Source organism: Panicum virgatum, chromosome 1K (assembly GCF_016808335.1).
Source record: "Panicum virgatum strain AP13 chromosome 1K, P.virgatum_v5, whole genome shotgun sequence".
NCBI classification, from domain to species: domain Eukaryota; kingdom Viridiplantae; phylum Streptophyta; class Magnoliopsida; order Poales; family Poaceae; genus Panicum; species Panicum virgatum.
In genome coordinates, this window is record NC_053136.1 from 8,614,531 (window position 1) to 8,686,619 (window position 72,089).

Here is a 72,089-nt window from a genome sequence, read left to right on the forward strand (position 1 = left end):
AAATGAGCACTTTGGCATTGTTCAGATCAATGGTATGAACAGGGAAGGGTGCCTTATCAATCTTCATCTTAAACAAAATCAATCATCCTTTCATTAATGGCCGATTATACCTGTCGACAGAAAACATTGCAATCATTAGTTGCATGAGATGAAGAATTATGCCACTTGCAGTATGCACGCTGCTTTAACTCCTCAAGCGGCGGTATGGCATGAGACAATTTGATGTTCCCATTTTAAGCAATTCATCGAATATACGATCACACTTGGAAACATCAAAAGTAAACCGTGCTTCATCTTGCCGATTCTTTTGGGTCGGCTTAAGTGACGGGCAAGAACATGGTTTGGCCTTTGATGGCTAAACAAACTCAGTAGCATATACTTCTTTTTTCTTATCATCCGACGTGTCAGATTCATATTCAACGACATGTGTGTTGGACCGATGAGTTTTATAAGTTTCTTTGGTGTTTTTGAATTTGTACTCTTGGCTTAAAGCTCTAATTTGAAGATGATTAATTGAAAAATAATCATAACCCTCGATCTTTTATTTAAAAAATGTGAACGTAAACCACCAAGAGCCAAATCATCCAAATCTCTTTCAGAAATTGACAAATTAAAACATCAATTTTTAACATCTTTAAATCTTTTAAAGTAATCTTTGATATATTCATCGCTACCTTGTTTAAGCGACGTTAAATCTGTCAATTTTGCTTCATTATCTCCACTATAAAAGTGATCATAATTTTTTTGTTCTAATTCATTCCAAGGGTGGACCGAATTTGGAGGCAATGAAGAAAACCAAGAGAAAGCAGTTCCAGTCAAAGACAAAGAAAATAAGCGAATGCACAAAGCATTGCTAGAACTAGCCTCTCCAAGTTGAGCAACATATTGGCTAGTGTGTTCCCAAGTTGTTCTATTATCATCGCCTCTAAACTTTACAAAATCAGGAACACACCAACCAACGGGATAAGAAACCAAATCAAAATCATCAGAATATGGTTTTTGATACAAATGAGATTTACCCATATCCAATTCGAGTTTGGTTTTAAACATATTAGCCAGATCTTCTTTCTTCCTAGCGAGATCGGCTTCGTAATTTCTACTTGTAGACATTTGTGCGTTAGAATCTAGACGATGCGTGATAGGATCAGTTTGTGACATCATATGTACAGAACTACCGGGTGCACGCTTTAACAAATCGTTATATACATCATCCGGAATCGGCCCACGAGGGACACCCGATCCTTGCGGAGGAATAGGCGGCACACTGTATGCTACAGTAGTATATGGGGGATCAAAATTCACCAATTCATTCATTCGGCTAGGGCCAGCCGAAGAAGGAATCGATGCAAGCCGTGCTGGTGTTGCCAGGCTGGCCACCATCGCACCAGTTTGTCCGGTCTGTTGGATTGGTCTAACCGGTTCAGCCGAGCTAGGATGGACCGATCCTGGTGGTGGTGTTTGCTCAGCGAAGTAGTTCGGCGGCATACCATATAAAGGATGTGATGCAGATGCTGGCGTAGCCAATGAACTAGGGTTAAGAGTTGCAGTGGAATAACTATGATCTACGCTTTTACCCTTAACTAAAACTTGCACTTGATCGTTAAGACCAATAAGCAAATCCTAGGTAAACTTTTGCGACTCATTGATCTTATCCCCCAAGATAGATGCAAATCGATCAAGTACACCAGGAGATGAGATACTTACATCGCTTGTCGCCGTAGATGGAAATGTCGGCATGACAATTTTTTCCTTTTCGACCACACCTTGCCGAGTCTTCCTTTGGCACGAGACCATCTTCCTCTTGCATTCGACTTCGAGTTCTTTGAGATGGGTCTCCAGAGCTTGGCGCTGCTTCACAGGTAAGTCATCGTACTTAATGTCGACAACGTTCTTGGGGTCGACCTTCGCGCCATCTTGATCTTCACCGGCCATGTTCGCCGATGGTGATTTCTTCTTCCCCAGCGGAGTCGCCAAAAAAGTATGTTGATGCAAATCTGGTCAACACACGAAAGCGCTAGAACGTGCGCATCGCAACGATCGTCACCTACATCACCTCTGCGCCGACCGGTCAGACCGGTTGAACAGATTGGTTCCTTCAGGGGAACTACGTAGACCTAGAACCACGAGCTCAGGAGGGACCCCGTCGGAGCTAATGGAGCTAGGGTTATTTTGAGATCAGCAGGCCACTCAGAACGTCTTCAAATGCCGTAGAGACATAGGAAGAATATAATTAGGGTTGGAAAAGCTAAGGTTTGAGAGATAAAAAAAATAAATGACAATTGTATTGATTCGACTGTGGTTAACCCTCAATCGGCCTTAACCTTCATATATATAGGCCAGGGAAGTCGTACCCCTTCACGAGTCGGTTACAAAAAGCAATCCTAATTACAAATCTAAACCTATTTGGATTACACAGGCCAGACCGGTCGGCCACGGTCTTTGCCAATTTTAGCTGTCCACACCAATTTTGCATGGCTGGACTGTGGCCTGCACTCTGCCTGTGACGTATTTCGTTGAAGTCCTAGATACCAGGCAATGCTTCCTTCACCAGACCACCAAAATCGATGTTGCTAGCTGCTGCCTGAACTTTAATCGCTCTGATCACTCAGTTCTCACGTACCAGACTTCACTCAAACAATCCACTCTACCAGTTGCCGGGCAAGGCAGAATCGAACACATTCACATGCAGCCTGCAGGCAGCATCTGCTCCCAGAAAAATCATCCAGAGTTGCAACCAAATATGCCATCGGTGCTCCTTAAAAAATAGAAAAAAATAACCTTTTCATTGTGCAAAATCTGAATCAAAACAACACATCGGGCCCCATTCACATCATGCATTATCAGGTAACATCTGTACAAAAGAATATCGAATCAGTCATTTTAGAATTGCACAACCTACAGTATTTTTCTCTCTACAATTTTCATTTCTGCAATGGACATGTATTGGACTAAAAAAATAAGATCAAGCTAAATAACTAGGCAGTTATGAACTCCCCAGGATGACTAAAATCACATTAGCTGCTTAGCACTTGATTTTTGCTTTGCTGTACATGAAAAGTGATGCATAGAATAAAAACTAGGCCACCATAGTTGAATAAATAAACTACATGGTGACTCAAATAGAATTGCTCATAGTTAAAATATAGAAAGATTGGCATGCATACACTAAAGTAGACTATCCTAGTTGCATAACCAAAACTGCCTAGTAGCTCGTATAAAAATTGCTTTTAAATTAGGTGCAAAATGCTTGGCAGACATACACTAAATTGCCTAGATTCTACACTAGACCACCCCAGTTGCATATTGTTCAAGACCCATGAAAGCATTGAACTGAACAAAAATGCACCTCTGATGCCCTGAAAGCATCAGCTAAGAAATGTTAGAAAATGTTAGAACTATTATATTTTGAACATTGACAATTCAAGCATCTGCTATTAAGAAATGCATTTATGAAAGAAACCATATCACTGAATATAAATTTGTTTCTTATACCCTGTTTTCATTTCTATCCTAATTAATCAATTCGTTAGCCGGAAACAGGCGAATATGACATCTGGTTTGCCTATTCTGCTGCTCACCCTTCCCTTAACTAAAATCGTTCTCAGTTAGGCTATTGTACTAGTTCAGTTAGAAAATATAAATATTTAATTAGGTTATTCCGGTGGTATCGATAATGCATAAGTATTCATTCATATAAGAAAATATGCTGCTTTAGGTAGGCAAAACGCCAAAAATACAAATTTGAGACATTTAGCTTTCAAATCATAATCTGTGCATATCAGACAAGGAAGCTAGACATGCGACGCTGCGCTTTTGGAATGATTCGGGTGATGATCAAAACCAGGTAGCTTGCATGCAGCAGACGAGAGATAGAACACATGCTTAGATGAATATGCTCGATGGCATTGCCTAATGAAGTATAATATTTTGCATAATTTAGAAATATGTTATTGCTTAGATGAATATGCTCAATAACATTGCGTAATGAAGTACTGTGTTATTGCCTAAATGTATAAGTAATATTGCCTAATGAGGTACAATATTATTGCCAACAAAGTACATCATAATTGTCTAATGAATTAGTACAATATTGTTGCCTGATGAAGTATATTATTACTAGTATGGTGCACGTGCGGCATCTCACATGTCTAAAGAACAATGTTGCGAGAAAAATAGCTACACTAAATTTTAGTTGCAACAAGCAATTTTAAGAAACTATATATGCTGAAAACAAGCAACGAGGTCTCAATTGTGGTGAAAATAGACAAAATAATCGAAACATGAAAAAAGTATATAATTATAAAAAATAGGTAAACAGTATGTATAAGATAGTGTATAATGGAATGTATAAGTATATAGTTATAAAAATATGTTCCAAACATGATACCGCTACGAACACGATTGCTTTTCTAATAATGCATTGCGTTCTATTCACTGCATAGTGGAGATGGTGGCACGTAGTTAAAGTCAAATTATTTAAAAGTGGATAGGATGACATCAAATAACTACTGAAAACTATCATAAATAAATTCAGTATGGTTAAAACATGAAATACGCTGGTTAATTCCTTGGATCATGTGTTGCTTTTTAAGGAATTCATTAATTCAAATATCTGCACCTACTTACAATCATAAATATTTCAATAATGTGTCTATGATTGTTGCAATGTATATACCTACACGCAGTTAAGTCTGGGGAGCCAGGTTAGGGTAGCATATAAATGAAGAGGTAAAAAAAGAACTTTATAAGATTGAATTATCAATGCCATATGTTCGCGTGATCTGAAAAGTATTATTAAACCTATCTGAAAACTAACATATGAAAAAATTCTGAAAACAAACATATATAGAAATAAACATGACTTTAAAAGTGCACGTCAAGGCAACTCAAGTGAATTTTGCACACCAAAAATACCAACACTAATAGCTTGTCAGTGTACAATCTTATCAATACTTCTAAGCTCTCGGTTCAAATAATCACATATTATATGATTGAGATCATCTTTCCACAGTATATCTCACCCATTCAATAGGCAAAGAAACGATTTCAATGCATCGAAACAAAAAATTTGAAGAAAAAAAACATTATGGCAAGTAGAATGCCACCCCTCTACGTTTTCCACGATGTCCTGGCGCTGCCTTGCAATGCTGACATAGGGAGAAATAAATACATTGCCGACACCACATGTAGACCGGTCGAATGATATTTCATCCTCTAAGCTAATGTATAGCGAGCAAATTCACCTCACAGAAAGCATAATGCTCCTCTTCCTAGAAAAGGTACAACATGTGAAATAATAAATAATATTCAGAAAAGACATAGTGGTCAACTGAGCATTAAATCAAGTCAAACAAAAAATGTTGCAAGACGGGGACATTAGAATCAAAGGCATCTAAATTGCAGTCCATCTAAATCTTGGGCTTCACAAGCACATCAGATTTTCATACACTTGAGTTTATTCACTAAAAGTTTTTTTTTCAGTTGTATGCTTGAAGCAATCTACCAGATCGATTAACAACGGCATTTTAACAAGGGATCACGATTCACATGCTAAAAGTTACATATCCCAACACAGGGGAAATGCCAAATTATGCTTGACATAGATAGTGTTTGCACACTACAGTTTACTCATCACAAAGGCAGCAAAGACAACTAAACCGTATATACTTCATAATTCATAAACACAGGGTTTCCAAATGATTGACTTGTTAATATAATTGTAGTGTGTAGCTGAAGATTTACCTGAGTTAAATTTCATAATTAATCCTGATCATCTCAAATCTTTAACTATTGCAGACACTATCACCCATGATGATGATGTTCATAATCTCAGAACATATCTCCAATCATATCAGAAGGACGCCAACCAATTCTCAAAATGACCATGGACAACGTACTGAAAACAAAGTTTACATAGTCTGTGGTTGTAACTTGTGAAGTGTTCTAGATTATTCACTGGATGCTTACGACATCAAACCGAAATAAAACAAATAGAAAAAAGTATTGTGTAAAAAATGAGCTCACATCCAACCAACCAGTGCCTTATCCATCACACAATTTTAATAGATATTACAATGTTTAAAAGACAACTTTATCTCCTAACCAATAGGAATATAGACTATCCAACCACATGTGACATTTCCATGATTGAGGTAAATAATAAGAATCAAGATTTTCATCATAAAATTAAAGGAAAATAGGAAAGGATTAAAAAATATGTACCACCATGTTGGGAACTATATTATTCTCAGTTTTAGAAATAGGAGATTTAGGAGTAAAAGCTATTACCTGAGGTAGACTTTGCATAGAAAATTTTGAAAATGGTAGAACTGAAGAAATCCCCAAATCATAGGCTGTGGATACAGCCAACAGGACACCACATATGTGGTTGCAGGCAAAATAAAAAAACAGACGCATCTAAACATTTTTTTTGAACTGTACACAGCGAGGGAGGCCCCCGCTGTGAAAAAAAGCTTTATTAAGCTCAAAACACAAAGAGGAAATACTTACAGAAGTAGTTTAAAGCCCATGTAAGCTAAAGAGAGAGGGAGGAGAAAAGACTGTACATCAGAGGAGCTCCAGAGAACAGGTGGAGGCAGAGAAAACTAAAGAGAGCTATTGACCCAAGTTAAAAAGATGTTTTTTTGGGTAACTTTGAATCTAACTGCTTGGTTTGTACATTCATCCTTGAAACTTCTTCTCCAACTGTTGAGACTTGCAGGGCGATTTTCAAAGATAAGACCGTTTCTCTGTTTCCAAATCTGCCATGCTGCAATTATGAAAATTTCCATGAAAAAATTGTTGTTGTAACTCTGCTTTGCAGACTCTATCATCTGACGCATCTAAACATGGGAAATCATCCTAAACAAACAACAGTATGCATGCATAGCATACCTCCTCGCGGTCGTGTTCAATTTTGCTCCCCTTGCTTGCAGTCCTCCCCACTTTTCCTTCAAGTCCTAAAGGTTCCATGAAGCACTTTGCTGCTTGGAAGAACAAAATGCACTCTTATTCTGTGCTGAGAAAAAAATATAAAAAAAGATGGCAAGAACCAATGCATTCTCAAGCTATAAAAATAAAGAATGAGTCGCAGCAAGATTGCAAAGGCACACCTGTATTGTGGCAGCAGGGCTCGCCTAGAGCTGTCTGGCGTCTTGCTCTACAGAATTGAGAATCAGCATGACACAAATTAGCTTCTCACCAAAGAAAGCTGATACTCATATCTCAACCAAGTTTTAATGGAAACATGTATATAGAGGCAAGAAATACAGAATATAAAATTTAGCATATTTATTTTAAATATGGAGAAGCATAGGAGTAGACAGGGAGGCCGATGTGTACCTTCACCATGAATTGAATCCAAAAGAACAAAGTAGATGAACAATGCCATCCCTCATGGCCTCTAGCACTAAAACCGTTTTCCTCCATTTCAAAACATCTACACATCTAAATCCTCTGTTAGCTCTTTCTCATGAAATTCAAGAGTGCAATCAGTTTGGCAAGAAAAATATCAGCTTAACAAAAGTGCATGTTTGGACCTTATATATTGCGAAAAAATAGGTCTGTCTTGACCTAGTATGGATATGGATGTACCGATGTAGAGGTCACAAATAAAGAATTTGACAAATTAAAGATTCAGTCTGGTATACAAGGAAAAAATCACACAAATAGCAGCACAGTTTGCCTTTCTAAGAAGCAACGGGATCAGATCACAGGGTACAAAGCTGATCCAGAAAAAAATAGTAGTAAATTGTGATAGGTTTCTGCAAATGATTTTTTTGGCAAGGAAATGATAAACTGAGGTCAAATAAATCATTATCTTGTACAAAAGGAAATACTCCCTTGAACTGAATTAAAAAAAGAAAATTTATATTGTACAGTACTGTACAAGAAAGAGGAGGATTATAAAGAAAGAGAGAACACTCACTAAAGAGAGAGAGAACCACGGAAAACAAATGTCCTCCTCGAGCTTGCAACATCTACGGCATGATGTTCAGGTCCTCACCTTGATGTTCTTCGGCTACCTTGCAAGTAAAATAAATGTGGAAAGAGACAATCATGCATTATTCATTGGTTGGCAGAATAAACAACCATAAGAAATTGGCTGCTTAGAAGAGAACATTAACGCCTTATAGATTTAAGGATTCTTTTTAGAGTATATGAATGAAAAGACAAACTTTTAGGCACCTAGATGTCACAACTTCATTGTGGCAGTTTGTACACTTCAATTACAAGAATGATATAAAACTCTAACTGCAGTTCCAATGCCAAAAGTGACCTGCCAAATATTCAGATTATAACATACACTCTTTTCAACAGTAGCCAGTACCATTTGATGCATCTATCACACAATGTGCTCACAGTTGAGAGAAAAGCATATATTTCAGTCAGTCGCCTATACACCTCAGCATACAGATGATTGAATTTTGGATTTAAAAAATAACAGTGTATCCGGCGTCCGGCCGCCCCACCGTCGTCTAGGTTTCGATCTGTCCGCCACCCTTCGTCACCCCGCTGCGCTGCCCCTGGGAGCATCGATCCTGCTCCTGGGGGCGGCATCTCCTCTAGTCTCTGGCCCCAAAACCCATTTGCATTTCGTAGATTGAGTCGCAGCAGAGCAGCAGCGAGTATCCATTTTTTTCCCTCATCCGGTGCATCCGTCCACTCCACGCCTGCCTCGTCGATCTGCCCCGCGGGAGGGGAAATCCGCCGCCGCCAACGCGGGCCCTTGGTGCTGCCCGTCACGGCCTTCTCCGTCCGCCCCTTCCCTGGCCGCCCGTCGCGGATCTGGCTGCTGGAGGTGGCCGCTGTCTTCCTCCCACGGCCGGCCTGTCTGTTCACCCGCACCGCCTCGATTTGGCGTCGTTCGTCCTCCTCCGTTCGTCTGCTCCTCGGGAGCAGCTGCGCCAGCCGTGCATTTGCGGCTTGTCGTCCTGTCGCGGCTCTACTCCACCTCCCGCGTCCGCGGCCGCCCGCGTGCAGTCTGCACGCCGTCCGTAGGGGTGGTAAAAGGGCCCAATATTTTGAACTAGAAAATCTAAGGGCCGGGCTCTAATTTTATATAATTTTGAGCTAAAAAATTTAAGAGCCTTATTGGCTGTGAAGAGGCCACTAGGGCCATGGCCCATTACCACCCCTAGCCGTCCGCAGCCACCGTCACGGCTCTGCTCCACCTCCACTTCCGCCTACGCCTCGTCTCCGCCCGTCGAGGATCCGGCCATCCCTGCCATCCCGCTGCCATCCAGCCTCGCAGATCCAGTCATCCCCGCCTCCACCGCCGGCCGTCTTCATCCTCGCATCGTCTGCGCGGCCGTCCGCGCGTCACGGACACGCCGCCCGTCGCGGCTCCCCCGCACGCCGCCCGTCACGGCCATTTGCCGCCGGTCTGCTGCCTATTCTCCCTGCTGCTCAAGATTGGAGTAGCGCTGGTATATTACTCTGCTGTCTTGAGGCCATTGGTTTCCTCTGTCCACCTGCATCTCAGTCCACCTGAAATTGTCATCTTTTGCGTGTGCTTACTGCTGTCTGCTGCCACTTCCATCCATAGTTTGCTTTTGCTTGCTGCTGCCTATCCATAGTATATTGCCATGTTGTGCCAGTATATCATCTAAACCATTGTCTATCCAAGTCCAATTGCAACTTTAGTTCGTCGAAGCCTTGCGTGCTTACATTCTAATTGCCAAATCAGCCACTTTCATTTTCTTTTTCGGGTTTGCCATGATGTGTGGCAACCCATCTTCATCGTCGTGGTTGATGCATCTTTGCCATTTGGCCTTTTCGTAGCCTTCTTGCTACATTTCATCACCAAGTGGCCGTCTTAGTCATCAACACGATAGTACCACAGCATGCCGTCTTGCAGATGTGGTTTATCTCTATTATCATTTGGCTCGATTTGGCGCATCACTAATCTCGTCGGTCACTTAGTTCAAAGTCTCCAAAGCAAGGTTCATGTTGAAGAGTCGATGTACTGGTTTGTGAAGACTCGGGCTATTCGTTGAAGTATGGTTGTGAAGGTAATACCCTCTTGTGGAGGAGCATCATCTACATCGACATGTTCAAGAGTTGCAGGCTTCGACGACATCTTTAATTTCGGACTTTGGATGTATCATTTTCATTTTCATGTTTATGTTTAGTATAGTGCTTAGTGTCAACTCTCCAAATGCAACATCATTGCATTCACGTTGCATTTGAGAGGGGGTGTTAAGGGTATTATAGTCACTATATATGTGTCAAGGGTAGTTTAGTCACTTCACCTATTCTAGGGTTTGGGGTGTCTCATGTACTCTATATATATTGCCCTTTGGGCCTCTATCAATACATTAAGCCTCCATTTGTGACAGTTCAAACATACATGTAGCTAGCTATTCTATACTATCATCACTTACCTCCTGGCGGCAGCGATGCCATGGCCCTGGCCACAGGAGCGGCGAAGACCACGGCACTCCGCAGATGGCCAGATAAGCCGACAGAGGGGGCAAGGCCGTGGGCGGGAGCAAATAGGAGGCGGCTGAGCTCTGGCCTCCGATCCCATCATCCCTACCCTCTTTTGACCAACAAGGCAGTATCAAGGAACCGGATAGCAGACTCGATTGGGTGAGCTGAGGCGACGCACGCACCTAAGAAGACGAGGAGGAAGTGGCGCTGGAGCGATGGGGCTCAGGCTTGGGTTCGGGTTCCACGCGGGGCGGCGGCGGCTGCTGCTCACCCTCATGGAGGTGTGCACGGATCTAACTCCGCTCCGCCGCTCCGCGCCTCTCCGTGCGCCGCCGCCACAAATCCGCGCAGCGGTCGTAGATCCACGCCGAGCGCCGCGGCTGAGCCCTTGCACCACTCTACCGGCGGCGGGGGGAATGGGATGGGAGAGGTGCGGCCGGCCTAAGCTGCTCCTCTTCCCACTGCCGCCATGGACGCGGAGGCCTCCTCCGCTGCCACCAGCCGGCCCCACTACCCCGCGCCACAGCTGAACGGCGGCGGCCCCACCGCTGTCGCTGCCACGCGCCAGCCAGCCCGCTCTGGCTGCGACCTGGTCAACATCACCATGCGCTCCGGTCGGCGGTGGAGCCCACGCGACCGCAGCCACGCCCCACCACCTCGGCGCCTCCCTTCTCCGCCGGCTGCACCCCCTCCGCCGCGCCCGCCCTGGCCCCGCCACCGCCTCTGAGCACTCCAGCCTCCCCCCCTCCCGCACCTACCGCCTCGCCGGGTGGGACGCCACGCGCTCGCGCCGGACAACGCCGTCCACTCCCCCGCCGCCGCCCCAGTCCCCGGCGCGTGGACGCCATGGCCTCATGGACGGATCGGCGCTCCAGGATGGATGGGGTCTGCGGAGGGCAGGGATTGGGAGCAGGCGTGCGGTGGAGAAGGAGGATGGAGGCATAGTTGACGGGGTAGGGGCACAGGTCGGCCCTGCGACGCTCCCCGCCGTCCCACGGCCGCGTCGGCCCTGCCACCGCTCCGCGTAGGGGACCGAGCAGGGAAGGGAGGAGGGGTGTGCGGTGGGGGAGCAGGGCTGGCGCAGGGAGGAGGGAAAGGAAGGGGAGCAACGCCGCGGCGGGAGGGGAGGGATCTCGACCCTGCAATCATGGAAGGCAGGCGTGGCGATATGGCAGGAATTCACGCTGGAGGCGGGTACAGAGGGAGGGTCAAGAACGCCGCGGTGAGAGCATCTCCAAGAGTACCCTATTTCTCTTCCCCATCCTTATTGTTTTAGAAAAAGGCAAAAAACCACTCTCCAATAATAACCCAATCCTAATTCCCTATCTCCTAACAATTGGCAAATTGGGTTCCCTTGTGCGTAAAAATACGCACGCCTCCGTCGCTCCCCATCGCGCCTCCCTCGCGACTTTTTTTGTCGTGCCGTCTTCTTCCTCGCGCCATGCTTCCTTTGCGCCATGTATCTAGTCCATTCTCTTGGTTTTTTCCACATTCTAGGATTTAGGGTTTAGTTTGTGTGGCCGCCGCCGCCGTTGGCCTATCCGCCATGGACTGCGCCCGCCGCCACTTCTTCCCGCACCAATTCCAGCCGCCACAGTGCATCACCGGCGCAAGTAAGAGGTAAAACAGAACCCTCTCATTGTCCTCTTTCTTTTCCCCCAAATTTCAAGCCCTCTCATGCCCTAAATCACCGGCAATCTGACTTGCAAGAAGCTCCTGTCTGCCAGCCATGTCCATCAGCCATGGAAGTTTCTCGTGGAATTATCCTTGTGGGGCCACAACTTCTCATTTTTGGGAGTAAAAATAGGGAACTATTGGAGATAGACTCTTTTTTGCCTTCCCATATCTATTTGGGGAGTTGGCAAACAACAAGTTTTGGGAAGAAAATATTAGGAACTCTTGGAGATGCTCTGACAAACAAATTAGCGTGGCCTCCCGATTGAATGGGCGGGAGGATGGTTTTCAGTTCACCAGGTCTCCTGTCAAACATTTTGCGCTTACATTGAGCCTTAAAGAGGTACTTTGTGAGAGGGGTGAGTAGAGTAATCTTGGTAAAATGTGTTTCAATTGTTTTAGTTTTTTATAGTTTAGATTTCCTAATCAAGTATAGTATTGTTGCTTAACAAAGTACAAATATTAGACTTTTCTCCCTATATTTGAAAATGAACTATTGCCTAGCAGAAAATAGTAGCACATGTGACGTGCTATTGCCGACACAATGTGCAGATTTTCTTGTCTAAATCATAGAGTTAACTGCATGTATGTATCTGTATCTCTTGTACGCATTTTAGTTAATATTAAGTACACATTTTAATAGTACCAGTTAAGAATTTTAGGAGTTTAATATCCATTGTATGAATTCATACCCAATTTCCGATCCTAACTGTGCTCGCCTGGTTCAAATCCAAACCACCAAGGACATCCATCCAAACAAAGTAGCAACACGAACCAACAATTAATCAACAAAAGTGGGAAAGGGTGGAGAATTACTCGAGGAGGAGGCAGAAGAGGTTGGAGCAAGCGGCATAACGATGGGAGCCGAGGACCCTCGAGATGGAAATTCGGCGTGTGCCGACGCACACCTCGCCAGCCACTAGCCCCACCTCGATTCGCGCATCGGTTGCCGGGATCCCAGCACCATCGAGGCCTCCATCCGCGCCTGCCCACCGTGGTGAGCCGCGTGCTCCCGCACTGAGCCGCTGCTCCCGCAGGCCTGCGTCATGCTGGGGACGAGATCCTCCCCGTGGAACTCCACCTACCATCTCGATCCGCTGCTGCAGCCCATAAGCCTCCGCCGTCGCGCTGACAGCGGCGCATGTTGTCGTCCGGCGGAGCCCGAGCTGCCTCCCTATGCCGCTGCTCTGGATTGGGAAGAGAAGAGTTTTTTTCTTTTTTTGAGAGGAGGAAGAGAAGAGTTTTTTTTTAACCTGGGAAGAGAAGAGTTTTTTTTATCAATGGGAAGAGAAGAGTTGAAAGGAAATAAAATGGAGAATGAGACAGATGGGGTTAGAATTGGATCGGGGGAAGGGAAGACCACTGAATAGTGCTGATGTGAGCTGGAAGCGCACACGATGGGCCCAGATCCAAGATCGACAATAGACAGAGCCGGCCGTTTTACAGAATTAAAATACGGCTGGTCTGACAGAAGTCTTCACCTATTTTATATAACACATTTGATCATAATATCATTCAATAATTAAATACTACAGTCCATCTATGAAATTATGCAGTGAAATTGTGCACTGATAGAGATAGTTTCATTTCGATATAAATTTGGTGTGGCAGTTTTGGTAACAGTGCTATGAAATCGTACACTTAGACTGTCCTAAAAATAGCCTAACAGCACACACCTATATAATGGTTGGGTAGGTTTATACTAGACCATTAATGCCTTGCTCATCTTGCTTCCTCATAAAATTTCTGGAAAACCTGTGCATCAGCTGGCAACTAGCTTACAACCTATTTTTCTTCTCTCTCATCTTCTCGCCCCTCCACTTCAACACAAATCTAATGTTGTAACTCTTGCAGCCTGCTTACATCAACTTATTATATTTGCTTGTATTGGGTGGCTGACACTTCTATTATTTATTACTCGCAAGCTAGGTACCATGCATTGCTATCAAATATCAAATTTGCAAAGAGAGAAGAATATAGTCATATAATTTATTCAAGATGGGCCCTAAAGATTTCTACACAATGGCTACATGTTAGGGTGTCACCAATGATAAATTGATATTAATAGCTACCTGATATCTCTTATATGCCACCTCAACTTATAGATTCTAAGGTATTTTCTATTCTGATCTTCTCTCTCCTTACTTCCGTAGCCTCTCAATAATTTCTTTTTACTCTACCTCTCCTTCACCATCCCCTCCTCCCTTATCTTGTTCCTCCAAATCTCCGCCCACCACCTCGCCTCTGTTTTTCAACTATGTTGTTACCAACCTCCTCTCCTATGTCACCGACCGCATGCCTCGTCTCCTTCCACATCACCGACACCGGTCACATCTCAACCCGCGACATACATGCTTTGTTCGCAAGTGGCTGCGGTCGACATCCGCCATGGGCTTGGCAAGTGGAGGCGGGGACCCGCCATCCAGGACCTAGAGGAGCTTGGGCGGTGAAGAATAGTGTAGAGAAATACGGCCTTGGTTTTTGAGCGAGCATAGCGGCTCACTTCTCCTTCCACCTTCTCTCTCCTCCATGTTAGCAAGAAATCTAACGTCAGCGAGCGAGCTCGAGTGGCTCCTTGATCCCCCTCTCATGCCGGCAGTCGGGTTCGATCCCCGAGGCTGGCACCGGGGGTACCTCTGCAGCCCTCCTACTGAAAAAAGCTAGCAATCTCGCCACCTGTTGAAGACACTCTTAAACGAATCCAAAAATCTTTATATCCTAGTTCATGTTGATTACCTAATTGCATTACTTTCTCCAAGAAAGAGACTTATTGCACGATTTGGCTCATTAAAATTTAAAATAGTCCCCAAAAAACATTGCCTAAAATGGTAATCCTGACAGTTAAAGTGTTAAACCTTGAATTTGCTGTCAGTGATGATTGATGAATTCAACTTAAGTCTTGAATTTAACATTCTTTTAGCTTAAACTCTAATTTTAGTACTCAATTAGCATGATTTACAAATTCTATTTTTCAATTGTAGATAGCTTGGGAAGGTAAGCAATGAACTCATAAAGAGATGAAGCTACCACAATGTATCGTCGCCAAGTGTGTTGGGCTGCCCAAAGTAATAGCTGCCATAGGTGAAGTTTGCAGCTTAGACACAACGGTGTTGAAGTCTCTGAGTGACGACTTTATGGGCACATTGGAGACGGAACCAAGATTCCATAGTTTGAGGACCCTGTTTTCTTGGATGCAGTCCTACTTTGATGCTTGCCCAGATTCAATCAAGCCATGTATCTTCTATCTGTCAATCTTTTCTGCTGACAAGGACATTAGGCGGCGGCGCTTGCTGTGGCGGTGGATTGCAGAGGGTTACTGCAGGGACACTTACAGTGGTACTTCTGAGGAGAATGGGGAAAACTTCGTCTCTCAGCTCATCAACTTGAGCATAATCCAGCAGCAGTCACCAAGCAAGGAGTTATGTCAAATCAATGGTTTCTTCCATGAATACATCATCTCACGGCCAATGGAAGATAACCTTGTCTTTGCACTGGAGGGGTGTTGTTGTTGGATTTGTTAGTTTGACCTCGGTCAACCCTTAACCAACGCAATCAGAGGGGATATCTATTCCCCAAATCTCAGACTCGGGAAACAAATCCCGAGTCCGGTTTTGCCGTGATCGGGAGGCAAAACTCTAAGCCCATTGGGCTCGGCCCCGGGCCTACAGCGTGACTATAAATAGAGGGTCAACCCCATAGGGTTTGATCCATCCCAAAAACTCTCGTGATTCACACGCAATCCACCCTAACCGATCGCTAAGCATGCTGGAAGGCTCGGAAGCACGAGCACCACGTCCGGGGCAGTGCCGCTGGCGCCCTGAAAGACGCCGCTACCCCAAGAAATCCCTCAAGGAACAACTACGCTACGTCCCCGACTCCGCTCTCGTCGTCGACCACATCAACACTGCACCGACGACCATGGACGCCACGGCCGCCGGTACAGGACTGAATACTCATGTTAATCCGCATTAGTGAAGTCAATGTGATCTACTGTATAGACTAGATGAGATCTTGTTAAGTTCTAAGTTAATGTTTAACTAACATTTGGTATCAGTTAGCCTAGATCTAGTCTACTTAGATCCATTTCATGGTTCGGTCAGTTAAGAAAAGGGTGATGCCTAGATCTAGTTTTCACGTTTTAGTCAAATTTCATGAAGTCAGTACGGTTAACCATACTAGATCCATAAGTTTTAGTTAGTCAGTAAGTTCCGCAAGCTTAGATCTGTAAGTTCTTTAAATTTTTCTAAGCATTTCATCATGTTTTAGATTAGATCCGCTAAGTTAGGGTTAAGATAAAGCTCAGAAAGGGGAAGTTTGCATGAAACACCGAATCACACACACACGCAAAATCCCGCAAAACCCCATCCCAAACCCTAACCCTAGATCAGTTTAAGCTCAGATTAAGATAAGAGGCTTACCTCATGGTCAGTGGCCGCGCGTGGCATCAGTTGCCGCCGCGCGTGGTCGCCGGCGAGCCTCCGGAACTGTAGCCCACTCACCGTCCGCCTTGGCGCGGCGGTGCCAGCTCCGTGGTCACACTCGCACAGTCGACCGGCGCATCAGTCGCGCCACCCTCGCGCATCAGTAGCGCCGCCTCCGTGCCATCAGCATGCCCCTCGCCGGCGCATCAGCAGCTCCGACCGCCGGCCTTGGAGCCCCAGCGGAACCTCCTCTGTGGCCCGTGCGCGAGACGCACGCAGTGCCGCAGAGAGGGCCCGCGGAGCACCAGCCATTAGATTCCGCAGAAGGAGCGCGCGGGGAGGGAGCCGGATCCGAGCCGGACGGCGGACGGCGGCACCGCCGGCGCCGCCCTAACCCTAGCGCACGGGGGGAGGGGGAGAAAGTGAATTAGGGTTTACCTCCTCCCTGATTTTTCGGCATTATATACCCCGCCCAAAACATTCTCAGCCGTTAGATCAGAGCCAACAACTCAGATCAATCTCAGGGGTGAAGGGGGAGGGCGCGCGCCGAACGGGCCGAATCAGCGGCCCGCTCGTCCGCTACCGGGCCGCTTTGCAAATGGGCCGCTTAAGCTGTAGCACCTAAGCCATCCGCCCGAGCCGCCACGATGAGCCGAGCCGAGGCTGCAGCGCTAAGCCGCGCGCTCCCTAAGCCGCTAAGCCGCCATTAGTCTGGGCCTCCCCGCTTGCTAGGCCGCGTCCGCGCGCGCTTTTAGGGTGCGCTGCGCGCTAGCGGGCCGCAGCAGGCCATTTTCTCCTTCAGGCCAAATTTTTCTTTTATTCTCAGTTTTCAGTTCATTTTCAGTATTAAGCTCAATTTATTTCTGCATTAATTTCAGTTAAGCTATTGCATGAGTAATTTTAAGTAGTTGGTGTTTAATTCATGTTCATAAGTTTATTCCACCACTATACTTTGAGATGCCTCTAAATAAATGGAACCAACGAGAAGTTTGTTTAGAGTAAACTTGTGACTATTTCTGACTAACGTTGTTTTAATCATGAGTATTAAGATGAATTTCAATTGCTTTCCCCAACGGTGATGCATTTTGAAATTTTATTGCATGCTTTTAATCAGACCAACGTAGGGTTATTATCATGCTTTTATTTGCATTTCATTGTATATGCTTACTAAGTTAAGTTTAATTGATCTTATTTTCAGCTACTAATGTCAATGCTGTGGCCTCCTATCTGAACAACATTGAGCTGCTCAACGGTGCAAACTTTCATGAGTGGAAGGGCAAGGTCATCACATGCTTGGCTTGGAATGATCTTGATGTTGCTATGAGAGAGGATAAGCCTGCTGCGCCTGCTGCTAGGGCTAGTACAGCTCCAAATGAGAAGTGGGACAGATCTGATCGCATGGCTCTCATGGTTATGATGCAGACCATCAGTGCTAGCATCAAGGGCGCCATCCCCACTAAGAATGCTCAGGGCGTTGATCTGAATGCTAAGGAGTACCTGGCCAAGATTGAGGAGAATTTTAAGAGCTCATCTAAGACTTATGCTAGTACACTCATCATGAAGTTGGTGGGTTCTCAGTATAATGGTCAGTCTGGCATAAGGGAGCACATCCTCAATATGTGCGACATGGCTAACAGGCTTAAGGAAATGCAGATGGAGATCTCTGAGGGTTTTCTTGTGTATTTCATCATGACATCACTGCCTCCACAGTATGCTGCCTTTAAGATTAATTACAACACCAACAAGACTGTTTGGTCTATCAGTGAGTTGATCAGCTACTGTGTTGAAGAAGAAGAAAGGCTTAAGACTGAAAAGATGAAGGATGTTGTGAACATGGTTGGCAACCTCAGCATTTCAGGCACTCCTAAGAATCAACATGAGTTAGGCAGCAGCAAGCAAGGCCAAAGTAAGTATAAGAAGACTGGGAACAAGAACTTTGGGCCCAAGAACAACAACAACAAGTTCAAGCGCCATCAGACCAAGGGCGGCAAGATGTTGTGCTCTTTCTGTGACTCACCCAAGCATCTTCAGAAAGCCTATCCTGGTTTCAAGGAATGGCTGAAAGAACAAGGTAAGTGTGATGTTGTTTCGTTCATTGTTGAGTTATTCTTAGCGGATTTTTCTCCTAATACTTGGTGGATTGACTCAGGTGCCACTGTGCACATCTCTAATTCATTACAGGTATTCTGTACAATCCAAACTATAAGAAAGGGGGAGCGAAGCCTAAGAGTGGCTGATGGGACTCCAGTTGAAGTTGAAGGCGTTGGAAGCTTCCACTTAGAGTTGCCGGGCAGCTTCCAGCTTAATTTAGATGATGTCCTTTATGCTCCTAGTTTAAAGAGAAACTTAATTTCTGTTTCAGCATTAGATGATTCGGGTCATATTTGTGAGTTTGGAAACAATCAGTGTGTGATAAAGTTTAATTCAATAAATGTGGGTCTTGCTGTCAGGCAAGGCAAACTTTATATGCTCTCTCTTGATGATGATTCTGTAATGAATGTCAGTAATGTTTCGAATAAGCGTAAGCGATTTAATGAGACATCTTCGAAATTATGGCATTGTCGTTTAGGCCACATTTCGAGGGGGAGAATGGAACGTCTCATTAAAGATGAAATACTTGACAAGTTAGACTTCTCTGATTCAGACTGCTGCATTGACTGCATTAAGGGAAAATACGCTAAGACTATTAAGAAAGGCACTACTAGAAGTTCGGGCGTGTTAGAATTAATTCACACAGATATCTGTGGTCCGTTCTCAGTGACATCAGTAGATGGCTATGATTCTTTTATAACGTTTACTGATGATTATTCTCGCTATGGACATATCTACCCCATTCGTAAGCGTTCAGATGTGCTAGAAATTTTTAAAGTCTATAAACAAGAAGTTGAGAAACAGCACACACTTCCATTAAAATTGTAAGATCAGATAGGGGTGGAGAATATTATGGTAAACTTGGACAATATGGTCAGATTAAGGGACCATTCGCCAAGTACTTAGAAGAAAACGGCATAAGAGCACAATACTCCATGCCGGGAGAACCACAGCAAAATGGAGTTGCTGAACGTCGCAACCGTACGCTAATGGATATGGTACGGAGCATGCTCAGTTATTCTAGCTTGCCTGTGGAGCTGTGGATGGAAGAATTAAAAACAGCAGCTCATATACTTAGCCGGGTTCCATCTAAGTCAGTTCCCAAGACGCCATTTGAATTATGGACTGGGAGGAAACCGTCTCTGAATTATTAAAAAGTATGGGGCTATCCTGCTGAGGCTAAGCTATTTGATCCACATCATAAGAAATTAGATTCTAAGACTGTGAGCTGTCACTTTATTGGTTATCCTGAAAGTCTAAAGGGTATCGATTCTACTGTCCTGGTCGCTCCACTAAGTTCGTTGAGACCAAACAGGCTGAATTCTTAGAAGATTTGGGAATTAATGAAGAATTTCCAAAGATGGATATCAGTCTCGAAGAACTACAGGTTGAGCTTCCCAATCCAATAGTTCCAGAGCCTATGATGGTATATCAGTTTGTACCACCAGTTATTCCTCAAATGAGTAGCACAGTGACAGCAACGGCGGAGCAGGCGCCACCTCCTCCAGAGACTCAGGCGCCACCTCCAGAGGCACAGGCGCCAGTCGCGCCAGTAGTGCGGCCTCAACCTGTTCCTCATCCAGTTGAACAACAACCATTATGAAGGTCAACTCGGCCAAGGAAACCAGCTCTTCTTGACTGTTATGAGACATATTTAAGTGAGGATCTGTATGATGTTGGGAAGATTAACGACCCTGCCACATTCAAAGAGGTAGTTGAAAGTGAGAATTCCACTAAATGGATTGAAGCCATGGAAGAGGAGCTAAAATCTATGAGTTCTAATCAGGTCTGGGATTTAATAGAAATTCCTGATGGAATCAAAACAGTAGGATGTAAGTGGGTCTACAAAACCAAATGTGATTCCAAAGGGAAGATCGAAAGATTCAAGGCAAGACTCGTAGCTAAAGGGTTTACACAGAAGGAAGGGATTGATTATAACGAAACCTTCTCTTTTGTGTCTACCAAAGATTCATTCAGAGTTGTCATGGCACTCGTAGCCCATTTTGATATGGAGTTACATCAGATGGATGTTAAGACTGTGTTCCTAAATGGAGACTTAGATGAGACAATTTATATGGTGCAACCGGAAGGTTTTGCCATTAAAGGTAAAGAACACATGGGATGCAGATTAAAGAAATCCATTTATGGACTTAAGCAAGCGTCCAGACAGTGGAACCTCAAATTCGATGAAGTTATTAAGAAATTCGGATTTGTGGAAAATGATGCAGATAGATGCATCTACATTAAAGCCAAGGGTGGAAAACTAATAATTCTAATACTGTATGTGGATGACATACTGTTAGCCTGCAACGATAAGAACATGTTGCATGAGACTAAGAATTTCCTCTCATCTCATTTTGATATGAAGGATCTTGGTGAAGCCTCGTATGTACTTGGCATTGAGATACACCGAGACAGAGCCCACGGCGTACTAGGGTTATCTCAGAAAGCTTATATTGAGAAAATGCTTAAAATATATAATCTTGATAAGTGCAACACGTCACCTGTTCCGTTGCAGAAGCGCGATAAGCTAAATGGAAGTCAGTGCCCTAAGAATGATTTTGAAAGAAGTAAGATGAGTAATATTCCATATGCATCAGCTGTTGGAAGCTTGATGTATGCGCAAGTCTGTACGCGTCCAGACTTGGCTTTTACAGCCGGAATACTAAGCAGATATCAGTCTAATCCAGGATGGGCTCACTGGGTAGGTGTTAAGAAGGCATTAAGATATTGCCAAGGCACAAAACATTACATGTTAACATATAAGAGAACTGATAACCTTGAGGTTGAATGTTACACTGACGCTGACTTTGCTGGTGATGAAGATGACAGGAAGTCTACTTCCGGTTATATTTATACACTAGCAAGGGGAGCGATATCATGGAGAAGTGGTAAGCAAGGTGTAACGGCTGCATCTACAATGCAAGCTGAATTTGTATCATGTTATGATGCCACGGGACAGGCAGTGTGGCTTAAGAACTTTTTACCGGCATTAAGACTTGTTGATAGCATCTCGAGACCTATCACAATGTACTGCGACAATCAGTCTGCAGTTTTCTTTTGCGCAAACGATAAACTAAGTGGTGCTTCTAAGCACATAGATCTTAAGTATCATGTCGTGAAAGATAGAAACCGGGACAATACACTTAAGATTCAGCATATAAGTACTAAAGAAAATATTGCGGATCCGCTCACAAAAGGTCTACCACCAATCCTCTTTCAGAAGAATGTCCTAGGCATGGGTCTGGTGGGTAGCCTGGATCAAGTCCTGGTTCAGGGCCATTAAATTTCCCCAATTAAGAATAAGAGTTCGGACAAGGTTTCTCGGTGAGACTATGGGTAATGTTGTCCCAGTATGCCGTTGTGCTGCTGATGACGCATTGGTCTGGTACTTACTGACTTACTGAGGAGGAACGTTAGTTTAGTTTAAATTAAGTCAGTGACCGAATAGTCATTAGTTTAAGTTTAAGTTGTTGACCTTCGGTCAAGGGGGAGAATGTTGGATTTGTTAGTTTGACCTCGGTCAACCCTTAACCAACGCAATCAGAGGGAATATCTATTCCCCAAATCTCGGACTCGGGAAACAAATCCCGAGTCCGGTTTTGCCGTGATCGGGAGGCAAAACTCTAAGCCCATTGGGCTCGGCCCCGGGCCTACAGCGTGACTATAAATAGAGGGTCAACCCCATAGGGTTTGATCCATCCCAAAAACTCTCGTGATTCACACGCAATCCACCCTAACCGGTCGCTAAGCATGCTGGAAGGCTCGGAAGCACGAGCACCACGTCCGGGGTAGTGCCGCTGGCGCCCTGAAGGACGCCGCTACCCCGAGAAATCCCTCAAGGAACAACTACGCTACGTCCCCGACTCCGCTCTCGTCGTCGACCACATCAACACTGCACCGACGACCATGGACGCCACGGCCGCCGGTACAGGACTGAATACTCATGTTAATCCGCATTAGTGAAGTCAATGTGATCTACTGTATAGACTAGATGAGATCCTGTTAAGTTCTAAGTTAATGTTTAACTAACAGTTGCAGCCTGAACTCGCAACGTACAGGACAACACCTCACCATAAGGAGCAACTGGGACAGAGACAAGACTGTATTTGAGAGCATAGATTTTTCACGGCTGCGGTCCTTGACTGTTTTCGGGAAGTGGATGTCATTCTTCATCTCTAGCAATATCAGTATGAGACTGCTTCGGGTGCTGGATCTTGAGGATGCAGTAGGTGTAACTAATGGTGACCTTGAGCAGATTGGGAAGCTACTGCCTCGCCTGAAGTCTCTCCCTACGAGGATGTACAGATGTCACTTGTCTGCCGAGTTCAATGGGTGGTCTGAGGCAACTGCGGACTCTCGATATCAGAGACACCTCCATAGTAAAGTTGCCACTAGTTATCACAAAGCTACAGAAGCTACAGTACGTCCGTGCTGGTAGAAGTGAAGTATGGGACTGGGATGATGATGATGTCCTACCAGCAGATGGTGAGGACAGGGTATCAGCAGTAGCACAAGTCACAAACTTAACAGCAGCAGCAGCAACACAAGAGGATACCGATAGCATGCATGGTGAGGACAGGGCATCATCATCAGCACAGGTCACAAACATACCAGCAACAGCAGCACCACCAGCACGAACAGAAGGGGATATCGATACCTTGGATGGTGAAGACAATGCATCATCGTCAGTCGCAAACTTACTAGCAACAGCAACAACACCAACAGAAGGGGATGCCCCTAGCACGGATGGTGAGCATAGGGCATCTGCATCAGCACAAGTCACAAACTTACCAGCAACAACAGCAGCACCTACAGAAGGGGGTACCGATAGCACGGCCCCGGTCCTACCACCATCAGCAGGCTCATCAGTGTCATGTAGCAGGCCAAGTGCTTGGGTATCCAGCTTGCTGTCTGTTGGGGATTGGGCCTTCGGGTCAAGTCCCCACCCTCGGAAATGCTCTCTAACTCGTTTGCAGGGCTCCGAGAGGAAGGCAAGCATACCCGAAGGTGTCGGATGGTCACACAGAAGCGCAAGCTCAAAGACCAAGACCTTCGGTGACAAAGGATATCGTCTTCGTTCGGCCGAAGGTGATGAACGGCTGTCCAGAAGCGCAAGCTCGAAGACCAGGACCTTCGGGTAAAAGGATCGCCTTCGGGGCCGAAGGTGACGGCTGATCGCTCGTTGACGGAACCTTCAGGGCTGTGACCCCCGGAGCTCCCCGAAGGAAACGAAAACTTTCGGTTGGTGCAAGCGTGCGTGTAAAACGTGAATACGTGAGAAGGTCGGGTTTGTACACCTGAATACGTGAGAAGGTCGGAGTTGTACACCTCTAACCTTGTAATTTTATCCTGAAACCGGTTGTAAGTGAGCTGTAAATGAGTTGGAAGCGGGTAGTTTAGGAAAACCCGGCCGAAGGCTAGGGGTATAAATAGCCCCCTCTCTCCACAGTGTAAAGGGTGGAATTTTCCTGGCTATTACTGGAGAATTTAGTTCCTACTTTCATTACCATTTTCATACTGTTCATGCTCCCTGTTTGGGCATCTAAGAAACTAAGATCCCAACAGTGGCGCCCACCATTCCAGCTCGTGAAACAACCTTCGATGGCCCCAGCGAAGAAGAAAGCCTCCGCCGGCACCACAAGCAACACCGCAGAGCAGCACGAAGCAGCCAACACACGAATTCAAGACACCAACAACGAAGCTGTTCTTCATGGAGATCTGGTTGATGACATCGAAAACACCGAAGCTCACCAAAACCAATCCAAGGAACTCACAGAGATAGCACTCAAGCTCAGGGCCCTGGAAATGAAGAAAAGGAACATCGAAGCTCAGCTCGCCACCAAAAAGAGGGCACTAGACCAGGCAAACAAGCTAGCTGAGGCCAGGCGCAAACTAGCAGAAATGGAGGCGGAAGTTGAGAATTTGCATAGGGCATACCAAGAAACGCCCGAAGGTTCCCTCCAACTAGAAAACCGCATCATCCACCAGACAACCTTCGCTCACAATGAAGACCGAAGGCCATCACCGGTCAACCTCCCATATGACCCGACCTCGCCACTCTCAGTCGCTCTGCAGCGAACTTCATGGCCACCCGGCTACAAGCCTACACAGCTCCCCAAGTACAATGCAACAACTGATCCAACCCAGTTCCTCATGGCCTACGAAGCAACCATCGCTTCGGCCGGAGGTGATGACACAACCATGGCCAAGTCCTTCGTCATGGCCTGCGAAGGTTCCGTGGCCAACTGGTACTCATACCTTCCACCGCAATCAATCAACAACTGGTACCAGCTGAAAGGCAGGCTCCTCCAGGATTGTCAGGGATTCAGAAGGCTAAATACCAACACTGTGAAAGACTTCAAGTGCCCACAGCACGACTGTGAGCCTCTCTATGACTATTCCCGGAGGTTCGTGCAGAAGAAGGCTCAAATCCCAAACTTCCCAGAGAAGGATGCAATCGAGAAATGCATCGAAGGTCTCCTGCCTGGCCAGCTTGCTTCTCATCTCACAAGAGAGCCCCCGAGGACCCTGGAGAAGCTCTATACAGAAGCAGAGAAGTACACGAAGTCAGACGCCGACCACTGCAGAAGGGTCGAGCAAAGAAGAATCATGCGTCAGGCAGAAAAATACAAACAGCAAACACGGCAGCAATAGCAGCCAGCTCAGTAGCTCATCCTACATCTGGAACCTTCTCATGATGATGAGGATCAGATAACCTTCGATCCCTTCATGATACCGCCAGAGTCAGAACCTAAGCACTCAAACGACAAGCAACCTTCATCCGGAGCACGGGGCAGAGGTCGCGGCAGAGGAAGGGGCCGAGGTCGTGGACCTTCGCGCGAGCCCAAAAAATTATTCTGTCACTTCCACGGGTCTGAATGGAGTCCGAGAAAAAAGCCAAGCTAGTTGGGCACACTACATGGCCTCAGACTCCACAAGCTCCTCAACAAATACACTACACACAACCTTCATTCGTTCCACCCCCCCACATTTACCCAAGCATACCGCCCACCCATGTTCAACTACAACTACAACCACAACTGACAGCAGCAGCCAAACCCGCAAACACAACCCAGTCAACCCACCACCCAAGCTCAACCAACACAAGAGCAGCTACCACCACCCCCAGCCCACCCACCAAAACCAGAAAACCAAACCACAAATGGCCAACCCGCGGCATTGCCAACCTTCGGAATGATCATGTCCATCTCCGGATTATCCACCCTGGACTTCGAGAACAAGAGATAGCGCAGAGACTACTTCAGGCAAGTCCGTTGCATCGTCTCCGAATGTCCAACCAAGAGAACCCAGTGGTCACACTCTCCGATCACCTTCTCCGAAGAAGATGTCAACCTCATCAGCTACCCACACACAGATGCTCTTGTCATCGAGGCAAACATTCAGGGCTGGAGGATTGGCAAGATACTGGTTGACACTGGCAGCTCTGCAGGCATCATTTTTTCTGACACCTTCGACAAGATGGGCATCGACCGAAATCTGCTTCAGCCTTCGGATATCCCTTTAATGGGTTTCGGAGGAAAGAGAGTGAATGCAATCGGCAAATTGTCGCTTGCTGTGTCCTTCGGAGACACGGCCAACGCAAGAACAGAGCACATCACCTTCGATGTGGTAGAGATGCCCTACCCATACCGCGCAATCCTAGGAAGGGGGGCAATCAACAAGTTCGAAGCTATCGTTCATCAATTGTACTTGTGCATGAAGATTCTAGCTCCCGCGGGGGTCATCACCATCCGTGGGGACCAGCAGCTTGCATGGGACAGAGAGCGGGGATACACCCTAGGCCAGAAAAATGTCCACAACCTTCGGACTGAATCCATGCCTGCTACCTTCAAAGAGCAGCAGAGAGACAACGAGAAGGCAACCTTCGAGGAAGACTGCGAAGTCAAGAAGGTCCCCCTTGACGTACATCTACCCGACAAAATGGTAACCATCAATGCAACCCTCGAACCTGAGGAAGAAAAAGAGCTTCTTGAACTTCTCCGCAAGAATCAAGATGTTTTCGCATGGTCCGCCAGTGACCTACGGGGCATTAGCAGATATATCATTGAGCATCGCTTGGATATCAACCCAAACATCAAGCCAAAGAAGCAGAAGCTTCGCAAAATGGCAGACGAAAAAGTCGCAGCAGTCAAGGCCGAAGTCCAGAGACTGCTAGATGCAAAAGTTATCCAAGAAGTCAAATACCCAACATGGCTGGCAAACACTGTGCCGGTCAAAAAGAAGAATGGCAAGTGCCGCATGTGCATCGATTTCATTGACCTCAATAAAGCTTGCCCGAAGGATGACTTCCCGCTGCCAAGAATCGATAGAGTCGTCGATGATGCGACAAACAGTCAACTGATGTCTCTACTGGATTGCTTCTCCGGATACCATCAGATTTGGATGAGGAAAGAAGACGAAGAAAAAACAAGCTTCATAATCCCCTTCGGCACCTACTGCTTCGTGAGGATGCCTGTTGACGATCCTTAGCGCCCCCGATTTGTATACCGCAAGCGCACGGTTCGTATAGCTTTTCCCTTAGAGTATTCCCCCAAGGTTTATCAATCCACGGAACCAAAGATACAAGAAACAATCTACTAGCATAGAGATTCCTTTGTGTTGAGATGGTGAAAAACGAATCTAATCTACTAAAAACGACAAACACCAAATGTAGCAAGAGAAAGTTAGAGATAACCAATCTAGATCACATAGATCATGCATATGTTGTAGTTCCAGCTAGATGTAGTGAAGTAAGATAGATGTGAATATCAATGAAAAGCATCTTTAAACTCAAAATCTCCAATCCGATCCCTCGATACCCCACCTACTCAGTGGCAACGCCCTGTCACGATGCCCCCCTTTGGACGAAAGTACCCTGAAGCAAGTCGAACCCCCTTTGGTAGTTCCGCCATGAACCTCTAGCCACCATGACTACAAGATCATGCTAAGCGATCTATCTCGATAATAGATCTAGGATGATGCAAACCCAAAGAAAAGAACAAAATCGAAAGAGAGAATATGGTCGCTAAACATTCGGAATCACAAATAACTTCACCATGAATGATTGTACATCACAAGATCACAACCGGGGCCCTACCTTGATCTTGATGATCCTAGCTCCAGAACTCCGACGTGGTCTTCCTTGCAAGGTTCCCACATCGGCTAGGGAAGACCCTAGACAACTAGCACGACCCTCGGCTCTCCGAGAGGTGTCCGTCTATCTTCTCTGCTCCTTGGCGTCGTCTCCCGAATTGATCTCTGCGTGAACCTTGGGGAGGGGTCTTTAAATAGCCTCAGGAAACCCTAGGTCAAAGGGGAGGCCGAACCGCCTCAAAAAGGGGCTGGGCCGGCCGGCCCAATGGACCCAGGCTGGCCGGCCTGGCCCATTTCATCGCCGCCTCGTATCCTTCTTTCTCCCCAAGTCTCCTGGAGTCTTCTCGAGTTTATGCCTTTCACGATTGCACCCCATTAGACGTCGTTATCTTCGAGATTTCTTCGAGAAAAAGGATAGGATGGAAAATCCTTCCTTAAATCTCTCTTTGCTTTGCTTATCCCCGAAGTATCTTGATCTTATCTTGTGGGCTTTGTCCTTTGGGCTTCATTGGAGGGTGGATGTGCACGAACGGGCCTCTAATCATCATGGCCTTCGGTCCTTTGTTCGGGCTTTGGCCTCCGTCTTTCTTCGTGTCATCGCGTGATCGTGGGCCTTGTCATTTCATGCTCCAAAATTGGTTAAAATCCTGCAAAAATGAAGTACCTCCAAAATATATGTGCAAACGCGAAAACGACCAATAATTGGGCCGAGGTTAGGATGGTTAGTGATTTTGATATTAAATTCATGCCATTATCAAAGTTAAACAGGGGATAAAATGGATACTTAAGGAGCGCCAACAATGCCCGAAAGATTGAAAAATGCAGGACAGTCTTTTTCAAGAATGTCTTCGGTGGTCCTGGAGAACCAACTCAGAAGAAATGTTCTGGCTTACGTTGATGATATTGTAGTAACCAGCTCAATAAGAGGCAATCATGTGGCAGATCTGGCTGAAACCTTCGCAAGCCTAAGAAAAGCAAGCCTATCCTTGAACCCCAGCAAGTGCATCTTCGGAGTTCATAAAGGAAAGGTGCTAGGATGCCTCGTGTCCACCAAAGGCATCGAAGCAAATCCTGACAAAGTAAAATCTCTCTGGAACATGGAGGAGCCCAAGACCATCAGGGACGTACAGAAGCTCATAGGGCGGATAGCAGCCCTAAACAGATTTATCCCTCGCTCTGCTGACCGAAGCCTACCATTCTTCAAGGTCCTTCGCAATGCAAACAAATTCGAGTGGGGCCCCGAGCAAAGCAAAGCCCTCCAAGCACTCAAAAACCATCAACAGAACATGGTCAAAATGACCTCACCTGACCCGAAGGATGTGTTGCTCCTATACATCGCGGCATCCTACTCTGCTGTCAGTGCAGCGCTCGTGCTCGAGAGAGAAACCGAGGGAAAGAAGAAGCAGCTACCAGTTTACTTTGTATTCGAAGCTCTTGCTGGCTCGAAACTCCTGTACTCAGAGTTAGAGAAAATTGCATATGCAGTAGTCATGTCTGCTCGGAAGCTTCGACACTACTTCGAAGCTCACAAGATAATCGTAGTTACAGATCAACCTCTGCATGACCTGTTCAACAACAGGGAGGCCTGTCAGGATTGCCAAATGGGCTTCAGAACTCTCTGAGTTCTACATAGAATTCGAGATAAGAACAACCATCAAGTCACAAGTATTGGCAGACTTCATTGCCGACTGGACATCCCCAATCTTCAAGGAGGAACCTTCAGCTGAAACCTGGACCGTGCACTGCGACAGAGCCTAGTGCAATGAAGGAGCAGGAATTGCTGCAATCATAGAATCTCCTTCGGGAGCAAAAACAAGATACACAGCACGGCTAAGCTTCTGCAACCGCGAATCATCAACCAACAACACCACCGAGTATGAAGCCTTGCTCCTGGACCTTCGCAAAATGAAAGCCCTTGGCCATCAAAATTTCATAGTCAGAACATATTCGAAGGTTGTCAGAGACCACGTCGAAAAAGACGCAGAGGCAAGAAAACCAGAACTAATCGAGTACCTCGATGCCGTCAGATCCATGGAGAAGCATTTCAAGGGCTTCGACATCGTCCATATCCCGAGGCACTTGAATGACGAAGCTGACAAACTGGCAAAAGCAGCATCTAGAAAGGAACAATTATCCTCGGATGTATTTTTCAAAGAAATCACAGAACCTTCGGTCAAGCCGAAAAAAGAAAAACAAGTTTCAGTCATCTCAGCCGAAGATTGGAGAACACCTATAATGGAGTACCTTCAGGGAAACATCGAGCTGCCAAATGAGAAAGAGGAGAAAAAAATGTTCCAGAGAGCGAGGGGCTATGTCATCTCCGAGGGAGAGTTGTTCGAGTCAGGCGTCACCAGCCCATGGTTAAAGTGCATCTCGACAACCGAAGGAATCGAACTCCTCAAGGAAATTCACTCCGGGTTTTGTGGATCACACATTGGCTTCAGACAACTTGTCTCCAGAACCTTTAGGCAAGGATTCTTCTAGCCAACGGCGCTGAAGGACGCTCAGCACCTAGTGAAAACATGCCAAGCATGCCAAATGATGGGCCCGAAGTCCTCTAAACCTTCGGAGTCAACTCAGCTGATACCTCCGATCTGGCCTCTTCAAAGATGGGGAATTGACCTAGTTGGACCTCTACCCATAGCTCAGGGCAATTACAAGTACGTAGCAGTTGCTGTTGAGTACTTCACAAAGTGGATCGAGGCCAAGCCACTCATCAACATCACATCAGAAACAATCAGAAAATTCTTCTGGCAGAACATCATCTACAGGTTCGGGGTCCCAAGGGAGATCATTGTCGACAACGGCAAACAATTCGATTCACTGCTCTTCAGAGAATTCTGCTATAGTGTGGGCACGAAGGTAATCTTTGCCTCGGTGTACCACTCGCAATCCAACGGGGCCGTTGAAAGAGCCAACGACATCATCTTCAGCAGCATCAAAAAGTGCATGTTTGATCAGAAAAAGGGCAAATGGGCCGATGAACTCCCGAAGGTCATCTGGTCCCACAACACCTCAGAATCAAGAACAACCAAGTTCACCCCATTCAGGCTACTCTACGATGCCGAAGCAATGACACCAGAGGAGCTCAAAAACCGAAGCCTAAGGGTAACCCACCAAGTTGAGGCCATCCCCTCGGATGACAAAGACCTCATGGAGCTGGACATCCTACAAGCCTCGGAAAACCTAGAAAAGTATCAACAAGAAACCACGAAGTGGAGGGACAAGAAGGTCGTAAAAAAGAGCATCACAGTCGGACTGGGTCCTAAAAAGAAAGCCTAATGCCGAATCCTCGGCAAACTACAATCCAAGTGGGAAGGGCCATTCCTAGTAATCAAGAGCAACAGGCCAGGGTCATATCACATGTCTGACGCCAAAGGCAATGAGCTGCAGCATCCTTGGAATGCGGACAGCCTTAAAAAGTACTACATTTAAGATTGTGAAAAGGCCGCATCGCGAAACTATAAGCGATTGCGGACCTTCGCAGACTTTTTCAGTTCTTTTTACTTTGTAAAAGGGTCGTACTCTTTTCCTCACAGGGGGAAACTCCACACCGGAGGTGAGGTTTTTGACGAGGCGGGCCCATTATAAACCATTTCAATGAAATGAACTTCCCCCAAACAAAGTGTCACCTTCGCCTAAGCAGCCCAAATGGCAAGCTTCGGCAAGCATCTATATGCTACACAAAACAATAAGTTAGCAAAATATACAGAATCCGTAAACTTTGCATACTTATCCAAACGAACGCCAAGGGGCTTCGACCTTTTAAAGGTCCGAACCAAAAAACCTTCGGCACAAAAGGCACAACAAGTGCAAAAAGAACGCCAAGGGGCTTCGACCTTTTAAAGGTCCGAACCAAAAAACCTTCGGCACAAAAGGCACAACAAGTGCAAAAATAACGCCAAGGGGCTTCGACCTTTTAAAGGTCCGAACCAAAAAACTTTCGGCACAAAAGGCACAACAAGTGCAAAAAGAACGCCAAGGGGCTTTGACCTTTTAAAGGTCCGAACCAAAAAACCTTCGGCACAAAAGGCACAACAAGTGCAAAAAGAACGCCAAGGGGCTTCGACCTTTTAAAAGACCGAACCAAAAAACCTTCGGAACAAAAGGCACAACATGTGCAAAAAGAATGCCAAGGGGCTTCGACCTTTTAAAGGTCCGAACCAAAAAACCTTCGGCACAAAAGGCACAATAAGTGAAAAACGAACACCAAGGGGCTTCGACCTTTTAAAGGTCCGAACCAAAAAACCTTCGGCACAAAAGGCACAATAAGTGCAAAACAAACGCCAAGGGGCTTCGACCTTTTAAAGGTCCGAACCAAAAAACCTTCGGCACAAAAGGCACAATAAGTGCAAAACGAACACCAAGGGGCTTCGACCTTTTAAAGGTCCGAACCAAAAAAACTATGGCATTAAAGTCACACAAAGTGCAAAACGAATGCCAAGGGGCTTCGACCTTCAAAAAGGTCCGAACCAAAAAACCTTCGGCACAAAAGGCATAATAAGTGCAAAACGAACGCCAAGGGGCTTCAACCTTTTAAAGGTCAGGACCAAAAAACCTTCGGCACTGAAGTCACAAAATGTGCAAAAAGAACGCCAAGGGGCTTCGACCTTTTAAAGGTCCGAACCAAAAAAACCTTCGACACTAAAGTCACAAAATGTGCAAAAAGAACGCCAAGGGACTTCGACCTTTCAAAAGGTCCGAAACAAATAACCTTTGGCAAAAAAGGGGGCTTCGACTTTTAAGACGAACCAAATCAAAAAACCTTCGGCAAAAAACAAAAAGAAAAATACACTCGGAACGATCGAAACATGGATACCAGAAAGGGGGGAGACATTTTTCCATCAAACCCCTCGGCATCAATCACTCGAACCACACAACTAAAAGAACAAACCCCCCCCCCAAGACAATAGCGCGCAAGAAAGGGGGGAGACGTTTTCTCAAAAATTCGAAATTTCCTCGCGTTGCCTCGGTGGTAAGCAAATAGTCTATCAAAGTTCCACAAAAGAGAACTCACCTTTCTACATAAACTACCTCCGGGCAACAACTCGTTAGGAAGGGGGGAGATGTTTTTCCAAAAAACAAAACCCTAATGAGCGTCGCCTCGAATGTTACACGCAACAAGGCACCTCGAAGGATGCACAAAACACAACACCCCGAAGGAGACGATTTTCTTAAGACCCCTGGCACACCCCACAACAAGGCACCTCGAAGGGTGCACAAAACATAGCACCTCGAAGGATGCACATCACAAGGCACCTCGAAGGGTGCACAAAACACAGCACCTCTAAGGATGCATTCAAATAGTCATCTCAAAGGATGCCCGCACAAAGGCATCTCGAAGGATGCACGCAGAGAGGGAGCCCGAAGGATGAGCAATAAGAAGCCCCGGGAAAGGCAATCGCAAGAGTACATACACATCGAGAAGCAACGCGAAGTTAACATCCGAACGAAAGAAAAAAAGATTACAACGAATCACGTCCGGACCAGCACAAGTATTCTGCAACGCTGCATCCGGGATGAGCAAGGCTGAAAGCCTCCCAGCTCATCGATACCCTAGCGTTATTCGCGTCCTGTAGCATGGGAATATTTACAAACAAATTCTAAAGCCCTCAAAACAAACCCCTACAAGCTAATCTTTACACCTGAGCTCTCGGCGATCTGTTCGCTTCACGTCCCGAAGGAGACCTGCCGGCCTCGGGCATGCCGCCGACCCCAGAAGGATGGTCAAGATTTAATTCCTGCACAAACAACAAAGTTTTACCACGGGAAAACAAAAAACCAAAAACAAAGAGCAAGCTGAAAGAAAAGATTACCCCTGTCGTAGCAGCCGCGAGGGTCCGAACAGCGACCTTGCTCGAAGGTTCCCAGAAACGATCGAAATATGCCATCTTGACATCCTGTATCTTGCTAACCTCTTCGGACAAACCCTCATAGGGGACGTACTGAAAGCCCCCTTCAAGCTTAGAGAGGTCGACGGTGCCAGCACGGAGAAGGTTCCCTACAAGCCCCTCGAAGGAGATGAACACCGCATTATCGTTCGCAACGCTCATCACCTCCCCGAGCCCCTCAAACTCCGACAGCAACCAATCCAGAAGCTAAAGGACAACCTGAGAACCCTCGGCCGGCTCAGGCAAGGGCAGAGGCTCTGCTCCGAGAGCAAAAAGGGCCTTCTTGTACTCTTGGTACACTACCTCGCCTCGCGAAGTGACCTCAGCGAAGACTTGCTCGAGTTCACCCACTTTGGCATGAACCTTCTCCAATTCTGTAATCCTCCCCTTAAGGGAAGCCTTCTCGTTCGCATCCCTCTCCACAGTCTTCCGAAGGCTCTCTAGAACCTTCTCATTATCTGAAGCAGTTGCCTCTTGCTTCGAACATTTGGCCTTTAATTGCTTGTTCTCGTACTTCAGAGCGAGAACCTCCGCCTCAGAACGCCACAATTTGTCTGCAAGATTCAATCTCTCTGTGGCGCTCTTGACCTGAAGGTCCGCATCCACCTTGGCCTTCTGCATCAAAATACGGCTGGCCTGGGCAAGCTTCTTGCTCAAATCAACAACGATGAAGGCAGCATCAGAGGTGGTTGTTTTTGCCACGGCTGCATTAAACTCTGAATCAAACACAAAATCACCTTCGGGGACACCAAAAATTGAACGAAGGATAAACGCAGTCAGGCCCTGACTTACCCTTTTCAGGAGGGAGAATACCAGTCATGCCAGGCCCGTACATCACGGCCAAAAGCTGCTGCATCGATGCGGAAACAACTGCAAAGACAACAAGAAGAGGGGCCCTCATATCACAAACAAACCAAGCACTCACGCAAAACAAAGTAAGGAAGCTTACCGGGTTCGTCGAAGTTCAACCCCTCCAGCATCTCCAGCTCTTTGTCCGCAGGAGCCGAGGACCCACCCGGAATATCCCCGCCCCTAAGAGAGAGCAGTGTCTCACCAACCAAAACCTCCCCCTCCTCGACGCCAACCGAAGGGGTAGACATGGCGGCCACCATCACCGGCGCAGGAGCCTCCGGAGCACTGGCCGCAGGCCCCGTGGACCTAGGCTCCGGCGGCTTCGGAATGTCTGAAGGCTTGGGGCCAGTCTTGACGAGACTCTGAATCCTCCGGCGTTTGGTTATACCTTCGGAGGGACAATAAAGGTTAATCAAAGCCCTCGCCACCTCAACTCGACGATCGAAACCAAAAAGCATGGTCCCGTACTCATCGCTAAGATCATAACGGGATCTAAAAAGCCTCCCTTCGGGAACTACAATCTCCCCGCCCACCGTCCCCATGAACTCTTCCATAAATGAGGGCGTACCGCTGTCGCCTGAAGAAACCTCCACATCTTGTGCCTTCCTCTTGGCTCTCTCAGCTCTCGCAACAGAAACTTTCATGCTCAAAGGTTTCCGGCCACGCCCGCGCCCCCGCGTGCCAACAGCCCCGGAACTCCCCACCTCCTCCACCTTAGCCTTACCTTTAGACTTCGACCCGGGAACCTACGAACCAATGTTCCCGGGTGGCGTCATTCTTGGAATGGCGTTCGCCGGCACCGGCCGAGGCTCATAGGCCACGCCCATCTCAGCCAAACACCGGTTCAACCGAAGGTTCTCCCCACACACCTCCACCAAAGAGCCATACTCCTTCCTGTTCCAGGGACCCAATATCTCCGCAGCCTGCCGCTCCAGCTCAGCCACCATAACCTCGTCGCTGCAACCTTCGGGTCTCTGAAGCCCAAAAACCGGAGACGTCACGTCATACTTCAAGCCAGCAAAACGCTTGCGCTCGAACCTCAACGGAGACCAGCCAGCAGACAAAGGCCAAAACTTCGCAGCCAAAAACTCCTCCACCACATCCCTACCGCCACAAATTTGGCAAGCCGTCATGAAGGCCTCCAGGCATGTTTTGAAGCCCGGCCCACGCTTGCTGAAGGTAGGCTGATAGACGTGTTCGAACATCTCGATGTCTGAAGCCAACAGATACTTCTCCTCGTCAGAACCTTCGGGATCAGGAAAACCAATCTTGGTGTAAAACCAGTATCTCAACCAGTTCGCCTCCCACTTGTTCTTATAAGCCGTCGAAAGCATAACCTTCTCTAGGCCAACCCTCTTGTTCGGCTTCCGAGGAACGAAGGTGCAACAGCTATTCTGAACCTCGCTAAGCTCAGCCTCCTCATCTACATACACCATGCGAGGCTGGCAATGCAGCTGAAAAAGCCTACAAAAGGCATCCATGGACACTTCTCCTCCGAAGGTCCGCACCACCCACAAAAACTTGGCCAAAGCAACAATACCGTTCGGGGTGAAGTGGTGCAGCTTCACGTTGAATGGCTCCAAAAGCTTCGGCACAAGTGGATCCATCGGAAGTCTAAGCCCCGCAGTAAAAAAATTCTTAAAAACCACAACCTCGCCGATCTCCGGTACAGGAATCACTTCCGCCCCTGGAGGACGACAAACACCTTCGGCGAAATAGCCTTTCGAAACGTAGAAGTCTATCGTGCTCTGAGAAACGACAGATGGCTCGAAAAGCAAAGTCTTACGTTTCTCCAGAGCCATTAGTTCCGAAACGTCCGCGGACACCGCCGAAAGGCTCTCGCGGGACTACTGCTGCTGAGGCGGCTGTGAAGCACCCGTCTCTCCTTCGGGAGCTGGACCAGAGTCTGCACGAAGAACCGCCCTCTTAATGAATGCCATATCTACTCAAAAAAAAAGAAAGGCAAATAAGGAAAAATGGTTCAAATGAACCTTCGATCAACCTCGTTGTTTGCTTAGTGTGAGCCATGAACCACTAATCCACTTACACCGAGAAAAACGAGCAGCTTAATCACGCACGAAAGCGGAACCTTCGAAAGAAGCGCTTTATAATGGAAAGCGCCGAAGGTAAGCAAAGCTCGAGAGGGCACAGGATTTACCCCACCCCCCTCCGCTTATATAAGCGAGGGAAAGCAATAGTACCAACGATAAAATCAAGGAGTCGGCCGCCCAAGCGGCGCAATCGGAGCCTGACACGTACACCACCAAAACCGACCGTTGCAGCCGACGGTTCGGGAGACGTTTTTCCTCGGGAGCTTCCCGAAGGTTACACGCAATCTTCTTCTTCAACGCGGGTTCAGACCGTCGGCTTCGGACCTCGCCCTTGAGGGGCTACTGTTGGGGATTGGGCCTTCGGGTCAAGCCCCCACCCTCGGAAATGTTCCCTAACTCGTTTGCAGGGCCCCGAGAGGAAGGCAAGCATACCCGAAGGTGTCGGATGGTCACTCGGAAGTGCAAGCTCAAAGACCAGGACCTTTGGAGACGAAGGATATCATCTTCGGTTGGCCGAAGGTGACGAATGGCTGCCCAAAAGCGCAAGCTCAAAGACCAAGACCTTTGGTGACGAAGGATATCGCCTTCATTCGGCCGAAGGTGATGAATGGCTGCCCAGAAGCGCAAGCTCGAAGACTAGGAGCTTCGGGTAAAAGGATCGCCTTCGGGGCCGAAGGTGACGGCTGATCGCTCGTTGACGGAACCTTCAGGGCTGTTACCCCCGGAGCTCCCCAAAGGAAACGAAAACCTTCGATTGGTGCAAGCGTGCGTGTAAAACGTAAATACGTGAGAAGGTCGGGTTTGTACACCTGAATACATGAGAAGGTCGGAGTTGTACACCTCTAACCTTGTAATTTTACCCTGAAACCGGTTGTAAGTGAGCTGTAAATGAGTTGGAAGGGGGCAGTTTAGGAAAACCCGGCCGAAGGCTAGGGGTATAAATAGCCCCCTCTCTCCACAATGTAAAGGGTGGAATTTTCCTGGCTATTACTGGAGAATTTAGTTCCTACTTTCATTACCATTTTCATACTGTTCATGCTCCCTATTTGGGCATCTAAGAAGCTAAGATCCCAACACTGTCCAAGTTGTGCAGAGGGGGGCTTGATAATGGCGGTGTAGAGATCGGAAAGCTGAGTGCCTTGCATACCTTTGGTGATGTCAATATTAATGGTTCACGTGGGAAGTCCATCTTCGAGGAGCTCAAGAAGCTTACCCAATTGCGCATCAACAAGGGAAACTTCAAGGACTTTTGTTGTGCCATCTCTAGTCATGCTCATCTCAAATCTTTATCAGTGGAACTCGAGAAGGATGATAATTTGGATGGTTTGGATGACATCCCCCAGCCACCGAAGACCCTAAATAGCCTTAAGCTGTATGGGCATGTACAAAAATTGCTAGTCTAGGTCGAGCAGCTTGACAATCTGAAAAAACTCAAGCTTGATCTGACTATTTTAAAGCCAGAGGAGTTGCAATTGCAACAGCGTCGCTTCATACCTCCATACAACGTGCCCCTGCATCATCTTCGTATCAGACCGATTCAAGATGGTGAACTCCGGATTGGCGAATTCTCCGCCCGGGTCGTCGAGATTCAATGCAGCTCCGCGTTACATATAACATTTAGTATGCAGAACTTCCTACTAAAATTGAGGTGCTCAAGGTTCACTGCTCCAGGGGGGCGTCTTTTCAGATTTCTGAGCTGAACGAGTTGAACACAAGTCTCAAGGAAGTTTGGCTGAAGGGAGGGGCTGTCTATTCATAGCATATGCGAAGTCGTGCAATCCTATCGCAGAAGGTATTTGCCCCACCGCGCGCCACCTGTGGAATATGGGCCGCTACATTTCCACTGTCAACCCAGCTCCTAATGCTTCATGGGCCGAATCAAATCGAGAATCGAGACTGAGGAAATTGAGACGGTGGCTCTTCTTCGTGGTCGTGGGCAGCTGCAGTTAACTTTTTTCAAACAATTTCAAATGTTCTAGCACGTAGAAACAATTTAGAAGAAACTTTTTCCGAAGTTTTCCAAAAGTTGTTCTAGCTATGGAACATTTTCAAATGGACCGACAGAACTTTTTAAAATATTCTCAGAAGTAAATCTTGGAACTTTTTTTGGAACAATTTTAAATGGACTGGTAGAACTTTTTAAAATAGTTTCAGAATTAATTCCTGGAAATTTTTGTTGGAACAATTTCAAATGGACTGAATGAACTTTTTCAAATGTTTTCAGAACCTGAAACCCTTTTTGGAACATTTGAAATAGAGTGATAGAACTTTTTCAAATGTTCTCAGAGGCTATTCTTTAAACCTTTTTTTGAAACATTTCAAATGAAGTGATAGAAAGTTTTCAAATGTTCTCAGAGGTAATTCTTGAATTTTTTTTGGAACATTTCAAATGGGGTAACAAAACATTTTCAAATGTTCTCAGAAGTGATTACTGGAACCTTTTTTGGAACATTTTCAAATGGAGTGACAGAACACATTCAAATGTTCTCAGAATTCTAGTCCAGATGTTAAGAAAGATGGAACTGAAGAAAAGGTTCTATGACGAAACAGAGTAATAAACAGTACACTTAGTTTTTCAGAGCTGTAGACATGTAAACTACTTCAACTGCAAAAAGTATCATCTCATGGAACCTGGTCACTTTGACATTCTTGAGGTGCCACAACATAAAAGCTTGACTTCAGAATTCATGGTAAACCCCTGCAACAAAGAAAACACTATGAATTAGACCACCAAAAATGTTAAAAATTAAGAAAACGATAATGCATGTACCCACATGTTGGAATCATGCATTATCATCATCAAATGTGATAGCTGCTCTCTTCTTACTTTGTTGCAGGGGCGTCTATATGTCACTTTCAGCAACTTCAAAAAGAATGTGTCGCAGAAGAAAATGTTCCAAAACATTTAGTCTTGTTTAAAAAATGTTCCGGGGTGTTCCAAAATATCTACATTTGTTTTGAATATCAGTTTTGTGCCGAAACATTCAGATTTGTTTTTGGGAACATTTCAAAGTGTTACCGAATATTTAGATGTTTTCAAAAGTGTTCCGGGACATTATGACTTGTTTAGTAGATTGTTTTGTTTTCAGAATGTTTCGAAACATTCAGTTTTGTTCTGAAACATTTAGATTTGTTTAGAAACATTCCAGATTATTCCAAAAAGTTTCAAATTCGTCCAAAACAATCGAATCAAATTATTCCGAAACAATTTGGAATGTGAACATGTCAAATTTGTTCATACATGGGTTTGTTTCAAAAACAATCAAATATGTTTTGGAAAACAGATCGAAAAGTGTTTGGAAAACATTCTGACTTGTTTAGCAACATGTCCATATTGTTCCATTTTCAAAGAGTTCAAAAACTGTTTCTGGGTTGTCACTTTTCTCAAATTCAGCATGAAAACAGGAATCAGATTGCTTACTACCTGAAACAATTTTAGTATTTCCATTTTTCACAGAATCAGCAGCACTAATGAGTGACATATTGTGGAGGGCCATCTTATCAGAAAGAAGTGACAAGCGATTCAGAAAAACTGGACCAAACTGATTAACAAAATCCGTATAAGCTTTTTCATCTTTGCCAACAATACCAGCAGAAATATCACTTTTTGAGAAGTTGCAATGCTTGTCTATTAGTTCTTGAATACAGGGTATGATCTAAAATAATAGAAAAGTAAGTATCTCTTAAACATAGCATAGTGATAAAATTCGTAGGAAAAAACTATACGTGATAAATGGAAAACAGTGTGACACAGGTAGGGAAAAAAGAAAATAAACATAATCAGATACATACATTAGGGGAATCAGACTAGGTGACTAAAAATGACATCTAGCTTAAGGATAAATAACTACGAAAACACGAACTGAAAAAAGAAAGAGGAATCAGACTATTTTCTAAAAAGGACCTATACAACAATAAGGCCCCTCATCTGACGAGCACAGCTACAATCTGAAACTACAATCAAGTTCGTGGCTAAATCAATCAGAATCACGAAATTGGGTGACTAGAGATAACATAAAGCAAAAGAGAAGATGAATCGAACCTTCAAAGATGACCAAATTGAACTGAGTTCAAGTACAATGAGAAGATAACGAGCTGGAAACAAGTACGCTGTGAAAATAAAGAAAATAGAAGAGGAATTAGAGTGTGATATGAAGAGAGAAGAGGAAATGATTCGTACTTCGAAGATGCGGGAACGAAATCAACCATCGGCATGAAGAGAGAAATCCCAATCGCGTGAACCTCCAGGAAGAACAGAAACCCTAACCTGTCATCGGGAAAAGAAGGCGGAGGGGATAGAAAGAGGAAAAACAAGACCAAGCCTAAATGGGCCGCGGGCTGAAATGGGCCTCCAAAACACGGGTCAACAAACCGAACCGAAGGCTTCTGCGACGGTTCATCACGTAGCAACGCGCGCGATGAATAGACTCCACCTGAAGGGACACAGCGACGCACTCAAGCAACACGTTCAGCAGGAAATCGACGATATGGACCTGTGGCTGGATCAGGAGAGACCTGTCTTGAAGCTGGCGCGAGCACGCTCCTCCTGATCTACTGTTTCCTTTCTCTAATAACCGAGCCGATCTTTAAAATCAAATCGGATGGCCTGCATGCCATGCATCGCTTAAATGTACTCTTCTTGCTTCTTCTTCCATAAGAAATAAATATATACTAGTATCATTTAGGGGACCCTTTAGTCGAGATTCCTTATTTATGTCTCCGAGAGTGTTTTGTAAGTAAGTAGCTCAAAGTTTGAATAGGTTCATGCATGTTTTAATTTCTTGTTGTTTCTTAGGCTACGTGTAAGAAACAACATATGTACACTACTGGGTATCATCGGGAACACATTTCATCTCTCTTCATTAATCCTTTACACATCACTAGAAATGCTGACACAACACGTGCCCGCCTTGTTCACGTGTGCATGTTTCCGTGTGGTGCCATTTAGATTGGAGAAAATGGAAGTGGGGTAGCCGGATACGTATATGATGTCTGGGAAAGAAAAATGAGAAGGGCATATCTTAGTGATTGAAATAGAAAGAATTACAAGTATGGATGGGGGATTTTTTGAGGATTATGATCGCACACAAAAGTGGCAGCTCCGAGAAGACCGGTCAGACCTGTTCCCCCAACCGGTCAGACCGGTTTGGTCAAAGTTCTCAAAATGTAAATAGGACTTCACCGTTGCGTAGATCTCGACAAGATGATCAAAATGCATATATAAAATGTCCGATTTGGGCTTCGGATGAGAGAGTTATGGCTTCGAAAATATCAGCAACCTGGGCAGACCGGTTTCCCAATCCAATCAGACCGGTTTTGGGCTGTGTAATCCGAGTTGGAGTTGTATTTTAGCACGAGATTTGCTAGGGTTTCAACTCCATCAGGGGCAAGACCTCTCCTCCCTATAAATAGAAAGGGCCATCGCGGATTAAGAGGATCCAACCCTATCAAATCTATCAAATACATTTTTCTCATTGTCTTTACCTTTTTCTCATTGCCCTAGCTTTTCCAACCCTATGCGCTGTTCGTCTCTCATCTCCATGGCGTGAGGAGGGGGCGCCCTAGCTGGCCTGCCAAGCTATTGACACCATTTTTTTTGGCACGTGTCAATCTGGTGAATAGCAGCCGATGGAGAATGGGCCGGCGCTAGAATAAAGAAAGAAAGAAAGGCATATTGGGTCTTTTGGCCAGAATAGGCGTCGTAGTCGATGAGGCTAAGAAAGGAGCTGGCAAAGCTAGGTCAGCAAGTTATCTTTTAGATTTTGTGTTGTTTAAATTAGGCAGGTTTGTTTTTTGATTTGCAAGTTGTAATCTCGCCGTATCGGCATCGGGGTCTAGGTTTAAGCTATAAATAGCAGACTTCCGGCATTTGTAAACTTTGATCAACCACATCCAAACACAACTTTACATTCAATCGTATCTACCTTTCAGTACGGCGACTTCGCTCTAGTTGTAGTAGATTTTTCCCTTTACGAGTTCTTCTCAGCAGGCACGTTCATCGTTTGCTGGTAAGTTTTGAGTCGAGTTGCGTAGATAGGCCCAGGTTGACAGTGTATCGCTTCTTCCTCTGTCTCTAGCGCTCAAGTTATCGAGCACGTTAAATCCGTCTAGCGGGGTTTAACTTGTTCAACAATTTATCGATAAAATTTATCAATATGTTAGGTTAATTGATCCATTAATCTGGTTTTTTATTGCTTTTATCACAAGTTATCAGTAATTGCTTAGATCTTGCTAGGTTAATCCTCTTAATATGGTTTGTTTTAAGTTCTTGCCACAAGTTATTGATAATTGTTTAGATCTTGCTAGGTTAATCTAATCTAGTTTGTTTTAAGTTTTTATCACAATTTATCCAGCTTGGATCTGCTCGCTATCGGCTTCTTACGTGATTTCATCACCATAGCCGATAGGATTTGGATCTAGGTGTTGTCTCTAAAGCTGTATCGCTTTAGATCGGCTTGCTTCCACAGATCGGCTGTTCAATAGCCGATTGCTGACGTCATCCGCATTGGCTGGCTAGCCGATAGCCCCAAGAATTTAACGTGTATTCTCCTTATCAATTGCAGGTCAAATTGACTGGCACGCCATGTGCGCCACACACGCGCCGATTGGGTTCGGTACTCGGAGCGAAATAGATCTCCTCGGCCCTAGCGTACGTGGAGCGTGAAGATCCGTCCGACGGAATTTTTGCGTCAACACGCTTCTTGGCACGCCCAGTGGGATACGTCATCAACATCCACGTGACATCATGTACGCCTACATCAACACGGTCGACGGTGCATCGGCCAACGACGGTTCTCATGCTGAGATCGACCCCAGCAACGTGCTCAAAGTTACTGAAGACCAACTCAATGAGGACCAGAAGCAGAAGATGGCCCAAGCCATCGACGAAGCCTGTCTTCAGACGTTCAGCATGGTCGGCAGAGAGGGCAAAGTGATCCAGAAGACCGATTTCCCTATGTCGCGCCACATCACCATCATTGAAGACTCCGTCAAGTTCCAGGAGATATTCGATCAAGCCATGCATCACGCACTGATCAACCAGTCGAACGTCATGAAGAACTTCGTCTAGAATGCAATCTATCAGATGATGAATGACAAATGGGAGCCTGGATACACAGAGTCGTGTTACTCCCAACCGGAGTCATCGGCCGCTGCAGCAAGCATCGGCACTCAGCCGATGTCACGCAGCGCAACGTCGATAGGCGCATGATCCGCTCCTATCCCGCCACCATTCTTCTAGCCGTCAGTGTTTCAGCCAGTTGGGACTTCGATGCCATTGGCTCCAATGTTGAAAGTGATCTAGGCCCCTAAGTGGGTTTTGGTGGTTAACGACAAAACACATGTACATTTAATTGTGTATTTGAGCATATGTGCAGGTTATGAGTTTGAACAGGTGAATCTAGTGATGATGGATGACCCCTCAAAAAGGAAAGGAAAAGGCGATGTTCAAGTGTACTCAAGAAATTAGATTTTATATTTGAAATTTGAGTATAGGAACGTCGTACTATCAAGAGGGACTTGGTTCAAGGGTTTTGATTTGGAACTAGTGCTCAAGAGAATCTAGACAAATATTTGTGAGTCACAAATACCATTCAAAGAGCAATACAAGGGTTTTTCTCCTGCCAAACCCGGATACTCCGGGTATAGGGCCGGATTCTCCGGACCCTACAGCCCGTAGTGTCCGGATGACTAATCCAGAGTGTTGATACCATTTGGCCTAGAGTTTCCAGGCTTATATCCGGAGTCTACGGGTAACCCTTCGCCAATGGCTAGTTTCTAGGTGGAGGGGTATAAATACCCCTCCATACCCCTTCACTCACTCTCTCTTGCCACTTTGACGAGCTGAACTCTAACCTAAGCCAAGAAAAGCTCTCACACTCCCTCTTCTCCATTCTTGAGTGATTCTCTTGGGGGATTTGAGTGAGAGTCAAGCAAGAGCAAGGATTCGTGCTAGTGAGCCTCATTTCCATCTCTTGAGCACTTAGTTTTGGTCACGCCCGCAGATTTCAAGTTTGTTACTCTTGGAGCCTTGTGCTCCTAGACGGCTAGGCGTACTTGTGATTGCTCGGCTGAGATTGTGAGCAACACAAGAAGTTTGTAAGCTTCATTCCTCTCCGAGGGATCCGTAGTAAGTGACCTTGGGCTTGAGAGGTGATCTCGCCCTTGGGTGAGGAGTATAGGGTTTCTTGAGCACCGTCTCTTGAATCCTTCCTCAACGGAGACGTAGCACCTTCGGGTGTGAACTTTGGAAAACAAATCCTTGTCTCTCTTGTGTTGTTTACTTGTTTTCATCTTTATTTGCTTGTGAGACAATTTTTCTAGGGTTTGAGCTCGATCTACCCATATACAAGTTTTTAGTAAGAACCAACTATTGGAACTTCATCTCTAGGAACCCATTGTACTTGTATCTTTGCTCGATCTACTTTTCATGCATAGATTCTAGCTGTTTACCTTCAGTAATTTCATACCTAGAGTCTCTGGGCAAGAGCTCCGTATACTCCGGACCCAAAACCCGGAGTTTCAGGGCTTATACCCGGAGTTTCCGGGATGAGTCTGTGACTGATAGTTTTTAAGTGTTTTTAAGTTGCAGATTGCCTATTAACCCCCCCCCCCTCTAGACATCTCAAAGGTCCTTTCAATTGTTATCAGAGCTTGGCTCTCCATTCTACTGCTTAACCATCCGGAGAGGTCAATATGGTGGATGAACAAGTAGATCCTATGCAGCCGGTTGATGAAAGTGGAAAAGGCAATCCCGGTCAGGAAAAGGAAAATGTCAAGAAAGTAGAATCTTCAAGTGGTACGAAAGGAGAGAAAGATAAGAAAATAAATGATGGGAAAAAATGAAGTAGAAACATCCAATGATGAGATGTCATACCGTGAGCGGAAGGAATGGAAGAAGAAGCAAAAATTGAAGAGCAAGAAGAAGAAGAAAGCCAGTTATAGGGTTATCATTTCAAGAGATGAGTCAGACACCGATGAAATGGCAAGACCCTCACGCTCACTCAACAAGGGCAGCTCATCAAGGTCAAAGGGAAAGGGTGATTATCGTTGAGTATCTCATGATTACACCTTTCAAATTCCAAGTGAACAAAATATTTCAATTCATATGGGCAAGCCTCCTTATTTTGATGGCACCGGCTACAATCAATGGAAAACGAAGATGTTCGGTTAGCTCAATGCAATCCACAAGGATCTTTGGAAAGTTATGGAAGTAGGATGTGAAATACCGGATGAAGATAAAACTCCAACACCGGTTCAAGCATATCTGCTGCAATGAAATTTTCAAGCTTTGAACATTCTTCACACATCCGTGAGCCCCGAAGAGTTTGATAAGATAGAAGATGCTCCAACCGCCAAAGATGCTTGGGACACTCTCCAAGTAAATCATCAAGGATCAAGAAAAGTCCGTGAATCAGGAATCAAGACCTTGGAAGATGAATTGAGTCTCTTCTCCATGAAGAAAGATGAAGGTGTCAAAGAGATGTACAACCGCATGAAGAAGATAACAAATCAAATCAAATCACTTGGTGGTGACAAGTGGGGTGACCGTGAGATTGTGGACAAGCTCTTGACCGTCTACATGGCTAGGGATGTTACTCTACCTACCTAGCTTGATAAGAGCCGACAGAGGATTTAAGCATTTCACCACCGAAAATATTCTTGGAAGAATTGAAGCTCACCATGATCAATTGAAGAGAATCAAGATTTAGCCGAGCTTCAAGAGCAAGCTGCAAAGAATAATGGTTTGGCTCTTCAAGCAAGTGTCAAAGGAAAAGAAAAGGGATCTCAACACTCAAAGGATGAAACCTCAAGCAATGATGATGACAAAATTGATGATGAGTAAATGACCTTCTTTATCAAGAACTTTACAAGAGCCTTGAAGAAAAGCAACTTTCGAAACTTTGGCAAGAACAAGAAGTATGAGCCAAGAAGGAGGTCTAATAGACCTTGCTTCAGTTGTAACAAGGTTGGGCATTTCATTGCGGATTGTCCGGAAGAAAAGAAAAAGAACAAGGACACCAAAGAAGGCTCATCCAAGAAAGATAGATCAAGGCACAAGAAGCTAGCCGGTGAAGCTCATCTTGGTCAAGAGTGGGATTCAAATGAAGAAAGTGAATTCGAAGATAAAGATGTTTCAACCATGGCATTCAAGGCATCTTCTCCTCATCCTACAAGCCTATTTGAAGATCTCACTGATGATGAGGATCAAGAACCTATCATGTGTCTCATGGCCAAGAATCTCAAGGTAACATCTTCAAACTCATCGGATGACAAACTAGATGATGAAATAGAAATTGCAAAGCTAGTCAAGAAATATGGTAAAGGTGCGGCAACTAAAATGATGAAATTAATAATGAAGCTAGATGATTTGGATGAAACTCTTGAGTCACAAGAGGAGTTGCTTAGACTTGAGAGAGAAAAATCCAAAGCTCTTGAAAAGAACCTCGCCAATGAAAGGGAGGAAAACAAGAAGCTTATGGACTCAATCAAAGTCAAGGATGGCACACTTCTAGAGGTGAAAGAGTCGCTCTCTAGTGAAAAAGAAAAAGTGGATGACTTGACTAGAAAATTTTCTTTTGTCAATGACACTAACACTCTTTTGAGGAAGGATAATGAGAAACTTTAAGAAAGCATAACAAGCTTGCAAGCCAATCATACGGCACTTGAAGTTCAATTTAATACTCTTTGGAAAAGTTCTTCTAAGACTAGAGAGACATCTAATTCATCTAGTCCATCAATGAGTAATGGTTGTGCATGATGCTACAACATTGATATTCAAGCTTGTGCTACTAACCATGTTGAGATGAATGCAATGAAGAAAGAGATTACTAGACTCACTCAATTGTTGCAAGAAGAAGTACCACCTCACATGCAAGTCTCAAAGAAAAAATCCCTCATCAAGGGTAGGTGAGTTTAAGAAGCATACCAAGGGATTTGGCTCAAAATACATGAGCAAGTTTGGGTTTGAGGAAGGTAAGGGTCTTGGTAGAAATGGACAAGGTACTCCACAAGCTATTCCATTTGTCAAGAACAAGAACAAGGCCGCCTTGGGTGCAAATGGAGGACTAGTGAACATGAGTACTCCCATCCGCATGAGAAATGAGAAAATTCAAGGAAATGGTCATGTCATGTTTGTCAAGAGAGGCACTACATGTGATGAGGGTGCCAAGATTGTTGCATCCTCATCTAAGGAAGTCAATGTCAGACCCGGGGCAGCAGGACTGCTCACGGGCATAGAATGTTCTAGAGTAGGGAGTGCTGCATGGGTACGCCTTACCTCTACTGTAACTACTCGTACAAGAAGTAGAACTAGCCCACGTACATGGAAACTACCCGACCCACTCGGAGTAGGACTCTAAACATACTCGGCTAGAACTTCCCATGTAACCCTGTTCCCTCGAACTATATTAGGGCGAACAGGGACCCCTCCAAGACATCGAACAACACTAGAGGGAATACAAACCACCACACAGGACGTAGGGTATTACACTTCGGTGGCCTGAACCTATCTAAATCCTTGTGTTTCTTGCACCATCGCGTTCTGATCTCGGCGAGTCCCTACTCATAACCACTCTCCTCAGGATACCCCTCAGAGAACCCGACGATAAAACACCGACAGCTGGCGCCAACCGTGGGGCCTCTCGCCAAAGATCAACAGAAGAATTAGATGGCATCCTTCGAATTCAACTTCCTGGCGATCGACGCCGGAACCACCTTCGTATTCGGCTCGTGGGTCTGCATCACCAATGGATCAGGAGTTTTTTCGAGCCATCTGATCGACCCCGCGAGCACGGAGACACCCCGGCAAGAACAACTCGGCGAACTCACTTCTGTCGAAATCCTTCTCCCCGGAATCTCTAAGGAAATCGAGAACTTGTCCTTATTGGACCCGACACCAACTCGCTTTCCTTTCGGACTAAAGAATTCAGCCATATCGTATTCAGCACTTTCCTACCAACAGAACCAGACTGGGATTCGGACTCCCCCCCCCCCTCCCTGTTCGACTCCTACCCGGACTCCGACGATGACTTTGACCTCGACTCGGATTCGCTCGGTTGCCAGAATCTGACCATCCTGGCTATGCCTCAAAGCCGAACTGTCTTCTGGAAGAACTCTGAATCCTCTAATGATGTCAACAATCCTCGGATGGTAGCTTGCCTACGGGATTTGCCTTATCAACCTGGCAGACCCCATTCTCCAGTCAGAGGATAGGAAGTTGGCGACACTGCTGTGGTCGATTACAGCACGACTCACTCGACCCCGGATAGACAAGTGTACGTTTCACTTCATGGAAATGAAAGTGCACTTGGCTCTCAGGCTGATCGATACGCCAACGAGAGTCTAGACCAAATTTCAGACGACGAGCTGTCAATCAACGCTCCACAAGACGAGTCCCAACAAGACAAGGAAAGACGATGACAACGCAACCGCGGCCGTGCCACTCATAGAAGGAACGCAACTACTCGAGCTCAGCGCGCTCCGGCTCCACATGGACTGTGAAACCTGCAGCAAGACCTGGACGAAGCAGCCGACAATGCTTTCGACTGTCCTCTGATCAACCTGGCTGAGGCAGCTATATTGATGCAAGCTTTGCCAGACACTCCTCAAATTCGCGAGATTCAGCGCTTGACCAGAGATGCCTTGCGCCAGATTGGGAGACAGAACCCGGCTCCATCTGTTTCCCACAACAGCCGGACTCCTGCTAAACAGAAAGAACATCAGGAGGCAAACCAAGGCAACCACCCACGTGGCCAACCCCGGCCTAGATACCAGGATGAAAGCTATCATGCTGGTCCTTCGAAAAGCCATGATCGATACCCTAATGATGCACGGGACATCATCAATGCCAGATGTCATGAACGACCTGCGGATGACTGATCGATTCCCAGCCTTCAGCCAGAACATATATTATGCCGAGTACCCGACTGGTTTCAACCCGGTAAACATGCAAAATCTGAAGAAATATGACGGCAAACAGGATCCCTGTCAGTGGTTACGCATCTACTCGACTGGCATCGAAGTAGCTGGAGGCACAAATTGTACTAAAGTCATATAATTCCCTATGGCTCTGGAATCCGCCCCCCTAATGTGGCTCGAGAGTTTGAGACACCACTCGATCCACTAGTGGGAGGACCTGAAAAAGATCTTCATCGACAACTTCCAAGGCTCAATTCATCACCCAGCCACTCGCCATGACTTACGACTGTGCAAACAGGAGCGAGGTGAAGCCTTGAGATCATGCATAAAGAGATTTTTCGATACCCGAGCCACCATTGCAAACATAGCAGACGACGATGTTATCGACTACTTCCACGATGGCCTCGCTGGACAACAGCTATACCGAGACTTTGGGGGAAACAGACCCCGTTCAGTCATTGCACCGCGAGACATGATGCTCGCGTGGGCTGATCAAGAAGAACAAGAGCGCGATCGCTTCCCCCGCTGCGAAGACAACAATCAAAAACACAACGGGGACTCGCGACCAGATAAAGGCCAACGCAACTTCGACAAGAAGCGAAAGCCAGAGGATACAGTGGCCACAATGGAACGGGGTCAAAAAGGCAAGAAGGGAAACCAGCAAAACAATTTCCAAAAGCTACTCGATAGACCTTGCCCTTTACATCCTAAAGGAAAGCACACGATCCTCGAGTGTGTTAACCTTCGCAAGTCTCTCCAACAACGTCAGTTAGAAGAAGACAAAAAGAAGAAAGATAAACAAAATGATGAAGATGGCGACAAAGATGGGACCATGGGGTTCCACCAACCCGCCAACAGGGTCAACATGATCTACGGAGGAGATTCTTGTTTCAACAAGAGAAATCAGAAACTGGTCTGGCGTGAAATACTGAAGATGGAACCAACAGTCCAGAAACCACTAAAGCACAGTGAAACACCCATAACCTTTTCAAGGGAGGACCAATGGACTAGCTTTTCCGAGCCTGGAAAATTCCCACTCGTCCTGGACCCAGTGGAAGCCGGTTCCATTCTCACTCGAGTATTAATCGACGGAGGCAGTGGCCTAAATCTCATTTTTATGAGCACAATCACCAAGATGGGACTCGATGTATCTGACAAACTGAAGCCAAGCAAAGCACCCTTCTACGGCATCATCCCAGGGAACGCCTTTTTCCCAGTTGGAACCGTGGTGCTCCCAGTCACCTTCGGTACACCGGATAACTACCGAACGGAACTCATCAAATTCGAGGTAGCAGACTTCGAGTCCTCATATCATGCCATATTCGGACGACCAGCATTGGCCAAATTCATGGAAATCCCCCACTACGTCTACCTTCTGCTGAAGATGCCAAGAAAAATAGGAGTCCTCACCTTCCACAGAGACCTTCAAAGATCCTTTGAATGCGAAAAGGAAGCTATAACCTATTCCTCCACAAATCGACCCTTAGATACCGCAGGAGAAGTACTGGCAGTAGCCCAGCGGTATTCGGCGTCGGGATCAGAGATCCCAACAAAGAAGATAAACTGCTCTGCCCCAAAGCCACCCGACAACATTGGAGTCAAGGCAATTCAACTGCAAGAAGATGACCCGTCGAAGACAGCCTTGATCGGAACAGGGCTCTCTGACAAATAGGAAAGCGCGCTCGTCAACTTCCTTAGGGCCAACCGTGATGTATTTGCATGGAAACCAGTCGACATGCCCGGTGTCCCAAAGGAGTTGGTCGAGCACTCCCTGAATGTCAACCCTACCGCTACTCCAAAGAAGCAAAGGCTACGGAGATTCTCGGCAGAGAAAAGAGAAGCCATCAAAAAAGAACTCGCCAAGCTTCTCGCGGCTGGATTCATCAAAGAAGTTTACCACCCCGAATGGCCGGCGAATCCAGTACTCATTCTCAAAAAGAACAACAACGAATGGAGGATGTACGTCGACTATACAGACCTCAACAAACATTGCCCTAAGGATCCCTTCGGGCTCCCTCGCATCGACCAAGTCATCGACTCGACGGCCGGATGCATATTGCTATCCTTCCTGGACTACTACTCGGGCTATCATCAAATAGCTCTCAAGGAAGAAGACCAGATCAAAACGGCGTTCATCACTCCATTCGGCGCATACGCTTACAAGACTATGTCCTTCGGACTGAAGAACGCTGGAGCGACCTATCAGCGCGCCATACAGTTATGCTTCACCAACCAACTCCATCGCATCGTGGAAGCCTACGTCGATGATGTGGTCATGAAAACAAAAGAATTCGATTCCTTTATCCCTGACCTAGAAGAAACCTTCAACAGTTTGCGAAGCTTCAGGTGGAAATTGAACCCAACCAAGTGTGTTTTTGGTGTACCATCCGGAAAACTACTCGGCTTCATTGTCAGCCACAGAGGAATCGAAGCAATCCCGGAGAAAATTAATGCCGTCTTGAACATGGAAACTCCGGCGTCCATCAAAGACGTCCAGAATCTCACAGGATGCATGGCTGCCCTAAACAGATTCTTATCAAGACTCGGAGAAAGAGGCCTTCCTTTCTTTAAGTTGCTCAAGAAACAAGACAAATTCAAATGGTCTCAAGAAGCAGCCGATGCTCTCGAAGATCTCAAGCAGCACCTCCAGTCTCCTCCCACCCTCACGGCTCCATTGCTAGGAGAAGAACTGCTCCTCTATATTGCAGCCACCACACACGTCGTCAGCACGGCAATTGTGGTAGAACGCAAAGAAGAAGGTCACGCCTACGGTGTCCAAAGACCAGTCTACTTCATAAGTGAAGTACTCTCTGAATCAAAGGTGCGATACCCACCGATCCAGAAACTTCTCTACGCGATACTGATCACCTCAAGGAAGTTGCGACATTACTTCGACGAGTACAAGATATCAGTCATCACGGACTTCCCACTAGGAGACATCTCACACAACCGAGACGCGACTGGTCGCATCTCAAACTGGGCAGTCGAGCTTGGGGCACTCGAGCTGAAATTCACACCAAGAACAGCAATCAAGTCCCAAGCTCTAGTCGACTTCTTGGTTGAATGGAGAGAAAACCAAGTACCTACCCCACCATCCATATCAGATCACTGGACCATGTACTTCGATGGCTCACTGAAATTGGGTGGAGGAGGAGCAGACGTACTCTTCATCTCTCCAAAAGGCGAACAACTCAAGTATGTCTTCCAAATTCTCTTCGAAGTATCCAACAACGAAGCAGAATATGAAGCTCTCCTACATGGCCTCCGACTGGCCATCTCACTCAGCATCAAGCGACTACTCATCTATGGAGACTCCCTCCTTGTGGTCCAGCAAGTAAACAAAGAGTGGGACATCAACAAAGAAACCATGGCCGCCTACGTTGCAGAAATCAGGAAACTTCAAAACAAGTTTTCAGGATTGGAAATCCACCACGTCGTCCGCGACAACAATGTGGCAGCAGACGTCCTTTCAAAACTCGGCTCCGACCGAGCGGAAGTCCCTCCAGGAATCTTCGTCCATGAGCTTCATCACCCCTCAATCAATACTTCCACCCCAATGGAAGTCGGCCCGGTTCCCCAAGAAACCAGTCGAGAGGTAATGATGATCGAAGCTGATTGGCGAACCACATTTATCCACTACATCAAGGACAAAGTACTCCCACCGGGAATCAAAAAGACGATGCAGAAGCAATACGCATCATGCGTCGCAGCAAGAACTACGTCCTTGTCGACAATAAACTCTACAAGCGAGGGGCAGGATCAGGAATCCTCATGAAATGCGTCACAGCAGAAGAAGGAAAAGGAATCCTACAGGAAGCTCATGAAGGCACATGTGGAAACCACGCAGCTTCACGCACACTGGTCGGCAAAGTCTTCAGATCAGGATTCTACTGGCCCACAGCATTATCAGACGCAGAACTACTCGTCAAACGATGCCCAGGATGGCAGTACTTCGCCAAACAAAATCACTTGCCTGCTCACAACTTGACAACCATACCTCCATCATGGCCGTTCGCTTGCTGGAGCCTTGACATGATAGGACCACTCCCAACAGCGCTAGGAGGTTTCACACATGTTCTAGTCGCAATCGACAAGTTTACCAAATGGATCGAAGTCAAGCCAATCAAGAAGATCTCATCAGACCGTGTAGTCGAGTTCATCAGTGAAATACTCCACAGATTTGGTTTTCCCAACACAATCATAACTGATCTTGGATCAAACTTCACTTCACAAGAATTCTGAGATTATTGTGAGAACTCTAGCATTGACGTCAAATATGTATCAGTCGCACACCCAAGAGCCAATGGCCAAGTGGAACGCATCAACGGACTGATAATTGACGGCTTAAAGAAAAGGATCTTCGATTCCACAAGCAAGAAAGGAGGCAAATGGCTACCTGAGTTACCAATGGTAATCTGGAGGCTACGCACCCAACCTAGCAAAGCAACTGGTCAAACACCTTTCTTCCTGGTATACGGCTCCGAAGCAATACTGCTAGCAGACATAATGTGGAAGTCACCTCGTCTAGAGATGTATGACTCAGCAGAAGCCGACGGAAGCCGACAACTAGAACTGGATTCACTCGATGAGACAAGATGCAATGCACTGCTATGATCAACCCGATATCTCCAAAACATGCGAAGATATCACGATCGCAACATCCAGTCAAGATCTTTCAACGTCGGAGACATGGTCCTCCATAGAATACAAGATGAGACAGGCCTCCACAAACTCAACTCAAGATGGGAAGGACCTTTCATCGTCACCAAAGTCACAGGACTAGGATCCTATCGACTGATCGACTCGGACGGACTAGAAGTCCCCAACTCTTGGAACGTCGAGCATCTTCAGAAGTTCTATCCATAAGCTGTCAGAAGACCTCCTCCCGGATTTCAAATTTCAATAAAGAAACATGGTCCTTCAGAGTTCAATTCAAGCACCCAAGACAGCTTCAGGAGTCGGTACTCCATCGGCTATCTCGAATACCAACGTTTCTTTGTTCACTCAAAGTCTAAGGCACGGCGAATCGAGTAGTCGGGGCTAAGAGACATGATCCTTGTGGCCCTAGAGACAAGTTCTCTACCACCTTCAGGAGTAAAATATGGAGACATGAGCTCCCCCCTTGTCACACCCTGAAATTTTTGGATTTCAGGCTGTGGTTAAAATTAAAAATAAATAAACAATTTTCTCATAGTTTTAAAATTTTCTCAATATTTATTTTTCTTCACAGGGAATTTAGTACAGAAGAAAATGTATAATGGTTGTTTTCCAAAATTAAATAAGGTTATTCTTCTTGTGTTGCATTCGTGTTGCTTTTGCTTTGTTTTATTATTTGTTGTTCGGTTTGAATTTGAATTCTTGAATTCGAATTTAAATTGAATATGTTTGCTCTTCTCAAGAAAATGGAAAGCTTTTCTTTTTCCCCTCTTCCACTTTCAGCCCAGCCGGCCTGTTCCCTTCCCCTTTTCCCTTTTTCTCCCCGCGGCCCAGAAGCTCCACACCGGCCCATTTCCTCTCCTCTCACAGCCCAGTCCGGCCCAGCGTCCCTTTCCTTTTCTTCTACCACCGACAGGTGGGGCCCACCTATCGGGGTCTCCTTCCTCCCCGTGCTCGACCCGGACTCGAGCAGAGTCCGGGCGCCGTCCGCTCGCCCGCGCCATCTCGGCGTGGCCCGCACGCCAAGGGCCTCGCCTCGCCCTATATAAACAGTGCCTCGCACCCCCCTGAACTCTATCGAATCAAGCCGCAGCCGCTTCGCCTCACAAAACCCTAGCGCCGCCGCCATTGACGAGCTCGAGCTCGGAGCCGCCGCCATGCCGTCGTTCCGCCGCCTTCCCTCGACGCTCGCGCATCTCCAGAGCTCCGTCACAGGGCGAGCACGCTCGCCGACCCCCTCCTTTCCCTCTCTCTTGGTCCTCTCGCCGCCGCAATCTCTCACCGAAGTGAGGGAGCCGTGCCTCGCCATCGAGGAACACCGCCGCTGTGTCGAACCACCACCCCGACCTCTCTGTCGAGTTCGCCATCGCCCCATCTTGCTCACAGGCCAAAACCCGAGCTGAAACAAGCCCCAGACCATCGTTTGGGCGAAGTCCGACGAGCTCGCCACCGCCTGCTGCCGCAAGACCCCGCCGCCGGTGACTCCCAGCACCGCCGCTCCGCCCCCATCAACCTGAGCCATCCGATCAAGATCTAACGGTCCGGATTAGGTCTAACCCGAGTAAATAGATCCAGATACCGGTCAACCCTTGGTAGTTTTTCATAAGAGCCCCTCTCTTTTCTAGAAATCAAGCCGCGGTCCATGGCAGTTCAAAAGTATTTGCGAACCAGTCCTGTTTCTTTTGTTTTAACCCCTGCGCTTTTACAAAATTGAACCTGCCATCCAGGAGCTGTAGTTTTACAGGCTAACCCCAAGTATAGGGTTTAATTATATTTTAGTCCCTGGTTTCGTCACCTAGAGCCCCTGTTCTTTCCAAAACTCTTGCAAATAAGCCCCTAGAACCTTGTTTTAGCCATAACTTCTTCGTTTTAACTCTGTTTTCATCGATTCTTGCGCTCACGTGATACTTGTGACGTGTGCAATAGCTTTATCACTTTGTTATCCTCTGTGAGTACACTTTGATGTGTCTCACAAATATTTTCCATTAGTCCTTAACCCTTTGGCTAATCGCGACTAAATCCTTAACTCACCGTTTAACCCATAGAATCGCCGTTTTAGCTCCGTTTTTCGCGTTTCTTGTGCTCTCGTAACTGTAGTAGCGAGCCCTATCCTTTAGTGCATTCTTTTAAAGCCTTTCTTTGTTTTGGTGTATTGTTCTTAGCTGTACTTGTTGTTTGCTTTGTATGTTTGCCCGAAGATTGTTCCGAGTAGAAGAATCATTGTTCGAAGATTGAAGATCAAGAGTTCCAAGTGAGCAAAAGCTGAAGAGCAGTAAGAGTAGCTTTTCGTTGGAGAAAGGCAAGTAACCCTAACCATATTTCTATCTATGCTTATTTACAAGAGTACTATGATTTAACTGGAACATGGAGAACCACCCAAGAAAACCGTACAACCACAATACTATATGGCTCTGGTCTTGGCTAAGTAATTAGATGAACTATATGTTGTGTTGGGGTTGTTTGCTTGGTGGTTATGAGTTTGTGTTGTGGAGCGGGTGAAGGAAGCTGCGTCTTCTGAGGGACCGCACGGCAGGGACCAACACATATATATAGGGATTCTTTGTAAAGGCCTCGTAGCATCCCTATGCAATCACACCTCGGAAGTGAGGTATTGTGCCTAATCAGCACATATGCGTGGTTGGGTTCAAAGTTCTTCAGAACTTTTACGCGAATTGTGGTGAAAGTGTACAACCTCTGCAGAGTTAAAACTAACTGGTTTGCCGTGCTCACGGTCAAGAGCGGCTTGGACCCTAACATGATTAATAAACTTAAAAATGGAATTAAATTATTTTTTAGTTATTTCTTGTGGTCTTGCTGAGTACCAACCATAAGTGTACTCACCCTTGCTTACTGCTGCTCAGAAGGAGAAAGTTGTGGTGAAGTCTTTTGAAGATGTTGCTGAGTTCTAGGCGTATGCAACCCCCAGTCGATTGCCTGTGAAGTTTGGAGTCTCCGATTCCAGGATAAGCTGTATAACTCTGATAATCTTCTATTTGTAGTAATTCTCTTTTACGTGATATTGTTACTGATTATTCACTTATGATGTCTCTATATGTATGAAATTTGATCCTGGCATATATATAGCTATGCATTCGGTTTTGTCCTTAAAACCGGGTGTGACACCCCTCCCAAGGGGTTACTCCTTCAGGAGTTTTCACTCCATCGGCTACCTCTAATACCAACCTTTCTTTGTTCACTCAAAGTCAATGGCACGGCGAATCAAGTAGTCGGGGCTAAGGGACATGATCCTTGCGGCCCTAGAGACAAGTTCTCTACCACCTTCAGGAGTAAAATCTAGAGACATGAGCTCCCACCTCCCAAGGGGTTACTCCTTCAGGAGTTTTCACTCCATCGGCTACCTCGAATACCAACCTTTCTTTGTTCACTCAAAGTCAAAGGCACGGCGAATCGAGTAGTCGGGGCTAAGGGGCATGAGCCTTGCGGCCTTAGAGACAAGTTCTCTATTCTTTCGTCCATGAGATGACATCTATCGACTACAACGGTACTCGATCTACATCCCAAAAGGAATACTTCGTCCATGAGGTGATAAATTATTGACTACTCCGGTACTCGATCTTTGGATGGGACATGTTCCCTATCTCCCAAGAGGATTTTCTCGTCCATGAGACGACAACTTACTCGACTACTGCAGTACTCGATCTTAGGATGGGACATGCTCCCTATTTTTCTCATCCATGGGGCGACAACTTATTCGACTACTGCGGTACTCGATCTCAGGATGGGATATGCTCCCTATTTTTCTCGTCCATGGGACAACTTATTCGACTACTGCGGTACTCGATCTTCGGATGGGACATGCTCCCTATTTTTCACATCCATGAGACGACAACTATCGACTACTACGGTACTTGATTTGAAAAGAGACAAAATCTCAAGAAGAGTTACTCATCCACAAGATGGAAGTCAAGGAAGAGACAAGATCTCTACATTCACACAAGACGGTCAATCAAGAAAAGTTCTCACAAAAAGAACTTACCAATCATTGCCCAAAAAGGTTACATTTATATGGCAAAAGAAAAGATACAGCACATCCTACTGATCTATCAACTTTACAATCTGGTCGGCCGCAGGTTCCGCCTCCTATACAAACTTGAAAAATTGGTCATGATCACAAGTCGAACACATGCCATCGCCATTGGCCCGAGGCCAGTACGATTTGACAAGACCAAGGGTCTGTGCTACACAATTTCTAGAAGTTTCGGCCAAGTACTCGGCAAACTTCTGAGGAACCTTCTGCAGCCGATCAGCCAAACTGCCATCAGACTCCTCGGCGGAACCTACAGACTCGACCACAGTCTGAGCCGCCACTCGAAGCTCCTGCAACTCCTTCTGGTGCTCCTCAATACCATCTGCAGCTACAATGAAAAGGACGTAAGCACCAGCATTACCAAAAAGAAAAGCCTCAAAACAAAGTTCAAGAGGTTACCTCGGTTCTTCTGGATCACCTTCTTCAACATCCTAACCCTCTGCTCGAGCGCGGCTTTGTCTCTCTTCAAAGCAGCATTCTCCGCCTCCAGTAGAGTGATCTTCTGACGGTCCGCCTCAGTCGCTTTCAGCTTCTGAGACTTCAGGTATGACCAATTGGCGATTTGCTGCAACAACAAAGTCAGCCCACAGAAAATTCCACACAAGGAAAAAAGTACTCGACAACAGTACTCACCACATAAAACCTGGTGAATTCCCGCACAACGGCTTGGAATTTCTTCATGTTCCCAGCCGTCAAATGCGGATCATCTTCAAGCTGCTCACCATGATAGTACTCAAAAGGAGGAGGCGATGCCCTAATCTCCTCCAAGAGGCTATCACTCGACTCCTCGTCAACTCCTGGCGAAGCACCTGCTGCCCTATCCTCATGAAGCAGTCGAGCAAGTGGAAGAGCCTTCGAACCATTATAAGGAGGAACGATGGGCTCACCAACAGGAATCTCTTCCGAAGGCCGCGATCCCGCCCCACCAGCCGTCCTCGATGACTCCGCCACATCAGAAGGAGCAGCAGCAGGAGGAACCCGCTCCTCAACCACTCGCCTATGCTTAGGCAGAGGACTAGGGTTGAAATCAGAGGCAAAGATGTCAGACAGCAAAATTTAGAATGGGAGAGAAACCACTCGACCTGTTACCTGACGTCATCGCCAACCCTTCTCTTCCGCACAGTAGTCCTCGGCTTTTTGGGACAGCTAGTGCCAGCTTCGGGTCTCGGACTCCCCTCACGAGCCAAAGGATTGAATTCTCCCGTCTTACCCTTCATCAGATCCACAAGGGTAGCACGATCATCGGAGTCAAAACTCAACAGAGTCTCCGAAACAGTTGGATATAAATCCGGCCGATAATCATGAGGTCGCAAATGAGCGCTGGGCATCACATGGCTCGGCCGATGAACCTCTGGCAATGGAGGATCACTCCGATAGACCAACAAATCATCCTACAAAAGATCGAGAGTCACCTGAAGCCCAAAAGGATATTTCAGAAAACCACTCGATGACAAAGAACCTTACCTGTTTTGGAGGATTACTTGCACGATATAAATCCGGAAGATCAGGCATGGAAGTAACACCCTCAAAGAGGTTATAAAGAAGCACCATCGCCTCATCTCGACTGGTCTTCTCCGAAGAAAACTGAGAGGGATTGAGCAATCCCGTATACTCGAATCCAAGATGACTGCGGCACTGCAAGGGCTGAACCTGCCTCCTAAGCCAGGACGAGACAATTGTAGCCCCAGTCACCCCTTCCCTTCGGAGCCTAGCAATCCACTTCAGAAGCTCCCCCACCAGATCGGCACTACCAGCAGGCACACACCACTCGTGGCGCAGCTTCAGAGGTCCGGGAGTCCTCTCCGGAAGAGCAGGAGCATGGTTATCAATATAAACCCACTCCGTCTTCCAATCCCCAATCTAACGGTGCAGAGAATATGAGATATACTTCTCCGCCATTCCAGGACGAAACTGGAGAACAGCACCCCCACCCTGGCAATATTCCTAAGATTGGGATACGGATTCAAGGAAAAGAGACTTTTGAAAAGCTCAAAATGGGGATAAATCCCAAGAAACGCCTCACATAGTTGAACAAAAATAGCTATATGCAGGGTCGAGTCAGGGGTTAAGTGATGAAGCTGGATTCCCCAGAAGAAAAGAAGACCCCGCAAAAAATCACAAGCGGGAACGGTAAGGCCACGCTCAACAAAGGCTTTGAAAAGAACAATTTCAGAAGTCTTTTCAAATAGCCTCCCATGACCCTCGTCCTGGATTGCAAAAGACGGCGGCTAACAAGAGATAAGATCGCAGCTTCAGACAACTTACTCTTCTTCCATCCATCAGCCATGGTCGCCTCCTTCTCGGACATTTGGCGCTTGGACTTCTTCGGCACCATCCGAAAAGTCACGAGCCTCTTCTCACGCATATGATCGGGGGCTGAGAAATCAAAGGAAGATAGAAGACAAAGCCTAACGCAGAACGCTAAGGAAATGACTGGAGGAAAGAGAAGATGAAAACTCAGAACCGATCTCCGCTGTTAATAAATGGGACAAAGGCACCTCTGAGAATACCAGGAAAACCAAAGGTCACAAAGAACGCCTCGTTTTAGGAACCTTAACCCTGAAATCGAAGGATTTAAAGTCAAGGCTCGGGGGCTGCGAGACATGCGTCATAAATGGCGAACTTTTTTCAAAAGCAGACCTGAAGACAGAAATGATCCTCAGCCTGATCCATCGGTTCAACCTAAGGCTCGGGGACTACTCCATATGGAGCGCGAGTACATCGCGCACCATAACAGAAGGAAAAATTCAGGGCTAGAGCACCTCATAGCCTTGACGCAGCCTAGGAAGTACTCGGAAGACTACTCGAAGCGCTCAAAGGACTCCGGACCTGAGCAAAGGACTCCGAGGATTCTCGGAAGCACTCGATAGACGTCTTCAGAAGCACTCGAAGCCCACAGAACTCGACTACGAAGAGCTCAGGGGCTTGTTAGACCCGAGGCAGTAGGACTGCTCACAAGCATAGAATGTTCAAGAGTAGGGAGTGCTGCATGGGTACGCCTTACCACTACTGTAACTACTCGTACAAGCTATAGAACTAGCCCACGTACGTGGAAACTACCCGACCCACTCGGAGTAGGACTCTAAACGTACTCGGCTAGAACTTCCCATGTAACCCTGTTTCCCCGGACTATATAAGGGCTAACAGGGACCCCTCCAAGACATCGAACAACACCAGAGGGAATACAAACCACCACACAAGACATAGGGTATTACGCTCCGGTGGCCCGAACCTGTCTAAATTCTTGTGTTCCTTACATCATCGCGTTCTGATCTCGGTGAGTCCCTACTCATAACCACTCTCCTCGGGATACCCCATGGAGAACCCGACGGTAAAACACCGACAGTCAAGTTCAAAGCCTCGAATTCAACAAAGATCAAGGCACAAAAATGATCTCACATTTCCTTTTATGCCGACTATGTGTTGACAAGGAATCACCGTGGTAAAGTGGTTGCCAAGTTTGTAGGACACCGTACATGGAACACAAAAGTGAAAAACCATGTGTGGGTGCCCAAAGTGCTTGTGACTAACATTCAAGGACCCAAGTATTGTTGGGTACCTAAAAGAAAAGAGTAACTTTGTTTTGTAGGGATACTCCTCCGGCGGATCAACATGGGTGATAGATAGTGGATGTACAAATCATATGACCAGAGAAAGGAGTATGTTCAATTCAATAAAAGATTCAAATGGAGATCACTTCATTACCTTTGCGGGTAATCAAAAAGGGAAAGTGCTTGGTACTGGTAACATCACTCTAAACCCAAAGTTCTCTCTCTCAAAGGTTCTTTTGGTTGAGTCACTTGGTTACAACTTGTTGTCCATTTCATAACTTTGTGATTCGGGCTTCAATTGTTTGTTCACTAACAAGGGTGTGACCATCATTAGAAGAAGCAATGACTCCATTGCTTTCAAGGGTGTGCTTAAGGAAAAGCTCTATCTTGTGGATTTTTCACAAGAAAAGACTCAACTTGACGCATGTTTGATGGCAAAGTCTAGCTTGGTCTGGTTATGGCATCGCCGACTAGCTCACGTTGGGATGAAAAATCTCAACAAGCTTCTAAAGGGGAAACACATTCTAGGACTAACAAATGTTTCTTTTGAGAAAGATCGTGTGTGTAGTGCATGCCAAGCCAGAAAGTAAGTTGGTGTTCCACATCCATCAAAGAGCATTGTCACCACCGTCAAGCCATTTGAGCTACTACATATGGATCTTTTCGGCCCGGTGGCATACATAAGCATTGGTGGTAACAAATATAGTTTTGTCATTGTTATGATTATTCTCATTTCACTGGGGTATTCTTTTTGCATGATAAAAGTGTAGTGCAAGAAACTTTCAAGAAATTTGCAAAGGGAGCTCAAAATGAATTCGAGACCAAGATCAAGAAAGCAAGTAGCGACAATGGCACCGAATTTAAGAACACCAATATAGAAGAATATCATGATGAAGAGGGCATTGGTCATGAGTTCTCGGTTCCATACACTCCTCAACAAAATGAAATTATTGAGAGGAAAAATAGAACTCTCATTTAAGCCGCAAGAACTATGCTTGATGAATAAAAGATCTCGAATCAATTTTGGGCGGAAGCTATCAATACGGCATGTCATGCAATCAACCGCCTATATCTTCACAAGATCTTGAACAAGACGGCATACGAGCTTCTTCTTGGTAAAAAGCCTAACATGTCTTACTTTAGAGTTTTTGAAAGTAAGTGCTTCATTCTCAACAAGAAGCTCAAGAACTCTAAGTTTGCACCTAAAGTTGATGAAGGTTTTCTTCTTGATTATGCCTCAAATGCTCACGGCTATCGTGTTTTTAACAAAACCTTCGGTTGTGTTGAAATCGCGTGTGATGTGACATTTGATGAATCTAATGCCTCTCAAGGGGAGCAAGTTAATAATGTTGTAGGAATGGAAGAACCATCAAGTCAAGCCATCAAGAGGTTGGCCATTGGTGAGATAAAGCCACATGAACAAGTGAACAATGATGATGATGATGAGTTGATATTTCAAGGACCATCCATCTCTACATCCGCTGCACAGCCCGGAAACTCTGGGTCACAGCTCGGAGACTCCGGACATCATGACCGGAGTATCCGGACTCCAGGCCGGAGTATCCGGGCCATCGAAGCCGAAACGTCAACTCAACATCAAGATCAATCTCAAGATAACAAAGAAGCTGATCTAATACAACAACAATCCTCCATTCCACATACAAGAGTTCATCACATAATTCAAAAGGATCATCCTGTGGACAATATCCTTAGAAGCATAAGTAAAGGGGTAACCACTCGATCTCGTTTGGCTACTTTTTGTGAACATTACTAGTTTGTTTCTTCCTTGGAACCTCTTAAGGTAGATGAAGCACTGGATAATCCGGATTGCGTGATGGCGATGCAAGAAGAATTGAATAACTTCACTCGAAATGAAGTCTGGTCCTTAGTAGAAAGACCCAAGCAAAATATCATTGGAACTAAATGGGTGTTTTGAAATAAACAAGATGAACATGGCGTGGTGACAAGAAACAAAGCTAGGTTGGTTGCTCAAGGCTTCACACAAATCGAAGGTTTGGATTTTGGTGAGACTTATGCTCCCGTAGCTAGGCTTGAGTCAATTCGTATCTTGCTTGCCTACGCTACTTACCATGATTTCAAGCTATACCAAATGGACGTGAAGAGTGTGTTTCTTAATGGACCAATCTTTGAATTGGTATATGTTGAACAACCACCGGGCTTTGAGGATCCCAAGTTTCCTAACCACGTCTACAAGCTCTATAAGGCGCTCTATGGGCTCAAGCAAGCTCCTAGAGCATGGTATGAATGCCTTAAGGATTTTCTCTTAAGAAAAGGCTTTGAAATAGGCAAAGCCGACCCTACTCTCTTTACTCGCAAAGTTGATAATGATATTTTTATGTGCCAAATATATGTCGATAATATTATATTTGGTTCTACTAACAAAACTTGGTGCGAGGAATTTAGTAGGATCATGACAAAGAGATTCGAGATGTCCATGATGGGTGAGTTGAATTTCTTCCTCGGATTTCAAATCAAGCAACTCAAGGATGGCACTTTCATTAGTCAAATCAAGTACATCAAGGATATGCTCAAGAAGTTTGACATGGAAAATGCCAAGCCCATCAAGACTCCCATGCCAACCAATGGGCATCTTGATCTAATTGAAGATGGCAAGGCTATGGATCAAAAGGTATATCGCACCATGATTGGATCTCTTCTTTATATTTGTGCATCTAGGCCCGATATTATGCTTAGTGTGTGCATGTGTGTAAGATTTCAAACTAATCCGAAAGAATATCATTTGATGGCGGTTAAGAGAATCCTAAGATATTTGGTTTTCACTCCTAACCTTGGTTTATGGTATCCCAAGGGCTCATCTTTCGATTTACTTGGCTACTCCGATTCAGATTATACCGGTTGCAAAGTTGATCGAAAGAGTACTACGGGAACTTGTCAATTTCTTGGCCGGTTCTTAGTACCTTGGAGCTCTAAGAAGCAAAATTTGGTTGCTCTATCCACGGCGGAGGCTGAATATGTCGCAGCCGGTGCGTGTTGTGCACAACTCTTGTGGATGAGACAAACCTTGAGTGACTTTGGTTGTCATTTTGATGCAATTCCTCTATTTTGTGACAATGAGAGTGCAATCAAGCTAGCAAACAACCCAGTTCAACACTCTCGAACAAAGCACATATATATTCGTCATCACTTCTTACGGGATTATGAGGCTAAGGGAGATATTGCTTTACAACATGTAAGCACCGACGGGCAACTTGCCGATATCTTTACTAAACCTCTAGATGAGTCAAGGTTTTGTGCTTTGGGAAGTGAACTAAACATCTTGGATTCTCGTAACCTAGCTTGAGCGTTTGCATACACTTGTGTGTTCGTAGACTAAGTGTTTCTCAAAATGAAAAGATCTTGAAAATTTCAAAAATGTGTGGATATTTGTTTTATTGAAAAGTTTGGATTTTCACCTTAACTTGTTTGAGATCATTGTTCTCCGTGATTGATTGTTGGATGATCTCAAATCAAGTAATTATCTCACACCATTATATCTCTCATCAAAATCTATCATATCAAGACCAATCCATCTAGATCAAGTTCTCAAAATTGCTCTATCTGCTGTGTGTGAAGGGGAGTCGGAGTATCCGGCCTAGGGCCTGGAGTCTCCGGACTATCTGAAAACTCCGGCCCAGAGGCCGGATACTCCGGATAGTAACTTTTTCCTATATATACTGCGGGCGGGGGTCGGGTAAACAGGTTTCTTCACTTCTGTTTCTACAGCCGCCTCCTTCCTCCTCCTCTCCTCCATTTTCGCCCTAGGGGAGATTTTCACCTTCTCTTCGTCAAGAACTCGTAAATCTCTGAAGGAAGGCTCTTCTCTCCTCTGGAATCTCTCGGGAGGCATTGGATTTGAAGTTCCTGCGCTCTCAACGGTCCTCAAGGTACTATGAACTTCGGATCGCCCAATCTCTCAATGTTGTAGGTCTCTAGGAACCATCTTTAGGGCATCTCTTGCTGGCATGTGTAGGAACATATAGCTTGAATTTCATGCAAATCCCATGGCTATATCCTTAGATTTTTGGACTTAGGGTTTCGGGTGTTTCATGCCCGGATACTCCGAATATGAACCCGGATACTCCGGACCCTCTGGGCATCCGGAGGTATACCCAGAGTCTCCGGACATGAAAGCACCTGACACATCTTTTTCATCTCCTAGCCTATCTAGTCCTATTCTTGATCATGTTTATATCCTTCTAGGCATGGTGAAACTAAAGGATGGAGAGACCGCTGAGGCCGCAGGGCAAAGAAGTCAAAAGCGCCGTCATGATCCAAGTGTTCAAAGGAATGAATCTCCTCCTAGTCCTCCTCCACGAGTGTTGCGTCCCCGTCATCGCCCTGGCAAAGAACCTACCGGGAGCAGCTCACAGGCTAAGGAGCCAAGGAAAGCTCCCTATATCATGCATGGCAGACTAGCTCCTCCTCCATCTTGCGCAAGTCCAACAAGGAGAGGCATTGCTTATGATATCTGTCCTTGCACTCCACCTCGCCTGCAAGTTGAGTTCACTCCTGAGCAGCGATCATATCCAGGATGTCCAAGGCTGTCAAGATCCCAGGTGGTCCATGGCTTTGCAGTTGAGATGGGCAGGAACTACTATAAGCAAGATGTGGCACTCAGAGAAGCTTGTAAGGAAGATGTATACAAATATGAGAAGAGTGAAGGGCTTGAGAAGCGCTTTTGGTGCAAGCTTCATGAAGACTTCTATTCCTCGGTTGCGATGCGCAAGTCTCGTGCACCCATTGTGCCTTGCAAGTATGTGAATTGGAAATATTATGAAGATATGAATGATCCATTCTTCAATGAAGCAATTGCTAAGTGCAAGGAAATGGGATTGTATGACATCATGGGCTTTAGATATGACTGGAATGAGGAGATCTTAGCACAGTTTCACTCCTCTCTTTACTATGATGAAAGGAAAATTGCTTTCTATTGGACCACTGAGGGAGTCAAGTATGGAGTGGACTACATGACCTTCTCTAGGATTCTTGGTCTTGGATCAAAGGATGAGGACCGTGTTCCTATTCACATTGAGCAGCAACTAAAGACACATCAGCTACCATCTTTGTTCTTTAATCCTTACTGGACTGAGAAAGGCAATGCTAGCACTCTTCTAACGGTCCACTACACTATGAATCAATTCTTCAGGGCCACCATTGATGCAAAAGATGGAGATCCAGCGGCTCTCAGGTACAATGCAGTCAATCTTCTAGCCCACACTATGCCCGGTGGAAGACCTTTTTGCATCATGTATTTCATTTGGAATGAATTGAGAAGGACTATGATTGAAGCCAAGAAATCACTTCCTGCTGCACCATACATTATGTATATAATTGAGAGGGTCACAAAGGTCAGCTTCCAGAAGACGTGCCAGCATGAGCCATTTCACATTCGTGCCCGCTCTGGTGATGCACCTCCTCTCCCTCCACTTCATGCCGGTGCAACGCCAAGACTTGATCCTGCTCCATCCTCCTCGGGTGTCTCTTCTTCTTCGCGCCATGGTCATCATGACTCTTTTGTGAAGAGAGCCCTCTGCAGCTTGTTTGGGATGTGCAGGAACATTGCACATGAGAACACTCGATCGATTAATGAGATTAGAGGTCATCTGGGACTCCCTTTGGATGCACATCGTGATTTACCAAAAATTGATGACCCATTTGCTGAGTGGGACGCCGCAGATGAGGCTGTTGTTACTGCTACTAGCACTCCACTTCCTTGTGCACCTCGTCAAGCTCGTTCTCCGCATCGTCGCGTTGCTACCTCTTCCCGCCATGCTCCTCCTAGTGGCCAAGAAATCTTTGATGACGATGAGGAGACCGAGGAAGAAGAGCCCCTCAACTACCACGAGCACCCCGACTTTGATGAGGATGAGGACACCTCCGAGGACGCTGCCCAAGATGATGATGAGTAGAAGACTTTTGTGTTCCTTTTCATTCCCTTTTTGGCACTTGATGACAAAGGGGGAGTGAAAATGGCCATTTATGTACTCATTTGGGCTTGTATCAAACTTAATGTTGTTTTCATCTCGTTTCGAACTCTTGTGATCGTTTGTAAGGACTATGTGGTGTGAGAACTTATGTAATGAGTGCTACTCTGTGCTTAGTTGTCGAATTTGAGGATGTTCTAAGGCATTTATGTTATTTTGTGACAAAATTTGAGATGTGATGACTGTTTTTATCTGTGTTATGTGCAAAAGGGCCGGATACTCCGGGCTACAGGCCGGATACTCCGAACTTCATGGTCCAGAGTCTCCGGGTCCTACTGCCAAACACGCTTTTTCTTGTGTGGATATCATGTCATATGCATCACACTTATTTTTTCACACACCTGCTCACCCCACTGTAGAACATATAAGAGTTTCTGTGGTTCCCTTGATTGATATGCCAAGTTTTGACATTTGTGAAGTCAAATTTGAAATTCAAAGTTCATGGCACACATTAAGGGGGGGCTCTTATATGCTAGTTATTTACTGCTTTATGATTATCAAATGAGCTACATGTGGGTTGTCATCAATCACCAAAAAGAGAGAGACTAAAAGTGATCTAGGCCCCTAAGTGGGTTTTGGTGGTTAACGACAAAACACATGCACATTTAATTGTGTATTTGAGCATGTGTGCAGGTTATGAGTTTGAACAGGTGAATCTAGTGACGATGGATGACCCCTCCAAAAGGAAATGAAAAGGCGATGTTTAAGCGTACTCAAGAAATTAGATTTTATATTTGAAATTTGAGTATAGGAACGCCGTACTATCAAGAGGGACTTGGTTCAAGGGTTTTGATTTGGAACTAGTGCTGAAGAGAATCTAGACAAACATTTGTGAGTCACAAATACCATTCAAAGAGCAATACAAGGGTTTTTCTCCTGCCAAACCCGGATACTCCGAGAATAGGGCCGGATTCTCCGGACCCTACAGCCCGGAGTGTCCGGATGACTGATCCAGAGTGTTGATACCGTTTGGCCCGGAGTTTCCGGGCTTATATCCGGAGTCTCCGGGTAACCTTTCGCCAAAGGCTAGTTTCTGGGTGGAGGGGTATAAATACCCCTTCATACCTCTTCACTCACTCTCTCTTATCACTTTGACGAGCTGAACTCTAACCTAAGCCAAGAAAAGCTCTCACACTCCCTCTTCTCCATTCTTGAGTGATTCCCTTGGGGATTTGAGTGAGAGTCAAGCAAGAGCAAGGATTCGTGCTAGTGAGCCTCATTTCCATCTCTTGAGCACTTGGTTTTGGTCATGCCCACGGATTTCAAGTTTGTTACTCTTGGAGCCTTATGCTCCTAGACGGCTAGGCGTACTTGTGATTACTCGGCTGCGATTGTGAGCAACACAAGAAGTTTGTAAGCTTCATTCCTCACCGAGGAATCCATAGTAAGTGACCTTGGGCTTGAGAGGTGATCTCGCCCTTGGGTGAGGAGTATAGGGGTTCTTGAGCACCGTCTCTTGAATCCTTCCTCAACAGAGACGTAGCACCTTAGGGTGTGAACTTCGGAAAACAAATCCTTGTCTCTCTTGTGTTGTTTACTTGTTTTCATCTTTATTTGCTTGTGAGACTATTTTTCTAGGGTTTGAGCTCGATCTACCCATGTACAAGTTTTTAGTAAGAACCAACTGTTGGAACTTCATCTCTAGGAACCCCTGGTACTTGTAAATTTTCTCGATCTACTTTTCATGCATAGATTCTAGCTGTTTGCCTTCAGTAATTTCATACCCGGAGTCTCTGGGCAAGAGCTCCGGATACTCCGAACCCAAAACCCGGAGTTTCCGGGCTTATACCCAGAGTTTCCGGGATGAGTCTGTGACTGACAGTTTTTAAGTATTTTTAAGTTGCAGATTGCCTATTCATCCCCCCTCTAGGAATCTCAAAGGTCCATTCAAATGTACACTACAGTATCATCGATGATTTCATCGGCGTCGAAGAATCTGTTCAGCACTCCACCAGGCTATGTCCCTACATCACTGGGGATGCCGCCACACATGATGAACAACATATGGCCGCAGCAGCAAGATGCCGCAGACCCAATAGGGTTCACTCAGACCGCTCCGCTTTCACCTCAGAAGACTCAGCCATTGGTGGCTCATCAACAGCCTCCTCAACAACAGGTGGGCAGTCCTCAGGCATCACCATTAGCTCTGCAGCCGATGACCACCTCCCAATAGTACAATCCGTCGGCTGTCTAGCCGGTAATGAACACCATGGTGCAGATGATGAACCTGCAGGCACGGGGGGGCAACGCAGCAACAACAACACACCCCCGAGCAGCAGCAGCAAGTGCCAGTGCCTCCACCAGAGCAACAACAAGGACCAGTTCAACCTTCTGCATCTCCAACTCCGCAACCTATGCAGTACGTGCAGGCTCAGGTAAACCACCTGTCTAGTAACATGTTGTTGCACCTCAAGTTGTTGACTGGTCAGCACAGATAGCCGATGTGATGAAAAATCAATTTGGCTTGAAGCCAAAGCAGCTGGCATTCATGTATCGTAAGCCTTACGCTAAGGTTTATGATCAGATCGCTCTACCTCATCGCTACAAAGTGCCAGATTTCACCAAGTTCTCTGGACAGGACGGCATGACAACGGTCGAGCACATTAGCCATTTTCTTATCTAGTGTGGAGATGCATCTGCAATGGATGCTTTAAAGATTCGTCTATTCCCACTATCGCTATTCGAATCGGCCTTTGCTTGGTTTTTCTCCTTGCCAGCAAATTCCATCATTACATGGGCCGATCTAGAAAATCAGTTCCACAAGTACTTTTTCACAGGAGTACACGAGATGAAGCTCACAGACCCAACGGCTGTCAGGCAGAGGAACGACGAACCTGTCACCGACTACATTCAGAGATTCAGAGACGTCAGGAGCAGATGCTTCAGCTTGTCTCTCAATGATGGCCAATTAGCTGATTTGGCTTTTCAAGGATTGCTGCCTCATATCAAGGAGAAGTTTGCCTCTTAGGAATTCGAGAGTCTAAGCCATCTCGCACAGAGGCTAGCAAGCGTTGATGTTCGAGCTCCACTCTCCATGAAGACTACGTACCAGAAAAGGGTCAACTTCGCTGGAGACTCTTCTGACTCAGAAGGCGAAGCAGAAATCGGCTTGGCTGAATGGACCAAGAAAAAGGAGCCAATTCGTGCCCATTCACCAAGAAGGAAAAGGAGAAGTACGGGTTCGACGTCACGAAGGCCAATGGGATCTTCGATCTGTTACTACAGGAGGAACAGATCAAGTTATTCGCCAATCATACGATTCTATCGGCCGCAGAATAAAGAACCGCAAGTACCGTAAGTGGCATAATGTTTTTCCCATAGTACTTGTGATTGCAGGGTGTTCTGCAAGGAGATCCAATCGGCTATCGAGCAAGGGAGGATCGAGTTCGATGCACCTGAAAAGCCGATGATGATTGATAGGCATCCCTTCCCTACCAACATGGTGGAGCTGAAGGAGAAGGGTGCTGATGAGGAGGTCAAGATCTTGACTTTTGGACGGGCCAAGCATTCAGGAGCTGTTGATCTCAAATCGCAAGCATCGGCCAACCAACTCGGGGGGCAGGACCGATATGATGAAAGAAAAGGTTCTAGAAGATCTCGTCGACGCGTGACATCACAGATGCTAATCAACAAGTACCAGTGTCGGCAAGAGAAAGAAGAGCGTTGGCAGCAGAAGCGAACTAGGCGAGAAGCAGATCACTGGCGGTGTCCATTCTTCATGCACTGCTGGAATGAAGATCTACGCATGCCATGACTGCCCAGAATGCAACAGATCGCGTGGGAATCAGTTCCCACACAAGAGGCAGTGTGATGGTGGTCGTGGCCAACAGCCGATTCATAGGGACGGACCTGAAAGAAGGCACACTCCTATTCACGATCAGCTGGAAAAAAGAGTCAACCCATAAGAGCAACTGGAAGAAGAAGCTTACGCTTGTGCTTCTGATGAGCAGCCATTGGTTCGTGACAATGAATACCGCTATGATACTGAAAACACATCCCAATGGTGTCCCGGAGGATTGTCTCGTTATCAGAAAAGAAAGCTGCAGAGGCTGCGCATCGAGAGCAGCAACAAGAAGATCTTGATCGTATAGGAAGGCATCCAAAGTCAATGCTTTGGTGCGCAAAGAAAAAAGCCGATGAGGTAGAAGCTGCATTGGTTAACTTGGTTTTCTTTCTACCAATAGAATTCAAGGCTCCATCCGGTGAGGAGATAGAACAAGCCATGGCACAGTTGTCTCTGGATCCCATGCAAGCAACGTTTGACAAGCCAGGCGACAAAGAGCGCAAGCATCTGAAGCCACTATTCATGAAAGGGTACATTAATGGCAAACCCATGACCAAGATGCTTGTTGATGGAGGAGCTGCTGTGAACATCAGGCAATATGCTACGTACCGGAAGCT

The 72,089-nt window shown here is 46.0% G+C and overlaps 3 long non-coding RNA genes across 4 annotated transcripts; 1 reads left to right on the forward strand and 2 right to left on the reverse strand.

Moving 5' to 3' along the window:
- Nucleotides 1-6,424: 6,424 nt before the first annotated feature.
- On the reverse strand, nucleotides 6,425-13,422 carry LOC120680624. 2 transcript variants are annotated; one of them, XR_005677766.1, is made up of 5 exons: nucleotides 12,925-13,422; nucleotides 7,928-8,020; nucleotides 7,113-7,159; nucleotides 6,895-6,983; nucleotides 6,425-6,769 (listed from the first exon to the last, which is right to left on the reverse strand). It is a non-coding gene; the product is annotated as an uncharacterized LOC120680624 (long non-coding RNA). The 2 variants fall into 2 exon arrangements; XR_005677750.1 differs by having other exon boundaries at nucleotides 7,928-8,024.
- A 7,258-nt stretch (nucleotides 13,423-20,680) lies between these two features.
- LOC120680707 lies at nucleotides 20,681-21,603 on the forward strand. Its single transcript, XR_005677780.1, has 2 exons — nucleotides 20,681-21,009; nucleotides 21,329-21,603. It is a non-coding gene; the product is annotated as an uncharacterized LOC120680707 (long non-coding RNA).
- Nucleotides 21,604-38,900: 17,297 nt separating this feature from the next.
- Nucleotides 38,901-40,938, reverse strand: LOC120680765. Its single transcript, XR_005677791.1, has 3 exons — nucleotides 40,717-40,938; nucleotides 40,553-40,620; nucleotides 38,901-39,208 (listed from the first exon to the last, which is right to left on the reverse strand). It is a non-coding gene; the product is annotated as an uncharacterized LOC120680765 (long non-coding RNA).
- Nucleotides 40,939-72,089: the final 31,151 nt, after the last annotated feature.